General features: G+C 45.4%; 1 pseudogene; it reads left to right on the top strand.

Moving 5' to 3' along the window:
* Positions 1–19,528: 19,528 nt before the first annotated feature.
* LOC119442425 (arylsulfatase B-like) lies at positions 19,529–50,216 on the top strand (annotated as a pseudogene).
* Positions 50,217–65,654: the final 15,438 nt, after the last annotated feature.

Raw genomic sequence — 65,654 nt, 5'->3', positions numbered from 1 at the left:
TTGTTTTACTTGTTGATAATATAGATGCAAAAACTCTTTTTGGATTCTTCTTTTAATTTTCACTTTTTTTCACCCTGTACCATCCGACAACAGCTCAGATGTGTTGAATTACCTTTGTTTCTTATCCTGTCTAATTATTGCTGTTGTTTTCTTTTTTTTTTTGCTGTTCTTTTTTTGTTCTTTTTCTTTCTCAAATTCTTTGTTTTGTCTGCGATCTATATTATTTTTGTTTTCGATACTGCTGTTTGCTGCTTAAAATGAATTTTGCTAGATTAACTACTGTAGGATGTCCCGATTCAGTCTCAGACTATGGGACCTCCTTCTGTATACACATTTGTAATTCATTCAATGCCCAAATAAAACCACTTCTGACTTCTGACAAAAATACCGGCCGATTCAGCGGTATGCAATACAACTCACCCCCCCCCCCCCCCCCCCCCCAGTCTGTCTACATGAGTACTTCAGTTCATAATAAAGTTTATATTTTTTCGCAATAAGGCTGTCCACTCTTCGTATTGATTTTTTTTCCTTTATTTTGGCTCTACCCTGCACCAGAACAAGTAATTTCGGCGAAAGTACCCGCCATGATTGCTTAGTGGCTATGGTGTTGGGCGGCTAAGCACGAGGCCACGGGATCGAATCCCGGCCACGGCGGCCGCATTTCGATGGGGGCGCAATGCGGAAACACCCGTGTTCTTAGATTTAGGTGAACATTAAGGAACCCCAGGTGGTCCAAATTATTCCGGAGTCCCCTACTACGGCTTGCCTCACAATCAGATCGTGGAGACAGACAGACAGATGCCAGTTATGTGAATGACAAACGATGAAGCACTATATTTAAAAAATTGCATTCCATTTTGAGCTAGCGTCAGTTTTACGAAAGCCCTATTCCCCAAATTGCGGTGTATTCTAGAACGCCGTAGTAAAATGTGTTGTAAATTTTGTCCACGTCATACGATCTAATCTGCTTTATTGTGTGTATTCTATAGATTGTTTATTTTCGGAGTTACGAAGTTGTAAACACGATGCCAAACTTTTCTTTTTTAACTGTGCGATTTCCCCTCATTCTTCAAGAAAAAGAAAAGTCACGCCAGAATTTAAACTCTACTTGAGACAGTCACTAGAATACGATTTATTTTTCAAACATAACATATTTTATTCAAATATTTGCACAGAGGTTGCCTAAAGAAATTAATTTACATTCTAAGATTTTACGTCCCAAAACCTCGATCTGATTATGAGGCACGCCTTAGCGAGGGATCTTGTATTCATTTTGGCCACCTGGATGTCGACCCCATCGAAATGCGGCCGCCGTGGCGAGTAATCAAATCCACGACTTCGTGCTTAGCAAAGCAATGCCCCTGCCGCTAAGCCACCACGGTGGGTTAGAGAGGTTGCCTAATCAGAACAGTTCCGTGTTTCACTGTAACTGAGAGTTTCTTCTAGATGACTCTCCTTCTGATTATTCATCATACGATGATTTCAAGATGAAATTGTACGAAATTTTCCGTTAACTTTATGCTTGCATACATGAGAGTGCGGTTCGCTTTCTTGCACCTAGCACAAGTTCAAATACATCATTCTATTTCTTTGCTCGATTTGTTTCTTTAGCCCTGCTCCCATCGAGGATGCGAAATACCCACCGCCACATGACGTCCACAAAAGAAAGAAAGATAACGGACTTGACGATTCAGAATGCGTCCAAGACTGTATGCAAAGTTGGATTGTCTCTATACAAAATCGCCTCTCTCATTCTTTGTGTTCTTCTGTTCCAGTTCGGTTTGGTGAAGAGATAGTGCACGACAATTACGAATGAATTAGATATATCCGGTGTCTATTTCACTGGTAGGAATGAGCACACCGAGCACATACCAGGCAACTTGGCAGAAGCGGCCTCATACGTATCCAACAGAACACTACTCGAGTGCACCCTGCAAACGATGAACAGCTGAAGGAGAGAGTCCTATGCTGCACGCTGCTCACGTGTGCCGATCTAAAATAAATTACGACAAAACATTGAATGTGATGTTCTACTGCACGTTTATAATGATTGATAACAGTAATAATTCACCAGGGCGGCGAGCAAAAGTTGGCGCCAACAAAAAAAATGTCACAGTTTCGCCTTAAGGGCGAAGCAATGAATGCGATAGCAACACAGCAATGTCATACGAAGTAAGGTGAGCGGCTTTGGTAGCAATATGAATTGTAGTAAACATGAGCTTTAAGTAAGCAGGTGTGCTGCGGCGTAAGTAGACCGACATGAAGAGAGACTGGATGACCACGAGAAGGCGCGTGTGAAACAGTGGTGTTGATGAGAAGCGCTTCCCGTGGGCAGCGCGTGCGAAGGGACACACCGGTAGCGCTGCACTGCCGATCCGGGCAGCATTGCATGTGTAGCGTGCATTGGAAAATGTGGCCCGACTATTACTAACTGAATGAACAAGCGTGGTGTGAGCGCGCACAAACAAACACGAATAGATCACACTGAATGACTGCAGACAACGACTGTCAAAACGCAGGCAGCAAGCATACGCCGCTGCGGGCGAAGGTACGTGCGTCTATCGCTTCAACGGAAACTGAGCGGCGAATGTACGGCGCATAAAGGTCAGAGCCGTGTGGAGATAAGAGACGGTGCGCGCGAGCGACGAGTGACGAGCGCGGTTGTTGGCAGAGAAGTGCGGCCCCCCCCTCCCCGCTCCCTCCGGCGCTCGCTTCCCGCTTCCTTGCTTGCGCGTGGGAGATTGAGTGCGTTCGCTCTCCGTGATAGCGCGCGTCCCCGCACGCTTCCGCTCGGGCATACGGCGCGCGGCGAAGATTTTATCTATAGGGAACCTCACGGCGACGGCGACGGCGACGCCGACGGCAGAAATCCGGTTGAAGTGTCCATATAATTGCTATCGCAATAAAAGAAAAAGAGCGGGTCCTAAGCAGCCCTCGAAGCCCATTCTAAGAAGCTCATAGGCGCGGCCGCCAAGGCTTATGCGGAGGCAGTGGATTATGTTAAATTAAATACGGATGTACAAGGAAGTCAATCATATGTCACGTATGACTGTGAAACCAGAAATAGAATCGCCTAATTAGCGCTTCGTTGTGCAAATGCAAAAAAAAAAAAGTTGGTGTGCAACGTAGGCAGCAAGGTTGGATTGTCACAGGCTATGGCGCTCAGTGGAACTAAAACGGTAAAGCCTGCATGCTGTGTGTAGGCATCTTGCCATGTGAGTCCGGATATATAGGTGTGGCTCCACGATTGTATTGTGAAACAAGTTGCAGCATGATGATTTGTATGAAGCAGGCGACGAGTGATTAGCTGAGTTTTTATTTGATGCAGCGAGTGTCAGCTTCCACTGAATTAGAGAATCAACTCCCGCCTGACGTCACTTTGGTAGCCGGCGAACGCAGTTCCCATCCCGCGGTATGCCCCAAAAGCACATCTACAGCAGCATCAACACGGCCTGCTCGTGTGACGTACCGTCACAATGAGAAATTGCCCTCTGTGACAAGAAACGTTTCTTTTAAAAGTCACTTTCGTTTAGAATAGGTAGATAATCAAGCATGCGACACGGAAAGAATCGGTAAGCGCTGTATACATACAAAGAGATGCCATACTATGACAACGTGTGCCTATCGCAAATAGAGAAACGCTGCAATTACGCTTCACTACCAATTCATTAAGTGATAGATCAAAATTCCGTTCGTGTTGCAGCATTTGGCAATTATGAAGATGTTGAAGTCGAAAGTGCAATCCACAAATTAACACCATCGTTTACTAACGAAAGCGGAGAAGTGCAACTTTTCTCCGTACAGTTATCACATCTGACCGCTCTTGTAGTCGCCTTCAATTCGTGTTCGTGAACAGGCGCGATTTACCCTAGTGGTAACATTTGCTTTGTCGCTCAAACCGTTTCTTTCTCGATGCTTTTGCGGGAGACTGCTTCAATCATGCCGCTGAGCAGACCACTAATAAAAACTGAAATATTAGCAGAGCGAGTTACCGCATCGTACATAAAGACGTCCGGGTTCTGCATACGTTTAAAAGCATTTTCGACCGTGTCACTAAAATAAACACACTTATTCTTTAATGCTGCTTCGTCTACTTAAAGTAGTGAGTGCTGTATAAATGCACAAACGAGATCGCACTGTACAAACGGGATCGAGAATACGCGAAAAGTCGCTCATTTCGATGGTAATCGGTGCCAACGCGGCTGAGGGCCCACTGAGGCCAGCTGAGGCCAGCTCAGCTCAGCTGTTTGTGTTAAGTAGTACGTTATAGAATAAAGGTTACAGTAGAAGGTACGTAAAGCCACGGAGGGAAACCAATGTTTCTCCATCCCTATTGAATTCCTGCGTGGCTCTTGAACTAATCAAGAGCGACACGGTGGAGAATGCAATTTACGCTTGGGTGCGTGCTCGGTTTACTTAAAAATCCAGGGAAATGCAAAGTGTGCACGAGAGCACATTTTTTTTCGTTTGCTCGTTCATTTTTTTTTCTTTATTAATGTGATGCAACGTTACTGCGCCGCCTCTGATTAAGGGTGGCTATTACGAAAGCCTATGCACATTCCTTATTAGAATGCCAGATGCAGCCGTCTCTGATAGTGCAACATTAAAGAGGCAGTCGAACACGCATTGTGTTTTTCCGATTGTTATACCGTCGAACAACACGTTCTTTGGAGCGCGTTAAGCCGGCTAGATCATATATACCATCTTCCGAAGCACAAATCCTTGGATCATGGTCGCACGCGTCGCAAGACCTACAAAGCGTATTGGGCGTTACTGCACTTTTGGAAATCGACTGGCCTCAGTGGGCGATTGCATATAGGCGTGATAGGCAGCCATCAGCCACACTTGTTCGTACTGCTAATGCTTTTTCTTTTTTCAAGCCAAGCTTGTATTGGCTCGCTTGTGTCGGGGTCGTTGTACGCGGAAAACTATCACCATCAATATTCGCTCGAGCGTCGTCGTCTTCTTCCGCAGCTGGCTCGCTGACAACCCTCGGGTTGCGCTAGTGCTCGTGCTCGGCACGCGCTCGCGCCACTGCTCACACGTTCGTCGTCGTCTTCTTCCACAAATGGCTGCGTTGCCGCTAATCATTCCAGCGTAGAATTTCACTTATCTTCTGTCATCGTAGTGTGGAGGCCGTAATGTGGAATAAGGGGGTATGAGCCATTCATTGTCTTACGTGACGGACAGATTTAATTTTGAAGCAGTTTAATTTCGAAGAATCGCAAGCAGCAATGGGCGGGCGAGTGCTGCTATACCCCGCCGCCGAACAAATTCGAAACATCGAACGCAAGCGACAACGGTGGACTTGGTCCACCATTGTCTACATACTCATAGACGTGCCTACCCGACCGTGAGGGCTTCCGTAGCCGAGGCTCGAAAGTTGCACGAAAGGGAAGGAAAAATAGAAGGAAAGGGAAGGACAAGTAATACGAAAGGGAAGAAAAAGTAGTAGGAAAGGGAAGAAAAAGTAGTAGGTCAGGTACACACACGACAAACTTCGCTTACCCCCATTTTCTCGACAGGGGAAGGGCTGGTGATTTTTTTTTCTTCTTGCACTTTTTTCTTTCATTCAATCCCTTGACCCCCTTCCCTCTGCGTAGGGTAGCAAACCGGACCCGCGTTTGATTGACCTCCCTACTTTATTTCCTGTCTTCTTCCTCCTCTAATTTTGTAACCAGCCTTTGTAGCCACTTTAGTTTTAAGCAGTGGAAATAGCGCTTTTCCTTACGCTACGCTTAATGACATGGGAGCGAGTTGTGCTGCACAGCCTCTATGCGGTGGACCGTGCAGTGCATATTTCCGCCGCGGTTGTCACTGCCAGCGAGCGGCACGCTTCGCCTCGCTGAATAGTAATCTTAATCTTTCACTTGCGCTGACGCTCTGTTGCCGTTTTCCACGTTTTCGAACGCGCCACGAAGTTGGTCAGCCCGATGGCCTTCAGCGAAGGACGCAATTAGGTCTCCGTTGCTTAGCAAGGTCGTTAACAGCCGGAACCGCATACTTTCTTTTTTTCTTCTTCTTCTTATTTTTCACGCAAGGCACGTTACATTTAAGACTGCTTTAATGAACTCGCTTGAGGGCTGGAGCTATCGTGAAGCTATAGCGCGAGGTCTCTTTGGACGCTGTCTATGAAGTCGTGTTCTTGGGATTACGAATGTCTATCTTTCGATGCAATGTAGATCACTCATTGACAGCGCACTCGCGTTGGCCTTTCATTATCTGTGTTGAGCTCCGACTAAAGTTTCGGTTGGTCTGTTCGACGTCAACTATCTAGGTGTAACTGCCGTAGAGGACGAAACAAATACAACGTAAGGAATACGATACGCGTTGCAGGTTAGAGCTTATTAAGTGCTTTCAAGGATTATTCACACATATAAACAAACACGCGCTGTAGTGAAGCCAGGAAGAAGGAGAAAATTTTGATTGCAGTAGATCTCACAAAGGCAGTCAGGTATCTTATCGAGGTCCGCATTAATTCTGCGGTGATTTATCGGTAAAAGCGAGACAAATGCTTTAGCATTACCTTGCACCTCTTTGAGGTCCAGGATCCATGGTTTAAGCCGCGTTCACCAGATTGCGAAATGTTGTTCATGCACTCAATCAACACATGTCCTGCCGCTTTGAAGAGCGTAGTGGAAGTGACGCTGGTCCAGAGGAGAGAGAAAGCACTTTGACGGTGGTCAGAGGAGACCACTGTCAGTTGCACGACATACAGATACACACGCAATTTTTTCCTCTTTGGCTATCATAATTGTAGCACTCGTGAAAGAGAAGGAAGAAGCGCACAGAGGAGACCAACAGAAGTGAAGAGGTAGAAGAAGCAGCGAGATTAATTATGTCTGATTAAACGGAATGTTGCGATATTGCTCATACATTAAATAATATAGTGTTTTACGTGTCATAAGCACAACATGCTTGAGGAGAGTTCCTTGTTTTACACAATGTGCTTACGAGGCAAGCCGCAGTGAGAAATTCGGGATTATTTTTGACCACCTGGTGTTCTTTAACGTGCGCCTAAATCTAATGCACGAGCCTTTTTGCATCGAAATGCCGCTGCATCAGCAGGTATTGAGCCCGCGACCTCGAGTTCAACAGTGAAATGTCATAGCCACTAAGCTACTGAAGCACGTCCATTAAGATTGCAAGAATTAATTCTCAAGAGATACGTGTTTTTTTTTCATCCTTATATTACGTCATTACTATTTGATCTTCGCCTGGGATGTAGGTGCTTGCTTGTCCTGTTCTCCCTTCATTAACAGACAGCACTTTCAACGCAATCCGCCGTGATCCTTCTGTAACCATCATTCAGGATCTGTGACAAAACCAGAGAGCGAATGAACTGGGAAGATACGAACACGGCGCCTTTTAATCATCCGAGCATGTGCGCCCCATATTTCTACTCTCGTGGTTTATGATTTGCATACAGCGATCTATGCATAATGCCGAGGTGCGCGCAGCTTTTTTTTTCGTTTTTTTTTTCAATTAAAAAAACGCGATACAAAGAAAGAATTCGATCTTTCAATGATGCATGCAGGACCCGCACTCTTTTTTTTTATTCGTCTATGTTTCAGACACTATCGCCGATTTTTTCTATTTGTCCTAATGTCTTTCGTTACACATTCTTTTCCCTTCTTTACATTCGAAGCTCGTGCGGGAACCACTAGGTCTGGCACTTCTAAACCCTTCCACCCCTTCCTGCTAAACGTTTTAACTGCTGGCGTTCCAGTCATCGCCATTATTTTTGTTTAGCGGGCGCTATTCTTCTTTCAACGTGACCTCGGAGGCAACGAGGCATCACCAACTGCAGCCTTGGAAAAACACCTGGCATATTTATACGAGTGCGTCCCGCCCAACGGCCGCTCCTTTCTTCACAAAAAGACCGTCGAGTTAAAGAAGAGAGGAGGCTGTACTAGCAAAACAAAGATTATTGTAAAAAAGCATAAACCTTAATGTGGGTGCGTGTGTTTTCTTTTGTTTTTCTTTTTTTTCTCATTTTCTTCCGCTCACGCAAACCTGGTGCATCGTACGGTTGTTTGTTGCAACTATATGCATGGCCAGATTTGCTAGCGAGTTCTTGCTTTCCCTTTTTTTTTTTTTGTTCGTAGGCTCCTCTCTGTTCTTCACTTCCACGGAAAAATTTGATAGCACGGTAGCGAGCGCAGCGTTCGCCTGTTGCGCGACAAGGTCAATCCTCTTTGCAGTATGCAATCTCACGCGATCACGCAATGCTACCACACCACGATCTTGGCTGTCACCTCTTTATTCTTGCTGTTCTGCTTTTTTTCTTTCTTTTTTCTCTTATACGGTGCCTGTTCCGTCCATGGCTTGGTGCAAAATTATTCCAAGCGAAACTGCATGTGCAATACGCCCATACACTCACTCGTCGCATGTCTGCTATTTTATTGATTCATGGTGCTTACATACAAATGTTACGCGAGAGCCAAACCCATGCCTTGTCCGTTTCTGCTCCCAGGAACAAGGAAGAAAACTTGTTTGCTGTAGAACAAAAAGAAAACACGCAAGGGAAGAATGCATAAGCAGTCTGTAGGCGGCACCCTCCTCATTAAGAGACTAAGGATGATTGGTATGGGGTCGTACATGCCGTGGTCATGGAAGTGGCAGAAATCGCAATGTGTAGCTATATGAATGGTGGCAGGCGTGAGTCGCTGATTAGGCTACATGTTTTACCCTAACATGAGTGGGAATATCTTTGGGGAAAAGGAGAACGGGCATGCTCAAAAGCAATTCTAAGTTACCCTTGAATGCATTGTCATGGATGAAAGGCAGTACGCATGAAAGTAGAACAACCAAAGAGAAGTATTTCTTTTGCTACCTTCGCTTGAAGAAGGGAGCGGAGAGACAGAGACTTGGGTTAAATACGAAATAACATGGCTTGTGCACAAGCGCCTGAAATTTAAAGTTCCGGATTGTTTTTTCCCGTATATAGCTCGATCTCAACTATTTTATTTAAAATAAGGCGTAACAGGCGTTTCTGGAAATTAGCGCACCGTTTTCAGCGTTCCCAGAAACAGAACCTATCAGCGAGTTCAACAAATGCTGCATATAGAAGCCAAGAGAGTGAGCCTGAATAATTCGTGGAAAACATAACTGGCGCTTATAAAATAAGCATACGGATTCAGGAAACGAAATGCTTATATGGAGCAAAAAAAAATTGCGCCAGAACCCATGGCACAATGACTGTCGACGGTAATGCGTTATCATTGAATCAGTATAGTGACACAACGTATTGCCCCCACCGAAACAAGTTATGTATGAGGCGTGTACTGCAGGGGACTCCTAGTATAGTGACACAACGTATTGCCACCATCGAAACGAGTTATGTGTGAGGCGTGTACTGCAGGAGACTCCTCCTTCATGTTTCCCTAAGAACACTCGGTGTCATCTACAGCTGCCACCAAGAAGCCTGCGCATGGCGTCCGAAATACACGGCGCGCCGTTGCGTGCGAACGCTGAAAAACGCGTCTCTCCCGGACTCATCTCTCCCGTATCTTCCTGGGCATGTTGCGCCAACTAGTGGCACTGACGAGAAGTCCGCGAGTGGCCTCCGAGACGAGAAGCGTGGCGCGCCAGTGCCTGCGAACGCTGTTTCCTCGTTCGGCCGCACACTCAGTGGCGCATACTCAGAGGCCCAAGTTGACAAGGGGTTCACTGAAGAGTGCCTCATACCTAGTACTCCAAGTCGGCGTCAAATAGTTTCTTCGAAGAGCAGTACTTACCCAGACCCGCGTCTACAGTGACCCATGTCGGCGTGAAAGTGGTCCGTCGAAGAGCAGCGCGTATGTTCACGTTGCCACAACACTCAGTGGTACAACAGTTGCTTTCGAACCCTTTTACGTCAGCAGCCCGATGCGTTCCCATTCGATCAGCGACTACCCAGTGACCCGGGTAGGGTACAAACATACAAAGAAACATATATAGATAGCCCTCGAAAAGTGCGTGAAGTACCCAAAGAATGCTCACGCATCAAAGAAATACAGAATCGTTGCCGTTTCTTATAAAGTACACCAACAGCCAACCCATGATTGTCTGATTTCCTTGTTTCCTATTTTAGAACAAACTAAACCCTATACCCAGCGATCTCTATTATGGCTACACTACAATGGAAGAGGGCTGAAGATTCCTTTTTATGTTCATAATTCTGACGCTGGCAAAGGGAACCAAGTTTGTCAAATGTAATCGAGGGTCGTCGACTGCATTGTTTGTCATATACTCGTAGCTTTATAACGGCGAACCTTATTAATCCAATAACATGGCAGTGCGTTCAACGGATCGAAGAACGAGCTTAAATGCTTATGAAATGTCGCTAAAAAGTCGCTAAATCTTTGGTTTAGTAGTTGAAACAGTAGCTAAAGCACCGCTTTGCATTCTTTGACGGCCATTGTGCTCCGGCACCAAGAGCGTATTTCGCGACCGGGAGCCAGGGGAACTGGCGATCGCGGCTCAATCTTGCGCGCTAAAGGAGGAAAGAGGGGAGGCAGCCCGGGAGGGAGAGAGTGCGGCTTTACTGTGCCAGCAACTGCGTAGTTTGCGCTGGCGCGCGAGGTCTATCTCGAAAGCGATCTGCAGAAGGTTCATGCCTTTTTTCGAGCTGTGTTTTCGCCGCTCAGTTTCCGTTGAAGCGATAGAAAGCCCGAAAGTCACTTCGCTCGCTGTTCGGACCGCACTTGCTCACGCCAGCGTTTTGACAGCAAGTGTCCGCGGTCATCGAGGATGATGTGTTCATGTTTGCTTGTGTGTGCTGACATCAAGCTTGCTAATTGAGTTCATAAGCCAATGTTTCCAAGTTTATATGGCCGACAAAACTACTATACATGCTTCGTATAGCTGTCTACTAATTTCCTATCGCAACCGATGCTTCGCCTTTCGGGCGAAACTGCGCAATTTTATATCAAGTCAGTACCACGAGGAGAGAAAGTGATAAAAGCAAGGGACAGACAGTTAATATCTCCAGGTATCTACTGTCGGCTACCCTTTACCGGGAAAGGGAAGAAAGGATACGAAACATGAGAGAAAAGAAAGGAAGTACAGAACGTGCGAATCAACAATGGAAGACTGTGTGGGCGCTGTCACACATGGACATAGTGACGCTCAGTCACAATTTGTTGCAGAGTCCGGTCTCCTTTAAGTAACGCCGTAGCGCCTTTTAGCCACTCGCGCTAATGTCTGAGAAAATACCGGCATTACTGTTTCTGCTCATATATACAGTTTTGGGCTTACCCCGCTGATTCACTCGCAGATCACCTTCATTTCCAGACTCAACCAACACTGTGTACAAATAGAGGGAAATGAAAACATTGGCAAGGCCGAAAAAAAAAGAAGACCAAGGAAATGCGACCAGCAATTATCGCAACCTTGCTTGTAGGCTGGCATAATGAAAGCATCGCTAATTTTGGGGTAGAAATTCTTTACCGCAATATCAACACGTTGGCAAACAACCATGCAGCTTATCAAAGTTAGCAGTTCTCCCCGAAACAGTCCAAGACATTCTTCAGCTATTTTGCCCCACTTTTTAATGAAACCAGAATGTTGTAACACAGTGTCCTCGTTTACTTTATGAGAAGATATCCAAAAGATACCAACACCTATAAGTCTAGCTCTAGGCAAGATCGCCATATGCCTGGCCTCGGAAAACGCAATCCTATCGGCGTTGCCCCTCACTCGTTAACAAGGACGCTGACTCATGCATACATACACGCCACGGGTATGGGGTGAACTTGAGGCTTGGGCAGTATGTGATGTGTGTTACTTTTGTTTGGCTTGTTTTGTTTTCTTCTTTGCCTGCCTCCTGTAGTGCGGTCCATCACATTCGTTATTTCCCGAACTTATTTCGCTGTTTTGCTTTTGACCCGCCGTGGTTGCTCAGTGGCTATGGTGTTGGGCTGCTGAGCACGAGGTCGCGGGATCGAATCCCGGCCACGGCGGCCGCATTTCGATGGGGGCGAAGTGCGAAAACACCCGTGTACTTAGATTTAGGTGCACGTTAAAGAACCCCAGGTGGTCTAAATTTCCGGAGTCCCCCACTACGGCGTGCCTCATAATCAGAACTGGTTTTGGCACGTAAAACCCCATAATTTAATTTAATTTTTTTGTTTTGCTTTTGCTTGTTTGCTTCTTGGCAAAGCAGCATACGTGTGACCGACTAAGAAGCAGTTATTCTTGTTACTGCTACCTTAAGGTAAGTCGAAAGGAAGGTAATAATTAAGATACAGCAGAGAGCCGGTATACATCGTCAACAGGATTCTAGGTCTGACCCATGGGAAGGAATATCCTCTTCGGAAAGTAGTCTTGAACAGAGTTTTACTAGTAGCAGTGCTTTGTTTGTCAGTGTACGTAGGTGTTCCTGCAGATCTTTCAACTGTAGCTCTTTCATCAGCAGCCATAAGCTTGCGTGGTCTGCTTTTTAGGTTTTCTTTTTTTTATGTAGGAGGGCATATATCGGTTGGTAAGCGACGGGCAACGAAGCGAGAATTGATAACTGGCCTACCACTTCCCTTTCCTGCTGAATTAAAGTGGCTATGCATACAGCGACAGTGTAGTATTTTATCACCATCTGCAATGCACGTCTTCTCCGTTTACCTCCTCCTCCTCTTTTTTAATTGGCATCTGATGCTTCCCGATACTCTGTAATGACAAGATCTTTTTGCAAATTTAGGAGTTATCACTTAGACATCTGAAAACTGCTTGAATATTCCCCTTTTACCGCCGGCCGCATGTTTTGCCTTGAGCATACAGAACAGGATGCAGATTGCATTTCCTTAGAGTAAATTAAACCTGTTCCAACTTTTCACGCCCTTTGCTTGATAACTGCGTAACTGCGTCGCCGAGAGACCGTGCATACATAGCTGAATGCATAGTCACGAATAACAAACGCGCAGAGACAAATTCAGTGCTGAAACGCGAAAGCAGGCTTTCAACTAGTACAGCGCTAGGAATAATGAAAAATGTTTCCACGGATATTAATCTTATATTTTGTGTGTCACTGCCGAGGCAATCGACCGTGGTGTCACTGGCCTTTATCGCGAGCCTGGTCACGAACAAGTCCTTTTTCGCGAACAGGCCACACTGACTGCGCGCACGCGCTTTTTGTCATGCGTATACTTACTTATCTTTTATGAAAAAGCGTCTAGTTATGTATCTATTGATTCAAATGTGTGTATGTATGTATAATGTAGACAATATATGCCGCACACATGCGCATATTATACAAGTGACTTGGCCCTGCATGAAATTGGCTGTTCAAAAGATTTCTACTGATGCGTAAGATGTATTGTCGCACATGCTGAACATGTAGGGCCTTACTTCGGTATTGTCGCGAATATGTCATTCGTAATAATAATGTGCAACGTTTGATTTTATGTGCTTGCTTTCATTTTGATTGTGTAGTTTTTCTTCCGTTCTTGAGTTCTGTATTGTTTCTCCTGCTTTTATTTCCGTGAGCTGTACCAGTTGTGACTGCCTCTGAAGGGAACTCCGTCAAGCTGACATATGCCCTTCGGTTCCAAGTATATCTTGCGATTTTGTAAAAATGCAAATAAGTAAACATATAAACATAAATAAAACATAAATATCCGTCTGTTCGCGCGAGTAATGGTCTATGCACGCGCATGTGCAAATAACAACTGTCGTTTCAAGAGTGAACGAAGTAGTGAGTGCCTTCCATGCAGATCAATGCACGGCGTGCAAACATTACACGCCGTATTTCTGGCTATCCATTTCATTTTCTATTGTTATCGCCCTTCGTCCTTGGCTTAGACGCCGCCACGCCAGCCCTTGCACCAGCCTCGGACACTCGACGTGACAGATGATTAAAAATAGTAATGGCAATTGAAATAGGCTACTATAAAATACGGCCCGGCCCCAGCCTAATGCATGCGTAATCACTTTAGTGGGCGCTGCCTCTGTATGCCACATTAAGCCTTCTAGTTACGTTTAAAACCGCGCTATAGCAGTTGCAATGTTGCTATCTTTGCTACGTCAAGGCAAGTGTTCTAAAATGCAAATGTCTTCAAAAATGTCTTGCAAAGTGCAGTCGGACGTATGACACTGTGTGACACGAAGGGACTTACCCTTACACACTAGCTATAGCTTCTCGCAGAGTATGATTTATTCTTTTATTCTTCATTGAGCCGCTTTGAAGGATAGCGTCAACGAACTCGAAAGTTCCACGCCCCTTTTTACGCCTTATGTAACCAACAACACCAACATGAAGAACGGAATATAACTTGATAATATTGGTTTTGAGATCACACGCGTTGGTGATGAGTCACGACCGCCACGGTAACCGATTATTCTTTGGAACTTCATGCAGAAAAGAGGGAAACGCCGCCTTCACGCTATAATCGGGCGAGTGAAATAAATTCGGATTGGGGGCAAGGCGTCCGGGCGCAGTGAAGCAGCGCGCTGCAGTTAGCTGGCAGGAGGGGCGTTATCTTTTCCCGGCAAGCCGACTGTGGGTCGGATAGGATCGCGACCTTGGCATCCAAGAAAAAAACAATTTGCACGCGCATTGAATCGTGCAATCATCGCTGCACTTTCCGCCGAGCACTGCGGGGCGCTGCTGCGATGAGAAATGGAGCGTGGTCGAAACACGCTGCGCGCTCGGCCGACACTCATGGCGTTGTACTCCGTGTTTGCAAGCTCGGACGGGTTCGTCAAGAACAGAGAAGCGTGTACTGTCGCGTTTGTCTCCGTTAGCTGGCACGCTGTCCATTGCAAGTCGTTAAAGGTAATGTCCCACTTATACGCGGTAACCCACACGCAAACGAGCGAAGGTTCGTACTAGATAAATGCAATCAGAACCACTCGCCCAAATTTCGACAGAAGTTCCACTTCCACGGGCTACATGTGTGTGTGCGTGCGCGCTTGAGTGTTCGGTTTCTTCAAGCGAATCTAGATCGATGAGTCGGTGGTGAGGTTGCGTAAGGAGCCCACTCATTCCCAGAAATATGAGGGCCTTTTCTACGTTGAGGTGCAATACGTTAGCAGTGGCTTTATCCGAGTGCCCAAGTGATACATGACATCAAGCTTTAGCCGTCTTCTACAAAGCCTAGAAAAAATCAGTGTTAAAAAGCTGGAGCTAAAATAGGGTTCGTATTTCTACTTTCTTAAGGTCCGATACTGCACAGCCAACAAGTTTCTGAAGCATTTTTTGGTAAGAAGATGACGTAAATCCTTTCGCAAAGGCAACTTCGAGCTCTTGTGTTACCGTTACATTGCTCGTCATTTTAAGTGTCTGCCCAACCTCGCCGTTCTGAGCATGCCATTCTGTCACATCCACTCGCATTCATCTCGTGGAAACGTACCAAACGCTACGTTATCTAAAGAGAAAAATGTGGAATTCAGCCTCTCTATACTGAACTGGTACGAGTTTTCGCACGAAAGAACCAATTAACAGGCCTTCGACTTTCCCGTTCACTGGCTTAGCATTGGCAGTTTCCTCGGATGCTGTTAAGCGCTCACGAAGCCTCGTTCACAATTAGTGCCCATTACGCTCCAAGCTTTTCTCTCGTTTTCTTTTGCCTGTCACAGGGAAAAGCGATTCGGGCGCACGTACACGCCAGGCTTTGATATTGAGCACGACCCCGAACTGCACGCAATTTAGTGATCACGCGGCAGGACAAGGCCGAAATGACCGCAATATGCAAGTGCGCGAACTCCATGCTGTTCTTATCCGTATAGGCACGTTAAGCTGATATACTTCGGGCCTTTTGCACGCCAACTAAAAGTACTTCCGGAGATGAATGCAGTTAGGAAGGGGAGGTGAACGAGGCGATGCTGCAACCGAACCACGTCGACACGTTTTCTGGCGGAAACTGAGACGCTTAATTCAGCGTGCTCATTGGCACCCCTAGCGCTAATGTGTTTCGTACTGAATTCTGCATGCCTTTTAAAAATGCCCTTCGTTGAGACTCACCGCGTTTTGATCTCAGACCAGTGGTGTCGCTTTTTCTCTCCCGAAGAAACATGCTTTTCGGCTGAAATTCTGCACCAAATATTAAGAAATTTAAACATGAATGCAAGAATAAAAAGACCCTACGTTCATCCCTGTACCACCGACACCAAGAGGCGCATGTCAACGTTTCATTGGAAAGCGACACGCCCTCTTTTGCCCGTGTGTATTTCCTGAGGAAGAACCAAGATGAGGCGTCGGTTTCAGGAATCCGTGCTTATCCCCTTACACACCGACGTATCACTTTTATAGGCTCAATTTGACATCTCCGAACTGTGATTCAAGCGCTGACGCAAAGCCCATGATAGCGGGGTTGCTTTCTTCTGTTTTTCTTTTCTTTTTTTTTTTTTGTGGCGCATGTTTTCAGTGGCGGGTGGTTCAAGAAACCAGTGACTCACTAATTAGTTACTATGCTAACGCATCTTTTGCTCAAGAACATTTAATTTTTCATTTTCATTTAAAGAACTTCATAGCCAGAAATAAAACTGAACAAGTTCATCTAATGAAAAGTTGTTTGAACTTTCGAGGTTATATTTACAAAACATAAAAACAATGGAGCTAGCAGTACGTAGGTATTTCATTTCCCCAAAATAAAGCTTGTAAAAGAAAAAGCGATTTCCGGAAACCACTCACGGGTAACTTCTCTTTCGTAACCTCCAAGATCAAGAGGACCTGCAGAGCGCTGCATATTTCTTTGTTAAGCTCGAAAGGTTACCGCATGACTGCTAGAAAACCACGCACTTTGCAAACTTCAACCAGACTCGTAAACTTGCCTTGGGAAAAGCGTTCTTGTATGGATGGTACCTTCAAGATTCTCACACGACTACACGTCGTCTGCAGCCACGCCCAAACACCCAACCGGTTCTAATGATAGAAACATTACTTCAGTCTTCATTTTCTTTATGCGATGGATTTACATATCCACCATGCGTTGCATGTATACTTCATTATTAACATTTTTAAATGTATGTAAAGGGAGATTAGCACTCCTTATCATCACTTCCCACTTCTCTGCTCCAACGTGTCATAAGAACAAAACACTCACGCAACAATAAAGCGAGAGCAAGTACAAAAATACGGTGGAAGAAGAGTTCACGCGACCAGTTGACGTTTACTGAACGACTCATAACGCAGCTAACACATCTGAACTAGAAGTTCACGTTGCGCAGTATGTCTATGCGTGTGGGGAGAGGGACTGGGCTGGGGGGGGAGGGGTGGGAGGGGGAGAGAAAAGAAAACGTACAAACAGACCGACCAGAAACAGCACCAAAATGCCACGCATCACGCTATCACCACATGCGCAATGAACATGCACGAGAACATCTCTGCGACGACAAGCTTGTTGCATTTTCTAAAATTGCAGCAATGATTAAATGCGCACGATTAATCAAGTTTAAAGAAATGAAAATAGAGACCGGCGTAGTCAAAATTATTCATAAATTTCTAATAATCATTCGATATTCTAGTTCCTTTCGGAAACTATATTAGTGTTCGCACTTCCTGTACTTTGACCAACGACAACGGTCTTCTGTAAGGGATCTCCAGTTCTCGTGACAATTTTTTGTCAAATGCCAGAGAGAGAGAGAGAGAATAAAGAGAAATACAGGGGGATGAAACAGATAAGAATATCTGGTTTGCTACCCTGCACTGGTGCGAAAGGCAAAATATTTATTTCAGTGTAGGAGCAGATGTCGTGTATGCACCATATTCTTCATAAGAGCAAACAGGGCTATTAAATCGGGTGTTCAAAATTAAGCTTTACTATTTTTTTAAAATCGCTGCTGGCAGCTAGCATAATTCTTATCGTTTAGCTGGGTTATTCGAAGAGGCGGACATTAGTAGCACGAGAAATCGAAACACATATTCAACTAATTAACAAAGATTGACTAATTAACTTCTTAGTTAATTACTTTACGACACATATTGCAATTTACGAATTCTATCCGGTGAGTTTGCAAGACGCATCCACTTGAAATGAATTTCCAGGATGACACCAGTTTCGAGATAGTTTCCCAAAATGTGGGATGAAATACATGGGTGTACCAGTTACTTTTGTGCTTCAATGTATAAAACAGCATTTAGGTAAAAAAGTAATTTGAACAACAGTGCCTTTTTACGGCGAGTTTGATGGTGCATATCTCCAAACTGGTGTCATTCTGGAAATTAATCCGGAGCCCTCCACTACGGCGTGCCCCATAATCAGAACTGGTTTTGGCACGTAAAACCCTAGAAAGAAGAAATTAATTCCAAGTGGATACGCCTGACAAGCTCACCCACTGCAATTCGTAAATTGCAATATGTGGCCTAATGTAATAAACTAAGAAGTTAATTAGTGAATTTTTGTTAAGTATTTGAATATGTGTTTTGATTTCTCGTGCTACTAATGTCCGCCTCATCGAATAATCCAGCTCAATGATAAGAATTATGCTACCTACCACAGGCGATTTCTAAAAATTCCATGAAACTTAAAAATGAACATCCTGTATTTTGCTAATATGTATGTAAAATGCTTCGTGTAGGCTGTGCGAAGTCGTAATCTGTATGTACGGTAAGTCTGTTTCTGCAGCGCTGATGAATTTGATCATTAATTTCAGTGAAGCTGTTTAGCATAGCCGTAGACTTAGGTCGGGCATCTTTCTTGAACGAAATGGGAACGACATCTTACGTTTCTTTTTTCTTCTTTTTTTGTGTGCCCTGCTGGCTGCGGAGTAATAATTTTTTTAGAAGTTTGCCCCAACAGCATAAATGATTATACATACAAATACAGGCTGGTTCCGGCGATATACATCATTCGGGCAATTCTAGAATGAGTTGGGACCTTCTACAGTATGTTACGATGAACCTGTCTTTTTGCTATGGCTTAGATCTTTTCTATCCCGTACATTAAGAAGGGCACCATTCGCAAGAAAAATCTGACATCTTCATAGTTTTTTTTTTTCAAGAAAGTAGATGCTTGAGAATTCTGGAGGATTACCCATTGCCGTGGAATTTCTTTGTAAGCACATAATCACTGAATGGATATATATATATATATATATATATATATATATATATATTCTTCGTGTAAACTTCTGTCATTCTTAGCAGAGTAGTGTGAAACAGTTTGAGGGCTGTTCGTTAGTGCATGCAATAATTTACAATAAATTATTAGCCGGTAAAAAGAGCACACTCGGCCGACAAGGTTAGGGAGTTCGCACCCTTTACACAACCTTTGTCAAACGAACGTTTCACTAACGACGCTGACAACGCCTAGTTACAATCGCCAACGCCAAGGTACCTGCGGAAGGCGCGAACGCGGCAGCTACGCTCGTTCTGTTTCTCAATTTACACGCTAAGTCGGGCCCACCACTTAAGGTCAGCCTCTCATCTCTTTCCTATATACAGTCTACCTGCTCATTAACGAGACAAGCGAACGAGCACGTTGCGGCGGCACTCACTCCTGTTACCGACGTAACAAAGGGCGGGGACAATCGACTGGTCGATCCCTCTCTCCCTTATTTTTTTTTTTTTTTCTGCTGTCAAGGGGGAAAGTCCTTTGGCATGGACGCACGGACGGTCGCCTCCTTAGAATAAAGACGGGAGCGCAGTGCATCGAGAGGGTGGAGCTTACGTCCGAGGTACCGCAGCCACGCGTCTCGCGTAACCGAACGTCGGAAGGGTTCAAGGTTAGCTGTGTGCCAAATTGCTCCCGGTATTGCACAAGGCTGCCGTCCGCGCTCTGCTGTTCTTTTCCCTTCGTCCGCTGTCGACCTCGAGCCTCCACCACCAGTGTGTTCGGCGACTGCGTGCGAGACGGCCAGTCGTCGCCCGCTGGAACCGACGGTTCGCCACTTTCATTTTTTCTTCTCCTTTTCTCTTCTTCACCCTCGACTGGTTTCACTGCGACGCGGCCGGCCAGCAGTCCAAAGGAGATCAACTACGGAGTGACGGCGTAAACGTGCGGGGCTCTGTCGCCGCCACTGCTCTCTCCCACGCTCCGCTTGGTGAGTCTGCGCCCGGTCCGGGCGCCGCCTTGTCTTGTCTTGGCTTGTATCTCCGAGGCATGTGTAAGCACAGCGTGCGTGATCTGCCTGCTTACAGATGCAGTTGTCGGCCGCGTCAAGACTCTTCCTGCAGCGATGCTCTCTCAAAATACGAGATACCCAGAGCTTCTGTGCGCCTCGCATTTTTGCGGTTCAGACTCATTATCTTGTAAATATGGGTTCCCCCTTAGAAAACAGTAATCTTGAAAACCGTTGGCCCACTCTCGCTATCGGTTTCACGCGATACGGTTTCCCGATAGGAGCACGTCGACTCTCGACGGAACTGGAAGAGCTGACTGGATTTGCATCGTTTTATATTAGAGCAAACTGCCGTGTTAAAGCGTCCCGCACGGAGCCAAATAACGGCATGCACAAGAACATCGGGAAGCAAAATGGAATGGCGCGTCGTTCGACAGTTCCTTCGCAGTGGCTCGGAAGATGTACCACGCGGCGATTACAAAGCCCGGCATGTGGCAGTGCTTCGCATTCCACGAAACGATGTCGGATGGAAAAACCCCACGGACACTGCACGTGCCCTGGTTGAAAGAACGACGTGGACTGTCGTCTCTTGTGACCCTCGGTGCTTATCCGGTCAGGTCAGTCTCTGGAACTAAAACCAAACTTCCTTCAGCCAAGCAAGTTTGTCACCTGAAATTGCATATTAAGCGCAGGAGCGTGCGATAACATTTCAGAGTTTTCTTTTCCCGCGTACATCTGTTTTATTAGTCTTGTTATATTGTTCTCCTCATAGGCTTGTGATGTCTGGAATAGGAACCTGCTATCTTCTCCTAAGCCTTATTTAGATTCTGTAACCGTATTCGTCGTGGCAGATGCTACCGGGTATGCATAGAAAAGTATACATGGAACTTTCTTGATTCGGCGAATGTTTCGTGACCGTAGCTGGCAGCGTGATGGCGTTTTATGAAGCGCGTAAAAATAGAAGCCTCGGAGAAAGAGACAGAGAGAAGCGAGAAAAGGCAAGGAGTTTATCCATGACGCCCGTCTGGTCTGCTACCCTGCACTGGGGGAAGGAGTAAGGTGGTGAAAAGAGAGAAGGAAGCGAAGAGAAGAGAGCACTACCCCGTGCACACTTTAAACGAGCACACAGTCTACGAACGGTCGCAGATACCTGTCGACTTCAAGTACCGTACAATGTCTTCGTTGCTTTCTACGCCAGTGACACGCACAGCCTTTGATCCAAGAACGTTGGCTTCTGAAAACGCTCTTGAATCTAGCCTTTTTAATGCTGTCCGGAGAGGGTACAAATGCACAGGACGTACTTCAGTAGTTTCTTCGATCGCGCAGGAGTCGCACTATATTTGAGTCAGACATTGCAATGCGGAACGAATATGCTCCCGTGAATGCAGCCCTGATCCAGAGGCGGCATAACAACGTTGCGCTGGAGTGGGAAACGTAAGCAACAGATCACCCTGTCGAACGGTAAAATGCGTTTGCGCATTTGTATCTGCTTGCAGGATGAACCACGTACCGCATTTTGCTGTTCATGTTGAACCTCAACGTCGTGTATCTTCACCCACGGCTTTATTGTGCAATCATCCGCATGGTCATTTTTTTTCTCTCCTATCCAATGTATTTTATAAATTTAGGGTCGCGACGTTCGGCTGCGCTACTGTGTCACGTTCAACGCATGCAACGTGTGGGCTATTTCCGAAAAGCAGAGTCACGTGTCCATTGGTAACGTTCTGTGCGGGCGTCTTCGTGCTCCATCGCAGAAAGCGCAACGATGAAATGGTCAGAATAGAGTACAGTAAACGACGAAGCGCTCACACTTGATAAAATTGATTAGAGAAGCATGACAAACATATCCATAAGCAATACTGATACCCGAATTCCTTTTCGGATACAGTAAGAACTAGAACGACTTTTGGCGCATTCGTTGCTTGACGGAGAATATTTTCCACTTCAATTACACACAGAGTGAGCCGATCATTAGGACTTCCAACAACGCCGCAGTCGTTTAACAGACAGCAGCACCCACTCGTGTTACAGCAGTTCTCCGCTATAGGGCTATTACAAAAGCCGACTGCACACCATTCAGATCATGTAAAACTATGTGCCGAAATTTCTATGTTTGTAATCTCAATAGCCGATGCCCGTGTGGTGCGCTGGCACGAGTGAGATTTATACTGCGGTTTTCGTAGCACCGTAATCTTTTCAATCTCTCAAAGTCGGTTTTGCATCGCTGTTCGGTAAGCTGTGCTTGCTAAAAATGACGATTCGTTTTATGACTACAGATTGTGAGCATTATTGCGCTGTTGAAACAATCTACACGCGGCACCACAAGCACAGAGTTCTCAAAAGTACACGTTCAATACGTTAAGAAAAAAACGCTGTTTCGGGCAAGGCCTCGCCGGTTCTGCATTTTTGTGCATAGACGCAAAAGTTTACGCATACGCGCAGAAAGCTCAGTCGCAACGCATGAGTGATGGCTATAAGTGCCTCCGCGCCCTCTTTCGGAGGACGTCCTTGCCGTTGTCGGCTCTCCTCAAGTGAACGCGTGCCTTTACAGTGTGAATGTCGTTACGCGCACACCATTCTGTGCGAAGCACGCGAATACGCTATCGATCTTGAAGTGGCTAAACTAAACTGAATTGGACTAACAATGTTGTAATAGTGCATTGTTCACTGTGGGTCATCACAAGATTGGCATGATTGAAAAGGCACAACCTATATGCTAGAAACTGGAGGATTGTTGCGTGGCAACCTGAACATTTCTTCATTGAGTAAACAGAGTATCGGTTGTTTAATCGGTTTCTTGCGACTTGCTTCTGGTAGGCTTTCATTATTTCGAAGGATGTGTTGGCGATTGGCGGTGATTGACGAAGGCGATGCAAGTTGTAATGCAAGAACGACGCTTGTTCTTGCATTGCAAATTGCTCCATTATGTATCCCATCACATTCCTAATTTCCCGTGTCACCTCACTTCTACTGATGGAACGCGCTCTATTCGACCCCTTTACAAAACGGTTAAATACATAGACCGACAGATAGACACAGGAAAGTGCGTTAAGCATCCTAAGAAGCGCTAATCGCATTAAAGCTTTCGGCCTTTAGTTCCCTCTTTTAATGCGATTAGCATTCACGAGGTACCTCATGCACATTGTGGGGGATGTCTATCTGTCGGTCAGCCTGTGCGTCTGTGTATCTAACCATTTTCCCGCCAACTTTGGTCACTGGGTTGTCCATAGTTTAAAAGTTAGAGTATCGGGCTGCTGTGATGAGGTAACGAGGCTCGAACCCAATCGTCGGGCCAACTCGGGTCACGGGCATGTGATTTTGCGTATGTGCTACTCATCAGTTAACCCGTTGCAGGTCAACTTATTTTGATGGGTATGTTCCGATGCTTATGTGCCGCTCATCAATGAACCTAGTGCAACCAAACTTGAATCACTGGGTATGTGAAACTTATGTGTTATGCGAAACTAGTTACGTGCCACTAACGTCAATTTGGGCTGCTGGGTATATGCAACTGGGTATCTGCCGTTCCTCAATGAGAAAAAAAAAAGACTTCTAATTTTATTTGGTGTTGGGTGGAATCTAACCCGTGTCATACGTAATCAGATAATCTACTCTGAATACATATTCGCACACGCCCCACACATGGTCTACGTCATGCTGCCGTGTGTGGCACAGTGTGTCCAGAGAAGAAGCGCGAGAGTTGCATGACGCGATTGGGCGGTGGTACCACGATATGTCGCTTCATTGCTTCAATGTCTATCGCATTAAGTTAGAACGCCATCGTGAGATGGGTTCTGCAGGAATTTGTTCTCTGGTCGGATTTTACGAGCGCTTGTTGAGGAGAGGTCTCATTCGTCCACAATGATGGTGGTGACAAGCCTAGCTTCGCACTCTGAGCCGATAATTTCTATATCCGAGTGCCTCTATCGATGACACAAATGTGTTTCCACTTCTAAATGCGTCACAAATGTGTTTGCCTGATTTAGTGTTTGTCCTGTGTCTGAACAAGTGCACAGCCTTTAGAACGCTAATGTGTTAGCATGTCTCTGAATTTCCAGAATCATGGATGAATGCAAACAAAACATTCTGTCTATAAAGGTGATAAAGTATAGTTATTGTTTGTAGCAAAGTGGATTAGATGCCAGTGGTTGCAAAGCTACAATGCAAAGCCACAAAGCTATGCATTTTCTCGTATCCGCTAGAGATACTCCAAGCACACACACAATCGCGTTGAAGCTGCTGCAGAGTTATTCAGAGGGCTAAGTGCTTCTTGCGACATGTAATCGACAACGCGATGCGCCGAAGGGAGGAATACGTATATCGGGAAGTTCAAGGGCATTCGCTCACTAGAAAAACATCCGCCAGCTTCTAGAAACTTCTGCAAATGGGGTCAGCTTCCAGAAAAACATCACTGATAAGAGACCTGGATAACTAGTAGCTAGCGCACACGTCGGAGGCTCCGTGCTACCATCCTCTTATGGTACCATTTTTCCTCGAAAGAACGGGTCGCAGGGGGGGTGTCCCGTCGTCTCGCCGCGATGGACTTCCTCGCGCGCTTTCGTTTACCTTGGGTCAGTATGTAAATGAGTGTCCGCCGCTTTCGCAGCAGCAGCAACAGCACCGACGCTAACATGCGAACAAAAACGTAATTGTAGGATAAACCGAAGTGCTTGTATTTACCAATGCAACTGTACATGTTTATATTGTGCGGGTTCCTGGACTTATGTGCAGAACTTTGAGTTCATGCTGACTGACTGTATTCAGTCTTTTTTGACACACTCTGTGATAGCTCATTTTTGTTTGCTCAGTGACGGGAGTAGCCAGTGCCACCTAAAGGCAGCAACCTTTTTTTTTAATTATAGGCAAACAAATGCAGAAAGCAGAGCCCCGCGAACACCAGCACGCGTAGGCAGGCAAACAGGCAAAAGCGCGTGCTGGATCGTCCGCGCGGGTCGAGCTTAAATGGGTCGACTTTTGCGAACTACCTTGGCTCAATCGGCGAGGCCCATCGCGAGCGCGTGCCGGCGCGCGCGTCACACATCTGCAACGGAGACAGGGACCGCGGGCTTCTTCTCTGTTACAGCCCGGCGCGGGCACTGCTCACTCTCGCGCTCAAGCGCCTTCTCGAACGGAAGGGTGCTCAGCGAGCGGTGGCAGGCCAGGCAGGAGCGTCTCAGAGGAGTCGCTTACGGCGCCGACGCCGGCGCTGCCCTAGGTCTCCCGCGTCTGCAGGTGCTGGTGCTGCCAGCGTCGACGTCAACAGGAAAGGGAAGAAGCCGGCCGGCCCGTCGGAGCGCTCGAACCGGTAATAGCCTGTGCACCCGGCTTCCTACTTGCGTCTTTGCGCCCTCTCACTCTCACTCTCTGCTGCACTCCTCATCTTTTACATGTCTGATCTTACACTCTTTACGGTTTCCTTTTTCCGGAGGTCTTTCGAAGTCAGCGGGTTGTGGAAATCTTTTTTCCGGCGCCGCCGCCACGTTCTTTCGTAGGTTCACCCTTTCGCGCTTCGCAGCGTTCGGCGGGTGTGCGGGGTGCAGGCCGTTTCCTTTTCAAGGCCTCGGAGTGCCGCAACCTCTCGCTACGGCCAGACGAAGGGAGAAAGCGAATCAAGCTGTCACTGATTGGAGAGCCCGCGACAGTTACTTTTCTCGTAGTCTTGTCATGAGCGCGAAATGGCAACTTATGTCGTACAGAAAGCGAAGCCGTTTCGCAGCGTACATGCAGTACAGTGGGTCAAAGTGTAAGGTGCTGTTGTGGAATCAGCTCATCGCACCCTCGACAGATGTTACGAAGATTCTCTTTGCATCACTGTTCGATCCGGTAAAGGAAAATTTTGGTATTCATATGCGCCTGTGGAGTTGAAGGTACCAGGCATTGTGGCTGACAGTTGCGACAGATCGCTTAGGCATAGTTATCATTGGCGAACCGATGAACTCAGATGCAGCAATCGCATGCACAAGTGCTAAGTACTACCGCTTACAGATGACCCTTGCCATTGCAGTAAACCCAGTGACAAGTCACTATCTTCACCATGACTGGTCAGAAGCACGACTTTACGAATATACCTGTAATCTTCGCCGGTGTTGCGGGAATGAATGCTTTCATCCTGTTCATCTGGTGCCATATTCACAAAGCTTTTCTTTCGTAAGTTCGCTTTGCCATTGGCTGGCCGCCTTCGCTAATGATATGTCTGGCTTCCGGATTGGTTAAAATTCTTTCTCACGAAAAATTGTAGCGTAAGAAGTTTTTGTGAATTTGGCCCCTAATTCGGCAGTTAACCTACCTTACTATCTTACGGAATCGACATTCAACTTCGCAACCATCGCGCGTCTCGCGACTAAATCTAGCGGGTAATCGTCTTCAACCTCGTCGATGGCGCCTTTGCCACAGCATTCGAGCAGAGATCATTGCTACCGTGTCTGTCTTGACTTTCGCACGCTTTCCTATGATGTCACTTTCATGGTTTGTCCGAACAAGAAATAGCTGCTGCCGTGTGTCCAGTCAGTTTATGTTCCACTCTTTGTGTCACTTTCCTTAAAACTGACTTGGGCATGTTTCATTACTTTTACAAATGGTACAAGCTGAATGTTTCTCGTATTAGGCGGATTTGCAAATTTCGCGATCTAAGATTCGTAGGACGTTTCGATGACTGCACTAAGCACTAAAACATTTCATACTCGATAATACTTTATTTGTCTCTCTTTCGACTTCCTTTATTGCCTGTTACTTGCAAGCTGCATTGGTATATGTTTTTTTTTTCCACAACAGCAAATGGTCTTAGCGGCACAAATTGAAAACAGCTACAACAAAAAATATATGCCCGTAGTCAATGAAACAGTAAGGTTTACTCACGTTCTAGGACCTTCATTACAGTCAACTGGAATGCTAAAAAGATGTATCCCTATGCATGGGTGTTCTCAGAGCACACGTGACATACATAATTACAATTACTTCTTTATATCAGGACTAATTCCTACAAAATGATATTGGCTTATTTGACCAGAAAACCTGAGCCTAATTGTATATTTAGCCCTGGCCCAGACATCGCAGTTACTGCCACACTTTTGAAGTCTGCGACGTCAGATGATGTCGCTTTTCACTGAAGGTGTCGCAGAACTACAGAACAAGCTGTCGCTGACAGCAGGCGTTAACTTGGGCAGATGCTCCACATTTACCATTTCTACATCGTCTGCTACCTTGGCTATAGTAACCCGTATTTAACTTTATGGAGGAAGTTGCCAGAACGCTTTGTTCGTAATGAAGTACAGCTGCTACCCCGCTTCTCAAGACATACGTGCGACATCTGTGCAGGCAATGCATCATGACGGCAGCTGTTCTGTATGCGCGGGTAGGCTGGGTTGTGTACATAGGCCTCATCACTCCGGGACATTTCTATCAGCATTCCATCTATGAGAAGTGGCTTCTATTTTACCAACGATTTAATTTGAATGAATGAATACATTTATACTTTCCACAAAGTTATCGAAAGAACCTACGACAAAAAGCTACAAGAAAATAACTTGAGGACATTTGTGGTCCAGAAATCAGTAGCAAACGGACATTATACTTCAAATACAAAGGACAACATCAGCACGCATGTGAGGAAAGCAGAGAATGATGTACAATTCTGTTAAGCACGCAACCATTACATCATGGAACAGACCTTCCACTATAGAGTCATTGCGTAATATCGTAAAAATTATGTCATTATATGAAGTGGCATCAAAAAGTTTCGAGGCTAGCTCTGTTTTTAGGAAAATAATTTATTTGTGTACATTCAACCACTAACACCTTCAAATAATTCCCTTGTGCTGCAATGCAGTGCTGCCACTGCTCCTGCCACTTTGTGAATATGTTGTGCAAGTTTTCTTCCCTGCACAAAAGCCCCTTCGATTCGCGCTTCATTTCATCCCTCGTGTCAAAGCGGCGACCTTTGAAATGAGTTTTTCATTGTAGGAATACAGCGATGTCAGCGGAAGCCAGATCTGGCCAGTAGGGTGTGTGTGAAGAGAAGATATGTTTCTGGCGAGAAACTCACTTGTGTGGCGAGATCTGCGACATGGTGCATTATGGTCATGCAGCATCCAGATTCTCATGAACCACAGATCCGGCTGTTTTCGCCAAAACGACCTAACTCAGATGCCCTAAACTTTGGCTGGTAAACTTGCTGTTGATGATTTGGCCATTCAGACTAATTCTCTGTGACCCATGCTGTGAATGTTGAAAAAGACGATGCGCATGCGCTTTGTCGAGGTGCGCACTTGCCTAACCTTTCCGGGTCGTGGAGACGTTCCAGGAAAAAGCCAACGTCGCTATGCACTGCGAAGACTGTTACTTAATCTTGGCGTCGTTCCCACACACCCAAGTTTAATCTCCAGCGATGATCGTCGACGTGAAAAACGTGTCATTCGCCAGATTTGCTTCGCGCTGGCTTCGCTCTCTTTACAAAATTAAAAACCGAGCTCAAATGTTGCCGTTTTGACACGACTGCTGAAATCAAGCTAAGTAGCAGAAGGTGCTCGACTCGTACATCAAATACTTCCAGAACATGTTCGCAATATAGCATGAACACTGTGAACGCCGCTGCATTACTGCGCATTGGGACTTTTTCAAAGGCGACAGTATTTGAATGCACATAAATAAATTAATTTCTACGATACAGAGCTAGTGTCGAAACTTTTTGATATCACGACGTATATTCATCTGTAAGAAAGTCTTAAGAAAGGTGTCCAGGCACACGGTGCCACACATCTGAGTGAATAGCGCAGGTGAATATCTGTTTGTGGCTGTTCATGAAGGGCACCACAACCGGAAGTACTCGTCGGTCGTCTCATTCGTAAAAAAAAGAAAAAAAAAGCTCTGTTTAGTTCAACCTAAAGCATTGAATAGTGGATTCACTTCTTTACCGTCTCGTTAAGTCGTCTGAGTTGCCACTTAACTTGACCCTGTGGTTTTGGATACCGCACTGTACATTCAATAAAAAAGTATTTGCTGTGCATCCTAAAGAAGGCTAAAGCTGTAAAGATGGCACTCAAACAAATGTTTTTAGGAAATTTGTACATGATGGCCAGTGGGAAAGGTTATCATTTCTGCATTCTTGTCAAATTTTGAAATCGTGCAGCATCAAACAAGTATACCGGGTATCGCAAATGTACCTCGTGGGCATCCGATACTCAGGGGCCTTCAGAAGGTTTTCATTCCTGCTTGTTTTATGTCGGTGGTGTACGGAAGTCTGCCCGTAGCTTCTGGAACTTTCGCTGGCAAGTTGGTGGCACAGCATGCAACTTGGTGGAACTGGAATTACCATATTCGACGAAGGGTTGTGTCGCTAATTGATAGTTTTGCCCACAGAAAACCTCCGGGAAGCCTATCGCTACTCCATAAGGACACTGCGACATTAGGATGCATTTTTTGCCCTATTTCTTTTACATGTGTTGTCAGAGCCGCACCGTCTACGAAAGCGTTTAAAGAGAGAAATTCCGGCAAATTAACACGCCACTGAGGGCCGTAAACGTTCCTGCGTGCTGTCCCAGTCGGAGGAGTGGCCGCAGGAGTAATCAACAGTAAAAGATAAGCAATGCGCCAAGGACCACGGGATACTAAACGAGAGCGCCATAGACACGTGCTTTCAGCGCCTTTCTTTTTTCTTTCATTTTCTTCATCTTGCTTTCTCTGAAAGAGGAATGTACACGCACAGCCTTGAACGTTTCTTGCACTGCAGGAGTAGGCCACTGCAGACAACCTGCGCGGTAACTTGCGGGCTCTTAGCGGTGCGGTCTGATTAGACGACAGTCGCGATGCAGACCTTGCTTCCAGCTAAAAAAATTCGTTCCTTCCAGCGAGCTGTAGATTGATCCAAAACCTCATAGCGATATCCGATTCCGTGTCTCTTAGCCCCTTGTCGATCGACGGAGACTTTCCTGGCGCACCTTTCATTGGCTCCGCGGTGCCAATTACATCACGGCGGCAGTGGGTGGCGGCTTCTGGCCACTGCCTGGAAACTGCACACAACTGACGTCACGCTCTTGCGACCGGTGACGACACCATAAGCACCGGGAACGGCGCGAGACAGACGACAACAGAGGAGGCACGGCCTTTACCAAGCGGCAGACCAGGCAGCTATAGGCAGGTCGCGTTGCACGCCTGTTGCCGCACTGAAGCCTAATAGTAAGTGGTGCTGTTCAGTATGTGCGAGCAGCGGCAGGAAGAATAGTTGCGCATTCCCGTCAGGAGAACGCCGGCGCATCCGCGGATGCCGGGAAGTCCGGACCTCCACCGGCGCCGATTGACTACGAGTGCGCTTGCCCTGCAGTGCCAGTGCGTCGCGGCGCGCGCTGATCTGGGTCGCTTCGTTGTGCGAGAAAGAGTTGGCCAGATCAACCTTGCCCCAGGCGTGCCTACTCACAACAAGCCCGTATAAAGGCTAGCCACCCAGCGGTGGGTGGAGTCCTGTCGCCGCGCGCCTCTCATCTCGGCTGCCGCCACAGCCGCGCGACAGCTCTCTCCGCATCTCGGGACGCAGAGGTATGTTGTTGGCTTTGCTCGTGCGTGCCTTTTGCCTTATCAGCGTAGCCGACAATGAACCAGTGGCTATTAATCACGTTTATTGTTGCTGAATCTGCGACTGTAATTGGCGGTCGTTGCACCTATAGTGGAGCCGGTCGCGCCCTCGTTGGACGGCTAAACGGTGCCCGTTGATACCCCGCGTCGGCGAAATCTGTGCGGCACTGTAGATCGCCGCCGGCACCCTTTCCTTCCTTCCGAAGGCTCCATTTTACGTGAGGCCGCAGGTCATATTTCTGTACACGTATGAAAGGGACGTTGAACTCACTGAGAAACCAACGCTTGTAATCCTTCGACGTGCCGCGGTGTCTCGTCACTTGCACTTTGTTCGTGAGATCATGATCAAGAGATCGTGACGAACTCCTGGCGTGCGGGCATTGATGATTTTATTGATCGCCCCATGGATGAGCGTGCCTCTGGTGCTTCAGTGAGTCTGCTGCCCGTCTTTTCCTGGAGATTGATGCAAAGGCCAAGGAAGCTCGTGGTTGCATTTCGCACCAGTACAAGGCGTCCTTGCCCAGCCGATGTTGCATTCCAACCATTGTGTTCAAGGCAGCAATTACTGCCACGTGAAGATATCATTACGTGTTTCGATCCTCTCTTGACAGCAAAGCACACATATAGACCAATATGAAGGCTCTGGGATCTTCATTTGTCACATCCTGTTTATTTCTTCGGCGTATACACGTGGCGTTCCCTTCTGGGGTTTTCTATGTATCATGTCTTCTATCGGAACCTAACTCAAGTCTTTTCTTTTGCTGCAATAGTTACTACCGTAATAACCGTTCTTCAATAGCGTGATCGGCAGAATACGTCATGTGGTAGCGATGACGGATTAGCAAGTTCTCAATTCACATGAGAACAGGCGATCTTTAGTGCAGTCGCAATCCTGCACTTTCGTGTGTTTGCAGAGTTCGCAATTCATGTAAACTCCTTTACTCTACCAGCAAATAAAAACATTGCAACGAATGATGTACAAGCTTTTCATTTCATGACATCCATTTCAATGATCCAAGAGCATTGAAGCGCATCTACGCTTGGGCCACGTGTGAAAAAAAAACCGCACTTTTACCTATCTAGGGACCCAGTACCATACACAAACGGTCCCGCGCAGTGAGCATGAGATCGTGTATACGACGTCGAAGCTGAAGATATACACGCTATACTCTTTGACGTATCTAACCCAACACACAAGACGTATGTTTGGTAAAATGACCTGGCTTCTTGGTTACAAGACGTAGCAGTAAAGCTGTTCGCAGGCATTAAGGAACAGTCATTAAACATTACGCAGTATTACATAAGCACCATAAAAAGTTGCGTTATTTCTACATTTCTTGATGATGTAAGAAACATAACAAACCATTTCATCTGTCCCTCAGTAACGGTCAATGTCACCGGGGTGGGGATGCTTTTCTCTCGCTTAGACGACCCGCAAGCAACAACTGCAGTAAGAATTTCTTTAAGCGTTGTATCACCGCCAGAAGCTCGACCATGGCGGCGGTGACGGTGGCGGCGGCGGCGGTGTACCATGTGGGCTGGCAAGCAATCAACATCCTCTAAGACGCTTAATGCATGCGCTATTACACGAGTCCACTTCCCCGGCACATGAAGAAAGACTTGGGAGAGGGAGTGTGAGGAGGGGGAGTGGTTTAGCTAAAATGACGCTGAGATTCGTCGACGATAGCCTCCCTCACGGTCATGGTGTACGCGCAGAGCGGGAGAACCGTTAAGGAGACGTACTAACAAAAATAGTAGCTGGCAAGGGCGTTACCTATCTGCAGCACAGCGCCGCCGGCCACACACAGGCCTGGCCTGCGGCTTGGCTCGACATTTGCTTTCTTCTTTTCCGTATAGACTCGCGCATTCCGCTCGGTGTCAACACGCAGCGAAGCAAGCGTGAGTGCGCGAAGCACTTCGTCGCTGCAGGGTACGTAGACGCTGGCTTTACTGCAATGTCTCGTAGGTTTTGTCCTTGTCACCTTTAGATATTGGCAAAGATTGGTGCGTATCTATACTAACCTGTATATTTAGGTTACGTCATACGTAACCCGAAAACTGCTCTGAAGTTCATTAACCTGCTAAACTGTCGGTTGGATATGTGGAATGTTGAGATTATTGCCTCAGGTTGTACGGACGCCGTTCTTTGAGGAATGTAGCGGTTGGCATTCAAGCCACGAAGGGCAGTAAGGCCCAGAGACGCCGACGCGTGACACGTAAAGCGTTCAATTATGTATTCTGCCTACCTGCTTCAATTTAGTGTATTGGGACGTTTTCTCAGAGCGCCACAGTTTTATTAACCGCCTATCGTACTGTGCCGCTCAGTTAATTCCAAAAGCCCATCCGCAATACCTTGCTAACTTAATTCCCCTCGTAATGTGACTTAATACACATGCCGGCTCCAGCAAGCTCACGGCGAGCATTCATGCCGGACCACATTTGCCAGCCGACAAACGGCAACGACGCCGACGACGAGAACAACATAAACAACCCGTTGCCTAACGTGCCTTGCTTGAGTTATCGCAACCTTGTATTTCTTTTCGTGCTCCGTTTCAGCACGCTTATAAGAGCAGTGAGCCTGTTCGAGCTACCCCCGAGGCATTGTAGTCGGTCGAGCAGCCTATCTGGTATGCGGTAAAAAATAAAACCTTAATGAGTTCAGACCAATTTGGCTTTCCAGAGACATACGAAAGAAAAATGAGAATATAAACTAAACGCCGATACGCGAACTCGTAGTGCATAGGGCGCTCCCATTTGGTGCGCCGTAGCTTAACACGCGTCCCGCATGCCTGATTTTCGTCGCCTTCCTTTCGTTGGTCACGACCTATGCGCTCGAGGTGGGCTGCAGGGTACGGGTCCGCGTCTTGAGAAAGAATATACCGCCGAAGATGCGGGGCGTGATTCCTGCGGCTGCAGCGGTGGTGCTGGTCTCCACTCTTTCGGCTGTGCCTGGCCCACTTCGGACAATAGCTCTCCCAGCTGGCGGCTCCGTTTCACGACTCTCTGCAACCTCCCCACCCATGCCCTTCCTTTCTCGCAGTGCTTGGGAAAGTTCGCGCAGGCGTTCAGTGCCCCGACTCTAACACACTGTCTACCCGTCCGTTTTAGGTGCGTTTGAAAACAGTTCGTCCTAGGTTACTCCAGCGGGTATATCTTGCATTCCGCATCCCTTCACTAGTTCCGCAGTTGTGGAGACATTAGTTCTGGACACATGAGTCGGCTAGCACTAAATCCGAGTACCGGTTCCCAATTGAAACTCGTTCGCGTACTAATGGTAAACGACTGCTTAGCCATTTCTTTCTTTATCAATATTTTAGCGGCCTTAGGCATGTGGAAACACTTTTTGTGCAGTGGCTCCACTCTAATGTCTACAGAACTTCGCGCGAGCGAAAGGCTTGAGTTGTAAAGGAACTTACCCGCACTGCAGCCACCCTCCTAACACAGAACAGAACAAAACTAGGTCAGCCTACACTCCTGCTTGAATAAGGATGACCGTGCTCTTTATTATCTTGCGCTGAGCACAACTATGTGGGCAATACAGAGCGCATCATCTGGTCCTGCAAGGGCTTCTCTTCTGAAAAGAGGATGCTTCTGGACTGCATGAGAAGGTTTCCTCACGGACGGATAGAACCATTAGTTTTCTGTGGAGGACTCCTAAAGTGCGCCAGAAAGTGTCACATTTTTGGGAGAGACTGGACTTATTGTCTAATGGTGCCATATTTGACGCGCTAAGAGACGCTCTGGCGGAGCAATTTCTGGCCAAGTCTGCCAAGCTAACCCCGCCCGTACACATCGTGACCATCACCAGCACCATGTGCTCGGGCGTGACGTGCTCGTGCTGGACGTGCTCGTGCTGGACGTGCTCACTTGAAACATATCCTATCGCGCTGACAGTGCGTGCTCTCGTAAAACTTGACAGGACGTCGACACTCGACGGACATCCAAAGAAAGTACTCGCAGCAGGCGATTTTAATTGGCCGGCGTCGAATTGCCCCCACGAAACGTGTTCCGAAACAAACTTAACATGAAAAAAGAGGGGCAACACGAGGTTGACCGGCTATATTGAGAGTGCAGCCGGTAATATCCGGGGGCCCGAAATCGTGAGTGAAAGTGTCATGAGGGCAATTGTTAGCACTTCTGAAAAGATCGCCATCGACCTATTAAACACCTTTTCTTGAACGTTACCGACACATAAGAAGACTCTTGCAGATCCAATGCACATGGGTTTCGCAAGTCATTTTCCTGTGAAACTCAACTTATATCGTTCACGCATGACCTAAATTCTATCCTTGACAGGGGTTCCATTGTTGACTGTATATCCTAGATTTTTCAAAAACGTTTGACAAGGTTTCTCAACTGCTTTTTTTTTTGAAACTAAGTAAACTTAACCTTGATCCTAACGTTATTCAATGGCTGCGCTCTTTCCTCACCGATCGTTCACAATTTGTCACAGCTAATAACACTTCCTCCTTGACTTCTGCAGTTGAATCGGGCGTGCCATGAGGCTCTGTGCTGGGACCATTGCTTTTTCTCATCTATATCAACGACTTACCTGATAGATTACGTTCATCAATTAACCTTTTTGCAGACGACTGCGTCATATACCGCGAAATTAACAGTGACTCTGATGTAGGTCTTCTTCAGTCCGATATCAACCACGCTCTCCACTGGGCTAACATGTGGAACATGGAACTAAACACTAAAAATGCAAGTACATGCGTGTTTCTCGCCGTAATACCACACTGCCCTCATATCTTCTCAATACTAGTAACCTAGAATCTGTGTCCTGTTACAAATATCTAGGCGTATTTATTTCTTCTAATCTTTCTTGGAAGTTGCATGTTGACCATATAACCAACAACGCTAATCGAATGCTGGGCTACATACGCCGCTATTTTTATCTTTCTTCTAGTTCTGTAAAATTACTTCTTTGCAAATCGTTAGTTTGTACTAAACTGGAATATGCTGCATATGTCTGGGACCCTAGTCAAGAGACGCTCATCTATCAACTTGAATCTGTCCAGAACCGGGCGGCTTGCTTCATTCTTTCCAGTTATCACCGTAACTCCAGCGTCACTACTATGAAAACAAGCTTATCGTTACCACTGCTATCACAACGTAGGAAAATATTCCGTCTTTGCCTATTTCATATATATATCATGACAACCCCATTCTTAAGAATAAATTGATAACCCCCTCGTGTTACGTTTCAGCCCGCATCGACCATTGTCATAAGATTGGTATTCATTCATGCCACACCAACTATTTTTTCAATTCATTCATCCCCAGTACGTCAGCAAGTTGGAATCACCTTTCCCAATCCGTCGTCAAAATATCTGATAACGCTAAGTTCAAAGCTGCGTTGACAAACCTTCTGTTGTCATAAACATAATTGTAGCATTGTCAGCTTTTTTATTTTTTTAGCAATTCTTTTCACCACACCAATCTTTTTTTAAAACGGGTGTTCTGTGTTTTGTAGGCACATATTACTTCCTCGAGCGCCATGCATTTCGTTTTATTTCTTTGTTTGTTCAGCTGGTTTTCTCTCCTTGTACTGTGTGCTATTTATTGTTAATCTCCTTTATTGTATTGATGTAACTTCATTTTTTTTCCTTTTTCCCCCGTGAACCTCAAATGTGCTAATTTTATATAAATTTACTGCTATTTCTTGTTTTCCACTTCTTCGAATGTAACCCACTCCCCTCTGTAATGCCCTCGGGGCCTGAGGGTACTGAAATAAATAAATAAATAAATAAATATATATATATATATATATATATATATATATATATAATCTATGCAAAGCGAAGTTTAACTAAAATGGTTAATTAAATGCTTTACAACTAACAGCGATGCGTATAATTTGGTGATGACAGGGCTTGTGCCATAGTGGGACGTATCCATTCTGGAGGATTGGCCAAGAACTGCCAACACCTAAAGGGACATAACGAATGACTAAATCAAAGAACTAACGCAAAGAATTCGTGTGATATAATTGTCATTCTATTAACAGATCGGATTGCTTTAGAGATATCTGCCAGCCGGCGTCATATCTTTATGTTTTATGTAGGAATAATAAATAGTGGGGAATGTCCGTTCTGGAGGATTCGCGTTCTGAAGAATCCGTTCTGGAGGATCCGCGTTGCATACTTGGCAGTGAAGCGCAAGAAAATTGCAGTAGGTCAACTACAGAGGCTGAAGCTGCATTTTTTTTTCGCGGTATAAAGCCCAGAACATTCATATTTTTCTTTGTCAATATGTGCACATGTGAATACATATATTTCAGTAATATAAATCAAGAAACTTGTAATCGCACGGAGCTGTAATGGTGCAAGTAATTTATACTTAGACTGAACTGAAAAAGGTGGAGAAAGTTTCAAAGCAATTTTGCAACAGATCAACAGGAGAGTAAGGCACTAAAAATCTGACCTGACAAGGGAATGTCAAAGTGGAGCAAATTCGCAATTGCGCTACAGTTTCAATTTTCTCAAAGCTCACGAATTGGTAACTTTTCCTTCCCTCTTGATAGGTTATCATCACAATACATGCACAGAAAGATCTGGCGATTACTCAGCAGAGAACTTGCGTGCTAATACGGTAAGGCAAATGAAGCACTGATCTCACCAGCTACGATTTTGAGAAATGAAATTTGACAGATGAGGTTTATAGATGCAGAACAAAAAGTAAGAAGGAAGCAAGGAAATACAGGGAGGTTAGCCAGACAAGCGTCCTGTTTGCTATCCTGCACAGAGGAAAGGGTTACAAGAAAGAAGAGAAAGAGTGATAAAGAGAGCACTAGATAGGTGCATACGCGTGGGTGCACATCACATCTGCCAACGGTCATTCAGCACTAAACACTGTCACAGCATACAGTGGCGCTAACATAAATACTGTGTGTCTTGCAGGTGAGCACTAAAATTATATAAAGATGCGGTCTTTGCTGGTTCTCTTCTGGGCATCCATTGTCGTCTCCAGAAAGGTTCCGCCGCATATCATCTTCGTCCTCGTTGATGATCTGGTAAGTCAGCATAAGCAAGTTTAAATAAGGTGCCTCACAATCAAGGACTCGTACACTGTGTACATGGTCACACCTGTTCATATAAGGAAATACTAAGGCAACAAGTAATTTCCAGGGGCTTACAGCAAAAAAAAATGCAATTCATATTGGGACGCAGTGATGTGATGTTATAAGTGAGCTAAACTTAAGTCTTACGGCCTATTCGCACTGAGAAACATGCTTTCCCACAGCCAGGCAACATATTTCCTAACACTGGGCCAATGTGAGTGTCAACATTGGTTTGACATTTGTGGACAAGATCTGTTGGCATATTGTCAACTTCCTGTCACACTGCACAAATCATGGAAGTCGTAATGAATTGTTTGTTAAAGACGCATGTACAATTCGTTACGTTAGACACACGGAGCGGGGATAACGGCATAAAATGAATCAAAGAAACATGGCAACACTGCAGCAGCGCATGGAAAATAGAGCAGATTGTCCGCTAGCGCCTGATGGCTCAATGCAATCACTGGAGACAGATGACTTGAGAATAGCCCATGTTGCTTTCTGAGCCTGTTAAGCGTTAATAACACTGGGAATCAATCGTTAGGAACACTGGGAGTCAAAGTCGTACAGAAGAAGTCATATTTCAGGCAAGCGCGTGCGCCTCCACTATCAGCAGCCTGAACACCTTGGCGCGCTTCCAATACTTAAAGCAATTTTCTTCTCTTATTCCACTACACTGACACGTTCCTTTTATTCAACAGGGTTGGGATGACGTCAGCTTCCACGGGTCGTCACAGATCCCCACTCCAAACATCGACACACTGGCGGCTGATGGCATCATCCTCAACAACTATTACGTGCAGCCAATGTGCACGCCGTCCAGATCAGCACTGATGACCGGCATGTACCCCATACATACCGGTGAGTTTACCAAAGTAGTTGTCACTTCAGTATGTATCGGGAGCTGCATTTACTGAACTCACGCATACAGACCTACCTTTGCGTAAAGAGAGTCAGAACTAAATCGTGAGGCCTCTAAGCCTTCAACTAGTTTTTGTTGGAAAGTGGTAATTTTCTAATTTAGTGAAGGTAGTGAAGGTTTGTAAACAAATGAACGTTTGCTCGAAAATATAAAAAAATGGTTGCTATACGTGGCTGGTAAATACATTCTGCACCTTACCCCAAACAGTGTCAACTACAGCGGTGACTGATTGACGCACGGGAAAATAAGACTGCCGTCAGATCGCTGCCTTGAGATAGCGAAGGCTCACTTGGCGTATAGAGCAGGTAACTGACCAGCTAGAATTACCCTAAGCAAAAAAGAATGAGACGCATGAAGTGTGGTGGCTTGCTATGTTCAGAGCACATGCTCTGATGAAGCAGCTGCACTCAATCCCGAACCAGTGTCGCCTCGACCAGATTGCCCAAGCGCACAGTGCTCCCACGCTCTGAACGGCCGTAAAAAGGCTCTACAGAGAGAGAGAGAGAGAGAGAGAGAGAGGAACCACAAAAGTAAATCATCTGATCGCATTTGGCATTCATGGAGCTGGAGAACTCGCTTGGGCAAACCATCACTTGTCCAACAGCTATGAGCCGTGTCCTGATCTTGTGTCAGTGGCATGCTCTTCCAGCTGCTTTCAAATTTGTAATAGGTGCGGCTAACCAGCCCATAATCAAAATTATGTCTCTGCTAAACTATGGCAGTACCATGATGTTTCACGATCATGCGTAATGACCGCGAATTTTCGATACTAAAATTAGTGCGTGTCGAAACTGGAATCATTTTAGCCTTGGCTTCACGATATAGATCGGTGCTTGAAAGAGTCGTCCTGCATTTCAACTTCGGGAGCAAAGAGAAATCGATATTAAGGGAGACAGAAACAGAAAAAAAAGGCAGTGAGGTTAACCAGCAGCTTGGGCTTCCTTAGCGTCAGATGACCGTTATTGCACTTATGAATGATACAAAGAGTTTGTAATTGTAATTGAATTTGAAACTGAAGGGAAGTGAAATGTTTCGGAGACAGGTGTTTAATCATTCGAATAATCAAATGTTTCATTTTACAAAATTATTTGATTAGGTGCAAATCTGCTTATTCATACAGTGTTCAGAAGACGACACTCTCGTTATTTTCTTTTTTTTTTCTAATGAAAACGTTTTCTCCTACCTGGCAAAGATACTTTATAAATATGTGGTTCGTATAATTTCCGTATTGGTATAGTGGTTTTATTAAAGTGATAATATAGTCTCCATCGAAAGTTCATTTCAGTAGCGAAACTCGGAGTAGCCTATAATTCGGCGGCTATATTTACTTCGACTTCACTAAACCGATAAAAAAGACATAAGCTACGCGGACAAGAGTGAATGCAAGAAGCGCCACTCACAAGTGTATTAAAACATTTGATATTAGCTCGTGCGTTTTGTTTTCCGAACTTTTTGTTTGAAGAAACAAGATTTCATTTTCGACACATATATCAAAAACGCAAACGGCGAATCTGCTGTCCACTCTGCACGCAGCTCAAATGAGCTTAAAAACACAGTGCTAGCTTTTCCCGGACAGAGGGCTTAACCGCCTAACACGTGCGCTACTGCGCCACTGAATGTAAGCAGCAGCCGGTAGCCGATAAGCCGCTGCACTTACCATAATCACCTAAAACCGTGAGCGTTAACTCATTGCTGAGAAACTCGCCATTTCGCAGGCATGCAGCACTGGGTGATCAGGAGTCCCGAACCATGGGGACTGCCTCTGGAGCTAAAGATTATGCCACAGTATCTCAAAGAGCTCGGCTACGCAACGCATCTTGTCGGAAAGGTAAAGTAGTGCCGTTTTGAAAAAAAAAAGTTACTCAAGTCCACTGAGGAGTCAAAGTGGTAAACTAAATAATCTCTGTGAAGCACGCTGTTTTTCCTGTAATTTAGCGGCGTCACAAGTTAACAACGAGGAATAGGCATCTCTGTTGGCCGTTTCCAATGCTTTAGATGCTTGAGTCACATCAGTGAAACGTTCACTGCAATATCATTGCAGTTCAAACCTTTCCGGTTAAGCTCCTACGTAGGGCGTGCGTAATGGAAGCGCCTATGCCTACATAAACATTTTAATGAATATGTAGTGTCGCCTCATTCATTGCCAACGTTTGCTCATCATAAAGTCAACAAGGCCTTTTTAACAAATCCATACGGAACACTTATTAGCTGCGCTCTTTAATGTGCCTTTGTTTGCGAGGAGTAACAGCGTTGTCGTGTTCAATGCCTTCTGCATAGTATATCAAGACGTCATTGTCTGAGGACATTGTCTATTCCAACGTTTCAAGACGTCCATAATGTACTCGCGTGCTATTAGAATGCCCACAAACCTCATTTCTTCGTCCCTGTTTTAGTTCTAACGTAACAGTGAGGCGGGCTTAAAAATATTTTATGAAATAATTTTGTCATTGCCGCACTATTCTTTTCGCTGAATTTCAAGGAGCGGTTACAGTGCCGACGTTGCGTGCAAAATGAGGCAACTCTTGGGCCGTAGTGACCCCGCCGTCAGTTATTGTTATTTTTATCAAAAAAAGTATGATACTTACAAATTTTCATGCAACAAGGCTACAAATTCAGAAAGAACGCCACACGAAGTGCCAATTGTCATCAGTTTTTTTTTTCTTCCATGATTGAGTACCAATACTACGTTTACAGCAATGCTTTGCAGCTTGACCGAGAGAAGTAGCAGTTATTCAAATCGAAAGTACTCGTCATTGAACAGTTAGACGCACTATAATGCGTGAAACTATACGACATGTCCGAACTTCAATTTTTTCAAAGCATTGCGTTATTTCTTGCTATGTAATTTGCGCCACGTTATCATGTGATATTGCCACTTCTCTGATTATATCTCTGCATTCTCTCTTACTGTTTTTCATTACAGTGGCATCTAGGGTATTTTCAGAAAGAATATACGCCAATATACCGTGGTTTCGACTCCTTTTACGGATACTACAATGGATTCATCGACTACTATCCACCATAGGAACCAATATGTAAGTGCGGCATTATAACTAAACAACTCCGCTCCAAGATCATACGAATGTCACCGCTTGGCACCGTAGTGCTTCCAAGTTACTCATCAAGAGATTAAAATATACAGACCTCTTTTTATTATGACTAAATGAGTGTAAGGTCTTCTTTTCACCGGATCGCCTGTCAAATGTCTTTTATTGCGCAGAAAGAAACGTATATGTCATTACTTTCAGTGGCGTGCTAAAGACAGCTCCCTGTAATATGCCACCGCAACCGATATTGACTAATAATTACGATGAGCTGAAGCTGCGTAGAAGGCTGACAAATGTCTCGAGAACCATTTTTCAGTTTCGTGGGAGTCAGGGAAGGTCATAAAGGCTCTTCAGTATTGTAAACTTACGGGTATCTATGCTTTGCGAGCTCTGATGAAGCCACTCGTCGTTTACGCATCTGTTTTTCTGACTGCAGAAAAGGCATGTGGGCCTGGACTTCAGGATGAACATGGCCCCGACGCAGAAGGGCTCTGGTCGGTATGCCACCGATCTCTTCGCTGACCATGCCATATCACTTATCGAAAGCCACAACAAATCCCAGGTGACTTGCTAGCACAACCATATCTTTACTTTTGCCCAAAGGTGTTCCCTAGTTTCTTGATCAACGCGAAATGTGCACCTTGCTAGTTAAAGTTTGGAAAACATGAACGGTGGAAGAAGGCAGAGGCTGTTTTCCGATTGGTGAATTTCGCTTACTATCCGAGCCGATGGCTAAATAAAACAAGTAAAAAACAGCGCGAGCCCAAACCAACTAGCCCAAAAATACGTCCTTACCAGTTATAAATAAAACAAACTTGAAAGAGGAAAAGAGAACCTTGGTATACATCTTGAAAAGTTAGAAAAGGAAAGAAATCCGACCGAGAAATACAAGGCTAGGATTAACGATTGTTTGTCTATTCAGAAGAAGCATTGCCAGCAAGTTATCATGGCCGAAGCGGCACATACCACCTTCTGTCGGTGAGTTTGATCACGTGCTAAAGCTACTATACATTGGAATATAATACTCTTAAACAAGGGATACATGAAATTAAACTACTCAAAGTGGGAGCTACCTGAAAATTGACACATTAAGCAATCTAGCGTGGCTAACCACATGAGCGCGCCTTCAATATTCATGTCCCGAAGTATGCCATTTTTAGAACAGAAGCATCGCCATGACAATAAAATTTGTCATAGCATTTCACGACAATGCCACCTGGGCTATATTGCACATGCCGGTTGATAGAACATTTACAGCTCTAGCTCACATGATCTCCGTGATTTCATTCGGCTCATGTTGGAATCAACCGTAGGGTATTAAACAAATGTCATTATACAGAGAAATAATTCGTGTTTTATCGATAATTTATAGTTGCTCTATGCGGTTACTATTTCTCGTCGTACACACGTTCATGCCGTGCCTCATCTCTGTCTACTGGCTGCGTACACTGTCCTTGTCGATGCTGGCCGGTGCAACCATGATGTGTGTCGCACATTAAGGTCAGACAGGCGGGGCGGTAAGTGGAAAGGTTGCTAAACATCACTTTAATATCAGTATCCATAAGGTTAAGGGAAGAGATGCTGATCGCCAGCTGAATGCCACCCAATCCATATTTTAGGCAGTTGGCTTATTTTATGGCATCGATGCATCGATGCACGTCAAGGGGGATGAAGTACTGCAAAGCATTGTCGACTATGCACCACTAGATTGCAATCACTAGGTTGTCGATTGCAAACCACTAGGTTTGCAATCAGCCGTGATCACTCATAACCTTAGCAAATCAATGTGTTCATAACACTCATTATATATTTAATTGGTCAAAAGGAGGTGAGTGAGTGAAATAACTTTATTGATGTCCAGAGAAGACGCAGGGCCCACAAAATTTCTTATGAGGCACAGTGCAGAAAATATGAACCTGCGGATAATCCCGTATATTTCTCAGAAAAAAAACGCACAAGTATTCATTGGCCATTTTAAATAGATCTATATAAAGCTTACTAGCTACTGCGAAAAATAAATTACAAACATATCTTTATTATTCTAAATATTGGTCGCGCAATTATGAAAACAAATCAGTGAGATGATTTGTGTTTAACCTGCATTTCCCCTGAATAACTTGTTACGTACGGCACTATACGGGCGCGAAATCGCAGTCAATGTTTCATCACACGACAGTTCAAATAACACCACCAAGTGACCCATAGAGATTACCGCACCAGCTTTTCCTTTAAAGGATGAAAAAAAGATTGTAATGGTGCTTTCTTATAAGTGCAAATTCTAAATAATTTTGCATTCTAAACGAATTTGGCTCATATTTAGGATACAGTTTGAAGTAGCATTCTGTTGTATGAATGTTGCGCTTCGAGCTATGATTAAATATCTGCATTAGTATGTTTTTTCACCTGCTGCGGCTATTGATTTCTTGCTTACCTTGCAACGCGAGCGGCGCCCTTAATTATATTTTATTCTGCAAGTAATGTCACTAGACTGCTAGGAAATTACACTTAATCCAACCTGCTCTGATTCTTTTAATTGAGAATTCCTAATACGTTGCTTCTCGGGATAGTTAAAATTTATGTTTGCCACTTAATGATTTAATAGATAAAATACCACCAGCTCATGTTGGTATTGAAATGGTGCCGCCAAGCCAGCTATGGTACTTCTCTTAGTTGAGAATTCGTAGTACGTTGATTCTTCGCGCAGTGTAAAATTTATGTTTTACCGTTAAATGCGTTCAGCCTCACGCAGAATAACACTAGCTAATGCTGGTTTTGAAGGTGTGTCGACAGGGCCGCTGGCAGTGAGCAATCAAGCGGTCATTCTGTCGCGCTCCAGGTTGACGGACGCTCGGCTCTTCTTCATTATTTTCGGTAGCCTCTGTTTTTGTACCTCAGCCACCTGGCACCTCACGCAGCCACGGAGAAAGAGCCCCTGCAGGCACCAGATGAGAACGTTCGCAAGTTCACCTATATAGGAGATGGCAACAGGACGATGTTCGCAGGTGAGCACTTAAGATGCACCGTTTCTGTAACTGTGAAAATATACCTTACCGGCAATTTATTTCCTCGGACAAAGGGGAATCATAATGAAGTGTAAGGCGGGTTACGACGAGTAGCGTCAGTCAAAAAGCGAGTATACTGTTCACATCCTACCGTACAGTCATTCCGCATTAGAAACAAGCTTTCAGAAAGCGACCGTTACTGTTGTCTTGATTGCAGCCCCTACTGTTATCGGAAGGTAAATATTTTTTTAGTATTCTTGTAATGTTGCTGGCCGGTCATTGCTCGTCTTGGCGTGAGCGCTCACGACAACCGTTTGTTTGATAAACATGTGCCACTGTTAAATGAAGCTGCTTGATTGTGAAAAATACGCGTAAATTTCTTTATTTGATGTTCTCACATTTGAATTTTAATCACTCCTTAGATACCATATGCACCGTATCATAATCCTATATGATCATATAGGCTTATATGGAAACATAGTTTTTCATACGAGATTCTGTATAATCGCATAGGATTGCGAATAGGCCTATGAGTCATAAAGTTATTTTTTAGTAAGCTCGCGAATTCCTGGTAAATGATAAACAACGCAGTGAGATAGATACCGCCCTTTTGTGTAGTGCGCCTTTATATTATTGTCGGGCAATGCTCGATACGAACAAATCAGTCATTCCCTCAAATAGTTTATGCCGAGTGAGTGATTGTATCCTTATCAAATAAATCAGTCAAGCAATTAATCGATGCGACCACACCAATTCATACTAAATCCTCACAATATTGACACATGTACTTGTTTTTCTTTCACCGGTGACCGCTTTTCTAACAAATGTTAACAAATGCAAACGCTAACAAATGTAAAACGTTATCGCTCGGCGCAGGACGCGCCTGCATGTATCGGAAGCTTCTCGAACGTTATCGATGCATCTATCCGTCGTCTGTGGTCACCGACGCTTATGTAATCTGATTGTATGAGCGACGAGAATTGTGCAGTACTTTCTGGAAGACACGCGGGCACCAGGCATTACTTTGGAACCTTCGATGACCCGTGTATAAAAGTCGACGCGTTTCGCCGCTGATCAGTTTTATCGACGACCGACGATAGTCCTGGCCGCTCTTGTAAAGTGAGTTAGTTTCTTCGCTAGGCACAGGATCGCCCAATAAAGAATCAGCTTCGCATAGAATCTCTTTCTATATATATATATATATATTGTCCGTGTTTTTTTTCTACGCATTGTATGTGCTGAAGCAATGCCACGAAGCATGCATCACTAACTATAGGCCTCAGGCGAACATTGTTGATGCACCATGGGTTCTGTGATGGTGAAAACACTCAAATTTTATGACGACATTTGATCACTTGTCCCTCGGGTGCCACTTTTGCACGATTTTCTGAGCGACACTCTTAGCTGCAGCACCGTTCCTTAAGGTGCGGGTTTGCAGCTTCTGCACTTGCTCCTCACCATGGCCGGCATTCAATTAGTGTACCTACTTTAGCAGCATTCTGTGTCTGCACATTTGTGTTTTGTCCTTTGTTTGATGATATTCAACTCTCCCACTCGCAGCCATGGTTGACAAGCTAGACGAGTCCATAGGAAGGCTCACTGAAGCTCTACAGCGCGCCGATATGCTGGAGAACGCAATAATAGTGTTCAGCAGCGACAATGGGGCGCTGCCGTACGGCACCCACTCCAACAGCGGCTTCAACTGGCCCCTCCGTGGCACCAAGATGTCGCTCTGGGAGGGAGGGGTCCGCGTGCCGGCGTTCATCTGGAGCCCCCTCCTTCAGAAGCGGCGTCGCGTTTCCCGGCAGCTCATGCACATCACCGACTGGCTGCCCACACTTTACGCAGCTGCAGGTAAGTGCACGGTCCGAAATCGCTACATCGACATTATGGCAACGTTGTCTAAGAAACGAAGTTCCCCTATGATAAGTACAAGGGCAACTTCCGCTTATACCGCTAGGTTCCACGGCGGAGAGATCCGTTACGCGCGTGGACACCCAGATACACGGAGGTTCGAGTGCGCGATCGGTTCAGTGTAACCACCTAGCTCACGCGCCTTCGAGCACAAACCGCGCATATATACACCAAGAACGTAATGAGACTTCCATTGCATTATCTTCACCCTCTAAGGTGATTCTGCGTCGGTATCGTTGAAGGTTCAAAAGCGAGACTGATGATCAAGTTACTCACGATTGTTTTTACCATAACTCAATCTTTAGACCATTAATGTACATTTAAAAGACTACATTAATATTTCATTCACATGTTTACCATTGTTATAAACATAGAATGTCACTATCATAGAGACAATATATAACTGAAACTGGGAGACAATAAGTAAACAGACAGTTTATAGTTTATACATATATAGGGTGTAGTAAATGTGTATAGGCACTCTACTATACACAGCGTCACTAATGATCCATATAGAGTGGCAAAAGCGCTTACTTGAGGAGCGCACACAACTGTTCTGCACCTTGCCCGTGATATGCTTAAGCTTGTAAATAAGGTCGTAAACCACAAGAGTTTTTTTTTTTTCTTTATTTGCAATCTATAGCCACTCTCCCAAAGCATGTGAGTTCCATGTGTGTTGCCTCTTTCTCTCAAGCTCTAGCCTAGCAGCGCTTGGCCACACTTATATTGTTGTCCCTATGCCAAGCGGAATCCCTTGCTCCTTTCGACCAGGCGGCACTCCTTCGAACTTGGGCTACGTGGACGGCTACAACATGTGGGAGGCCCTGTCCCGCGGTTGGCGGTCGCCGCGCAAGGAAGTGCTGCTCAACATCGACCCAGTGACGGGCTCGGGCGCCCTGCGCTACGGCAAGCACAAGATCGTGTACGACGTTCCCGTCAGGGGTTCGTCGGACGTGCACCTCAAGACGCCCGGCCAGCCTAGGCCAACGTCGCAGGCAGATGAAGAGCTGGACTGGCTCATGGAAAACTCGCTGGCGGCCAAAGCGCTGCGCATGTTCTACAACACCAACCGGCTGCCCCCAAGACCCAACTGGAGGAAGGACGCCACGGTTCAGTGCGGCGTGCTCGCCTACCGCAGCAACTTCGTTTCGCAGCAGCCGCCCTACCTGTTCGACCTCGAGATCGACCCGTGCGAGATGTTTAATCTCGCCGACATACGAAGAAGGGTGCGTGCCCATACTCAATTAAATTTCATTCTCATTTTGAGACGAAGTTCGCTGTACTAAATGCCGCTTTGTGCAGCTTCACGAGGACCAGAAACTTATATACATAGCAGAATGACCGTCCCAGCGAGAAACAAAGACACAGCGGTAAAATTCCATAGAAAAACAGTATAGCGATAAATTAAGCAACAGAATAAAGAAAAAAAAATCCAGCAGATCCCATGCCCTGTGGGAATCGATGTTATGCGAAGCAGTGTGTGGAGCCTGCCAAGATAGCGAAACGACCAGGGGAGCACCGAGGCGTAGGCAGATGTTTCATGACCTACATGAGATGCATGTCATGACATTCATGTCATAACATATCATTTATGTCCGAACCCATTTCAGTAGTATTTGAGTGTTAATATTTTTTCGCTGAGTCATTGTCATTTTTGCTGTATCATGCTCATGACTATGACTTCTACCATCATCCTTTAGTGCTTTCTTCCCTTAGTGCCCACGTCCGAGCCCATTCTAGTTACACACCAAGTTAACGAAACCACCAGGAGAGCACCAAGACGTAGGTGGCTGTTTCATGACCTACATGAAACACATGTCATGACATTTATGTCATGACCTATCATTTATGTGCGTCATACACTCTTGTCATACTATACCAAGTTTGGTACGTACCAAATTAACGAAATGACCATGAGAGCACAAAGACGTAGGCGGCTGGATAGATAGATAGATAGATAGATAGATAGATAGATAGATAGATAGATAGATAGATAGATAGATAGATAGATAGATAGATAGATAGATAGATAGATAGATAGATAGATAGATAGATAGATAGATAGATAGATAGATAGATAGATAGATAGATAGATAGATAGATAGATAGATAGATAGATGCTGCCAAAGTGACAAATGCTCGCCAAGAAATGCTTCGCATTTAAAATTCGAGCAGGACCTAGCTCACGACGACTGTCGATACTATTGCGATTATCATGCAAGCAATGTAGTGGCATAGAGTATTGCTAAAGACACCTTTATTTAAAATTGATAATATTTAATATATAGCATTTCACGTTGCCAGAACAAGCGAACATACCCTCTGACTCACATTCAGTTCACAAGAAGCGTCCTTCTGTTAAATTACGTACTTCCCCATTTTCACGTTTCGGTGAAAATGCTGAAAAGTACATAACTTCGTTGCAGTTTTGCTTTAGTTCTCGCGGAGTTTGTTGTTTTTCTTTATTCCCTATTTCCTCCTTCCTTACTTCGCCTGTTCTGTTTTTCTTGAAGAGTAAGCAGATGTGATGCGTTGTGAGGTGGCGGTTTCTAGCTTGCTAATTCCCTTTTTCCATTGTGTTTGGGTTGCGAAACATAATAACAAAACATCCATACTTTATTCAAAACGTTTCACCTAGAAAGGCACGAAGCGAACACTTTTGTAGCAAAACTCTTTTCTTACACGTTTCACACACGATGACGCTAGCTGCGACCAAATTTACAGAGACGTGCTCTACGCAGTCTTAGTATTTTTATTCCTTAGTGAGACAGCGATGCAGGCATGCAGCGCCACTTCGCGCAGTGCATGCTTAAATGTTGAAAATTTTTGCGTTGCATAGTACTGAAGGCGATAGGCGTTTGGTTCGCGTTAGGGTGAAGCTAAGAAAGCACTAGCCGCAACTGCTGTCCGCTTTACTGAGTGCGGTATTGCTTAAATGCTGTGGGGCTCACTTCTGCTAAAAGTTGTTCTTACAATTTTTACATTAGCTTTTGCTTCATGCATAGAGCATTATCGGCATGCTTAGAACAATATCACAGCGGTCAGACTAAATTTTATATTTTTGCATCATCCACAGAACGGTGGCCCTACAATCAGACTGATAATTAATCCGAAGTGACTTTAACCCGAACACGTCTTCAGCGCCTCTTCGCTTCTCCCGCAGAAGGTGCTGGGGATTTCTGGTTAGCATGTCTTTAATGTGCTACAAAAGTGTGTCTGCCTTCCACTGTACCCAATGTTTGCTCCTTTCGGGCCGTGTTTTTAAAAGTAGGCTACTATAGATTTATATTCAATCTCCATGTTAAGTTTACGGCTGTATATTCCAATATGCGATGGGCTGTAGACACGAACTGAAGCACAAAAGCGTCAAGGAACCTTTCTATGTTCCGAATGAATATTCCAATCGATAAAGGCAAGTTTAAGTGATCCTTAAATTCGGCTGAGTGTCTTAATTATGCGTTTGCTGCTCAATGGTTTCACCGGTCGTAGTCACGCATAACTTATTCTCCACTTATCCCTCTTTTCACGACCAGACCATGGGCACCATGGTTCGCATGCTGCAAAGCTTCGAACAAAGCATGATTCCGCACCGGAACCAACCTGAAGATCCTGGATCTTACCCGGAAAAACACGGCGGCATATGGACAACCTGGAAGAGATCACCACAGTAGCGACAGCAATGTCCAATTGTTTTTCTGACGTCATGTACAAAAATGTTGTTATTGCTTCTTATTGTTGCTTCTCTTACATTTCCATTACCTTTTTATTTTACCTTTTTTCTGTGTGTCTCACGTGGAGCAACCGGTTGTGCTTTCCGCGAAGGAATCCGAGGTGAACAGCAGGCTGATCGCCAGCGACCAATATCGCTCACTTTTTTCTTTCTTTTTTTGCTTTTTTTTGTTGCGGTTTACAGACACAGTGTGTAACAGTTTCGGAATATCGCACTCTACAGGCCAGGGTCGTCATACAAAGCTTGATCAAAAGCCGTTTAGCCGATGGAAAGAAGACTCTCACGACTGTGAATTTTCACATGATAATTTGCTCAAGACAGCGCTCCGCAATGGTTTGCAGGCGAAATTTCCTCTGTACCTGAAGGTTTTTAACATGTGGATGCGGGGTCTAGAAATTACGTTTGAAAATCTTGTAAATATTATAAAGCATAGGGGGTTATTAGCAATGGCACAAAAATACTTAAATATAGCACGTCATGTGGTGCTAATCTATTGTTTTCTTGGGAGACTGCTCTTCACTTTTGCAACGAAAGATTTGCATTAAAATGACTGCGTCCTTGCAAATGGAGAAAGCGACTCTATAAAAAACACTCGCTGTAATGAAAATACTGGGCCGGTATTTTGTAGCGATGCCTTTCCGGTAATAATGCCTTTTCGCGCTTATCGCGCTTTGTCAGTGGTCAGAGTGACGGTCTGCTCACGTTATCAACGGGATCAGCCGGCCGTGAGCGGTGGATGATAAGACTAGTATAGCATAAGTCATAAGGCATCGCTACAATATCGCGGCCCTGCAAAGCGTCGCATCTGGAAACAAAAAGGCACAAGAGACTCTATTACAATAAACCTCGACCTCCCCCCCCCCCCCCTCTTATTTGTTGGCTATTAATTTGTGAGTGTGTGTCTGTCAGAAGGAACAGGCGCAGAATCGGCAGCAGCACACTATAAGCAACTTGGGAGGGAGCAAAAAACGCCCATGACCGCTTACGTTAAGAAGCAGAGCTGGCCACAGCGAAGCAAACATTCTTCAAATTACAACAAAAAAGAATGAACGGACACTCGGCGATGTTTTTTATGTATATATGCTTCAAAATAAAAGAAAACATCGAAATTCCGTTCATATTTCGCGAGGATCACATGGATCTCATCACTTTGCTCAAACGGATACTACTATATTTTCTTGTGTAGAAATCAAATCAAATCAGAAATCAAAATAAAGGCGACGTCCCAACAACGCCAGTCAATTGTGTTTGTTTTTCTTTCACATAGAGCAGAGGTTACAGCGTGTAAAACAATGATAAAACGAGTGGGGTAAATTAGTTCAGCGTCAACCGTACGCCATCTTCATCCACTTCATCGGAGAGGTGTTGAAGTTTTAAGATGTTCGCATTTTTACAACGGCACGGCATACGAAGTCGATGAAGACTGAAGTCGAGAAAAGCTCAAACGACGAATCACCCGTCACACTCATTTGCGACAGCACGTTTACCCGATGGAAGTCCGGCCCTAACGGGCACAGACGGTATTGTACAAGCCTTGACACCAGGGAGCCTGCGACCCCAAGAAACATCCGGTTCCAACACTTGTCAGCCTTCTACGCCGAAAAAAAGACATTTCCAAGTTAGCTCAAGGTACGAGACGGCCCTTTGTAGGTACATACTGAAAGTTGAAAAAATGCGTGTCGTGCCTCCAGCACAGATATTTACAATTTTTTTTCCGTAATATAGGACAAAAATTATTTCGAAGTGATCAGATGCAGTAAAAGGACTTGAAAATATGTGGGCTTCTGCTATGCCACACTATACTGCGGTACGACATTGCCTTTCTTGCCCTCTCTTTTGTGTAAATAAAACCGAAAGCTTGCCTGGGTCTCTGTTTATAAGCAGCGAAACCGTCTTACTCTACTGAGCACGATAAGCATGTGTCACCAAAAGATTGTGTCGTGCATGCGCAATAAATCCCCTGTAGGAACCATGCAGAGGCCGCTTGGCACAGGAAGGCGTAATAAATCGGGCCACCCACTACGGGAATCTTGTTGATGGCATGTGAATCAAACGACATCGCGGAAATGCCATGTGCTCCGTGTCTTCTTGCCTTGGTTTAGACAGCTTATATATTGTAACTCCATCAGCTCTAAACGTATTAAAATGCTGCTATCTGCAAACTCATCCCATACTTACCAGATGAACGCGCCAAGAGACTCTCTGAACATTGTCTTGATGAAAAATTGAAGCAGCCATTTAGAATCGGAGCTAACCAGAATCAGGATACTCAGACTTGCAATTTGAGCTACCACGGCACCATTTTGCCATTCACATTTCGGGTTATGTATGCTTATCTGCTATAACTAACCGTGGGAGTTCACGTAAACCTGACGCCTGCGGCAGAAAGGATGTTCCGCATCTGCCGCAAAAGCCGTGAGTGGCGGCCCTGGCTGTTAAGATTGATAATGCGAAGACGCGTAATGCGAAGACGTGTGTTCGTATCCCACATGCGGCCAGTTTTTTTTTTTCTTTTTCATCCTCTTTCATTTCCATTTATTTACCATTTCTTTAATTCAATTAAGAACGACAGACTATTTCTCCTATGCAGTCCTTGTTATCATTTTTCGTTGGTTCCTTATACTATGAGTATGCACATATTATACTGAGTATACGGTAAAAGAGGAGTGTAAGGTAAGGGATACAGAACTAACGTAATGTTGTTTGCCTGTGCTTGAAGATACTCAGGTTATTTTTGCATTCTGCCTAATTAGTTAATTAGTCTCAATTAATTAATCAACTTCTCAAATATTATAGTTAGATGAAAAGTGTCAATGATAAGATTGTGGAGCGACATGAGAAACTCCCGTTACAGCTTTCTGTTGCTCAATACGTGCTGCATAAAAGTGTTTTTCCGACCGTGAAAGATGCCCCCGAATACACGCAAAGTGCCTCGAGCGGCCAGTCGTGCGGCAACTTTGCGTGTATTCGCGGGGTTCTTTCACGCTCGGAAAAACTAGCTACGTAGCATTTGTATATTTTTAAAGTTAGGCCCAAGTTAGGTGAAAGACCCTGTGTGTATATATATAAACGAGATGAAAGGAAGCCTGATTTCTTTTAGTATTCAATAACAATAAGCCAGCAAACAATAACACCATGAAATGGAATTGAAAGGGGATGATATATTATATGTATTGGCGCATTGTAGCCGGCACGGCTGCTGCGCCATTACAATCCCAAATCATTATCATAGTGTTGTATGTAATATATATATATATATATATATATATATATATATCATAAGAAGCCAACAAACATTGACACCAAGAACAACATAGGGGAAATTACTTGCACACACTAATTGAATTAAATAAATGATAAATTAATGGAAATGAAAACGGGTGAAAAAACAACTGTCCGCAGGTGGGGAACGAACCCACGTCTTCGCATTACGCGTGCGATGCTCTCACCATTGAGCTACCGCGGAACCGTTTTCCCATCCGCTTTCTGGGGTATTTATGTTTTACAACTAGAACTAACTCTGGGAGTGTTAGCCAGCGCCACCACTCACAAGCCATAACGGCGGATGTGGAACATCCTTTCTGCCGCAGGCGTAACGAGCACGTGATCTTTTTGGGTGATGGCAACTGGTCAATAAACCCACATATGCTCCCTGAAGGCATCAATGTTGCCGGATTCGAGCCCTCGTTATATAATGAACGAGAAGAAAGGGGACCGAGGAGCCCGATTTTATTAATCATATCATAAGAAGCCAACAAACATTGACACCAAGAACAACATAGGGGAAATTACTTGCACACACTAATTGAATTAAAGAAATGATAAATTAATGGAAATGAAACGGGTGAAAAACAACTGTCCGCAGGTGGGGAACGAACCCACGTCTTCGCATTACGCGTGCGATGCTCTCACCATTGAGCTACCGCGGAACCGTTTTCCCATCCGCTTTCTGGGGTATTTATGTTTTACAACTAGAACTAACTCTGGGAGTGTTAGCCAGCGCCACCACTCACAAGCCTAATGGCGGATGTGGAACATCCTTTCTGCCGCAGGCGTAATGAGCACGTGATCTTTTTTGGGTGATGGCAACTGGTCAATAAACCCACATATGCTCCCTGAAGGCATCAATGTTGCCGGATTCGAGCCCTCGTTATATAATGAACGAGAAGAAAGGGGACCGAGGAGCCCGATTTTATTAATCATATCATAAGAAGCCAACAAACATTGACACCAAGAACAACATAGGGGAAATTACTTGCACACACTAATTGAATTAAAGAAATGATAAATTAATGGAAATGAAAACGGGTGAAAAAACAACTGTCCGCAGGTGGGGAACGAACCCACGTCTTCGCATTACGCGTGCGATGCTCTCACCATTGAGCTACCGCGGAACCGTTTTCCCATCCGCTTTCTGGGGTATTTATGTTTTACAACTAGAACTAACTCTGGGAGTGTTAGCCAGCGCCACCACTCACAAGCCTAATGGCGGATGTGGAACATCCTTTCTGCCGCAGGCGTAACGAGCACGTGATCTTTTTTGGGTGATGGCAACTGGTCAATAAACCCACATATGCTCCCTGAAGGCATCAATGTTGCCGGATTCGAGCCCTCGTTATATAATGAACGAGAAGAAAGGGGACCGAGGAGCCCGATTTTATTAATCATATCATAAGAAGCCAACAAACATTGACACCAAGAACAACATAGGGGAAATTACTTGCACACACTAATTGAATTAAAGAAATGATAAATTAATGGAAATGAAAACGGGTGAAAAAACAACTGTCCGCCAACAACTGGTGTCAATGACAACTGGTGACAACTGGTGTCAATGTTTGTTGGCTTCTTATGATATGATTAATAAAATCGGGCTCCTCGGTCCCCTTTCTTCTCGTTCATTATATAACGAGGGCTCGAATCCGGCAACATTGATGCCTTCAGGGAGCATATGTGGGTTTATTGACCAGTTGCCATCACCCAAAAAAGATCACGTGCTCGTTACGCCTGCGGCAGAAAGGATGTTCCACATCCGCCATTAGGCTTGTGAGTGGTGGCGCTGGCTAACACTCCCAGAGTTAGTTCTAGTTGTAAAACATAAATACCCCAGAAAGCGGATGGGAAAACGGTTCCGCGGTAGCTCAATGGTGAGAGCATCGCACGCGTAATGCGAAGACGTGGGTTCGTTCCCCACCTGCGGACAGTTGTTTTTTCACCCGTTTTCATTTCCATTAATTTATCATTTCTTTAATTCAATTAGTGTGTGCAAGTAATTTCCCCTATGTTGTTCTTGGTGTCAATGTTTGTTGGCTTCTTATGATATGATTAATAAAATCGGGCTCCTCGGTCCCCTTTCTTCTCGTTCATTATATAACGAGGGCTCGAATCCGGCAACATTGATGCCTTCAGGGAGCATATGTGGGTTTATTGACCAGTTGCCATCACCCAAAAAAGATCACGTGCTCGTTACGCCTGCGGCAGAAAGGATGTTCCACATCCGCCATTAGAGGCTCTATTCTGGACATTCCGCCATTTTCTTCGAAGCGTGACGTACGCGCGACGCTTACACAATGGCGCCGATAGCCCCGATTTGCTTTCGTAACGTGACGCAAATTTGACGTTTCGCCTAAGAAACTGTAATGTAGGCATTGAACATAGCGTGGCTGATAAAGCAAAACAGTTTTCCTCCCCAGTAAAAATAAAACAGCTAGCTCAACGCGTACGATTATTCCATCAAAATCGTTTCTCGCTTCCGTCGTCTGCATGCGCGCAGGCTGTCGTCTGCTTCATTAGCTAGGATGCGTGTCCTCGGGAAACGGAATGAGTCATCGTATATTGGCGCCCACGCGCTTGCTTTCTAGCTTGAGACAACATACGCGACCTGCCAGTGGTGATCAGCGCACGCTCTAGGCCGCGTTATCGCTATCTCGTGATCCGCAAGTGACTCAGCCCGACTCGTCTGGCTGAGAAGCCGCCGAATATCATCGATAGCGTTGCGCGCGCCACAGGTATCCGCTTGAGCGACGCAAACGCCGGCACTGCCATCTCTTGTGCACTTCGCTGCTTACTCGCTCCGCGAGAGGAAACTTCAAGACGCCGTCTTGCGTGCATTTCTTTTTGCAAATTAAAAAGTCACCGTTGTCATAGCCTTTGATGACGCGAAAAGTCATTAATATTGATTACAATACAAACGCAATAGTGAAAAGTGCGAAATGTCGTAGAAAGTTTGCTAGTTTCAACCAATATTATTTCAAATAAACGTGTTTTTAATAAAAATTATGGTGCAAAACACAAATGCCAACACCACCCGAGAGCGATGCAAATGCTATGAACACGCGTTGTGAGCAAAAGATTTTTATGGCCCGAAATGACAGGGAAAATGCGGCGATACGCTTGCCTCTCCACTGCCATTGCATATGGCCGCTCATTACCATAATTCGCGCGGCTCGTCGCACCACAAATTATGGCGGAAAATCTGTGCAATGGCGGCCCAGTGCAACGTCACGCAACGTCAAATTGACGTTTACGAAACGGCCCTTCCTGTGACGCTCTTCACGGGATATTCTTTCAGCCAATCAACAACTGACATGCCGGTTATCTTGAAACGCCACCACATATTCGCGAAATTGCAGATGCATTCCACGGGCTTCTGCACGCTACCGTACACTTTCTTTTTAAAGCGCTAAAGTCGCAATATAGGTGCTAAGGACCACGCAAAAGTATTAGTCGATAAAATTTGCAGCTCCACGTCACGTTTCGTCATTCTGACGAAAACGCAAAATAGCATTTTGCAAAACTTCCGTTTCCCGGCACAAATTTCAAAACACGTGACCTCTGGACAGCCAATGAGACAGCCAAGATGGCGGATAATGGCGGCCGTGCAGCCGCCATGCGTGTCCAGAATAGAGCCCTAGGCTTGTGAGTGGTGGCGCTGGCTAACACTCCCAGAGTTAGTTCTAGTTGTAAAACATAAATACCCCAGAAAGCGGATGGGAAAACGGTTCCGCGGTAGCTCAATGGTGAGAGCATCGCACGCGTAATGCGAAGACGTGGGTTCGTTCCCCACCTGCGGACAGTTGTTTTTTCACCCGTTTTCATTTCCATTAATTTATCATTTCTTTAATTCAATTAGTGTGTGCAAGTAATTTCCCCTATGTTGTTCTTGGTGTCAATGTTTGTTGGCTTCTTATGATATGATTAATAAAATCGGGCTCCTCGGTCCCCTTTCTTCTCGTTCATTATATAACGAGGGCTCGAATCCGGCAACATTGATGCCTTCAGGGAGCATATGTGGGTTTATTGACCAGTTGCCATCACCCAAAAAAGATCACGTGCTCGTTACGCCTGCGGCAGAAAGGATGTTCCACATCCGCCATTAGGCTTGTGAGTGGTGGCGCTGGCTAACACTCCCAGAGTTAGTTCTAGTTGTAAAACATAAATACCCCAGAAAGCGGATGGGAAAACGGTTCCGCGGTAGCTCAATGGTGAGAGCATCGCACGCGTAATGCGAAGACGTGGGTTCGTTCCCCACCTGCGGACAGTTGTTTTTTCACCCGTTTTCATTTCCATTAATTTATCATTTCTTTAATTCAATTAGTGTGTGCAAGTAATTTCCCCTATGTTGTTCTTGGTGTCAATGTTTGTTGGCTTCTTATGATATGATTAATAAAATCGGGCTCCTCGGTCCCCTTTCTTCTCGTTCATTATATATATATATATATATATATATATATATATATTACCGCAGAAAGTCACTGCACTCTATCCGTGTTCTAGTTCTTGTGTCCTCGTGTCCATTTCTGCTCTGATAGCTGCTACGGATTCGCAATTTCAACTCGCCCAGATCAGCACTCAATAAATGTATCGATATACGTCTTAACTCTCTAGGTCTTATCCAATCAAGCGGCGAAACTGTCTATGGCAGTGTTATTTCACAAACGCCTCTATTCTCTTTCCTATTTCGTATTCTTCCTCCTTCCCCATTCCCCAGTGTCGAGTAGCAAAACAGGTGACTTGGTAAACGTTCCTGTTTTTCCTTTTGTTTCTCCGTTTGTTCTATATTCTCAAAGTCTCCGCAAACGGCAATGCAAAGTCACTAAAAACGATGTTATAGTTTCGATTTCAGCACTCGTTTTATGCAACCTACTCTGGTCTAGGCGAATAGTGATTATTTTCTAGTTCTCACCGGTAGTTCAAAGTAATTTTGTTGGATTTTTGTTCTGACTAGCCGTAGCATTCTACGAAGTCTGAACACCACTGAATATCAAGCAGTGCGAACATGATGTGCAATCAAAAACACGATTGCGCTTTCCGATTTTGTTTCCAGCCTTCCCAAAGCATATTCACAACATATATAAATATCATCAGCAACGCAGCAAAATCATCAACACAAAGGCCGAGCAAATCAACTTTCGTGAGCGCACTCTAAGGCGTAGGAGCTATGCGTTCCGCTCGTTTAACTGATGCTACTTTCAGTATCGCATTCGAGTAACTTGATATCGTAAATACGCAATCAGTTATATGGGCAGGATCCTTTTTAATGTTTGAAGTTCAAGAATTCACTTAATAACTATAAAAACTTTGACGCTGATTGCGCCATGCGCCCTGCATTTTTCCTGTCGACTGACACCTGCTCCCCAGTCCATGGATTACGCCCTCCACCACATTTGGCACTGCTCGCTAAGCAATTTGGCAGCCATGTCCGCCTGATAAAAAAAGGTTGACCTCATGACCTCATGACCAGTAACCCCCCTCTTAGCTGTATCCAGGGAGAAAAATTATGCATAAATGTCAAATGACCCATTGAGAGAAATGCAGCCCCACTAACGTGAAACCTGGGGAGGTGCGAAAAATGCAGTGATGCACCGCTACTGGGGTCATACTGCCTCAAGCAATGGCTCATAGCCCCGTAAACGCGGCCTCCCCATTACAACGACAGAATAGAAGGGAAATTCTACGCTGGAATGATGAGCGGCAACGCAACCAGCTGTGGAAGACGACGACGACGACGACGAACGCGGGAGCAGTGGCACGAGCGCGTGCCGAGCGCGAGCACGAGCCGCTTGCTTACCGTGACTACGACTACGATGATTACGACTGGAGACGCCGACAGCCCGGGCGCCATAAGGTGCTTCGCACCTAAATATAGAAAATCTCGGGGAAAAGGCTACTGAAGTCCGTCAAAGCTCACAGGTAGGCATCTCGGCAAAACAAAATACGGGCCTATTTACCTCATTATATCTAAGCTGCGTTTTTTAAAGGAAATTACGCGACGTGTGCATGCAGCAGACACGGTAGCTGAAACATTCTGACAGGTGACATTACTGATGTAAGCCGCACCTCCCCGCTCACCCTTCTTACTCAGGGTGCTTGTTTGGAATATAAGTTTAGGGTACTATATGCATGCATGTATAGTATTAAGTAGGTGGCGCGCTGAAACAGCTCGAATGGCTGCTGCCCATTTCCTCTCTTCTCCTTCCCCTCTCTCTTTCCTCCCTTCTTCACCTTTTATTGAGACAGTGAGACACGTCCCTGTACTTTCTTCAACCCCCCCCCCCCCACCTTCCCCCCCACACACACACACGCACTCACACACACAAACACGCGCGCGCGCGCGCACGCAGTAAAATTGGGATATCACGGCTATATGACTACTGGTGCCTACATTATAAAATCACTAAACACCTTCACAAACAGTTCGTTTTATTCGTCTCGTTGCCTTCTTCTCTTTTTCTATTTTTGCAGATTTTTTGGTAACCTTCTGTTTCCTAAGTGGCGAGTACAGTTCGCCTGTCTTGACAACGTTTGTTAATCCTGCCTCCCAGAATCAAATCGCATGGCTTCATTGGAAAGGAGCGCCATCTCTCGGAGAGAAAGCAAACTCCAAGAAGCAATATTGCAGCGGCGCGGAATATGAAACGTTTTTCATGGTGTGAATGCCGAGAGGGAATGTTTTTGCACCACTCTTGAAGGAGCTCTCGCGCCCACTACAACTGCGAAGAGAGAAACAAACCAACAACAAAATGGCTGCTACAGAATACAGCATTCAACATCGATCGAATGTACATACATGAAAAGAACCATATAGCTTTGTTTTTTGTTTCTATTTGGCTTGAGATGTAGTGTATCAACGCACACAATTCTCCACCGCATCCCTGTGGGTGCCTAAAACAACAAATTTCTCTGGAATGAAAAGCTGCTCACATCCCGTAAGCATCCAATGGAGTTGGGGGAGTGTGACAAGATCTCAGTGCTGCGGCGACACACAATTCGTCGCCTGGGCCTGTGGACCAATATTCGAAGAACTTGTGCCCTGTTCGGAAGGCTGTCGTACAGTACCTGCAGCGGATAATCAGCATATGTTGCAGATTTATAGAGCAAAGGCTATGTGAGTAAAGATGTTTAAAGGCTGAACAACTACAAGGCTGCCCGTGTAGGGCTCAGGGAAAGGTATATACAATTATTATTCACGTTTTTCCACGTTTCAGAGAAACGTGGATTCCAGGTGTATGCGAGTTGCCCATACTATCCGTGAGCCTACGCGCGTAGTCTTTGGCCAACCAGTTTATAGCCGTTTATAGAATTAGCATGCACTTCCAGGTGCGCGCGCAGCTAATACTGTTTTTATCCGACTCCTTCTCTTTCCGTTCCTTCATTGACTCTCCCCCAGGGCAGGATAGCAAACCGGATGTGGCCCATGTTAAGCCGCCCTGCCTGTCATCCTCTTCTCTCTGTATACATAGTGCACTACTAGCATGAAGCCAAGCTGCGGAGCTTCTTTTCTCTTTCTCTCTCTCTCTTTTAATCATTCACCCCTTCCGGACAACGGGCGAAAGCTTTCTATAGCCCTTCAGACAGCGTTACGCCGCCGAAGTCCGTGTGCAAGAACCGCTGCTGGCTATATGTACTCTCAAACTTGACGATCGCTTTAATGTTGCAAAATTTTTAAAGCGCAAACAAGAGACAAGGCACAAAAGGAAGGTCAGACACAGGACAGGCGCTAGTGTCGAAGTAGCGCCTGTCCTGTGTCTGACCTTCCTTTTGTGCCTTGTCTCTTGTTTGCGCTTTAAAAAGTTTATCAAGTATGCACCAACTATAGGCCCACAGAAAGTTGTTCCAATCATTATTCTATTTGCTTGTATGCGACATTTGTGGAGAATTTGCACACTAGTATTCGCGTCTACATATGATGAAATATGAATTTTGTAGTTAATCTGCACAAGCACAAATGATACCGCAGGCAAACCAGCGGCTCCCTCACCGCTCGCCTAACCACGAATATGCTGTTGTTAGCGTGCTCTTAATTACGCTCAGGACTGATGAAGACAGCAGAATCTTACGTTGATTGAAAAAGCTCGGCAATAAAGTTTTTCTTTTACCATTCACGGGACCTCAAATTTTATTTTATTCATTAAAGTCTCACTCTTTCTCATCGCAGACTTAGCAGGCAATATCTAGAGCTAGTCAGGATACCCCGCCATGTAAACAACGGTTTAGAAGAAGCGAGATGCTCAAACACAGAAGTTCTTATTCCTCTAAACACAGCCAAACCAAAATGAAGTTGTTACTCGTTTTTCAGCAGTAATTGCTTCATTTTGCCTTTTGAAACCAAGAAGGGGCCAAACCATCAAACTATCTCTTAACAGTGGGCAACAAGCTGGCCAACACTGTTTTGGCTATAACACGAGGAACTTGCTGCCGGCAATGCTGTCACCGGCCAGCCTGGACAATTATCAAATGTTGGAAAGCATCTGTTCAACAAGCACGGACTACTTGTCTGGCCAGCATTTGGGCAACACCCTTTCATTCCAAGAAACATGAAGGACAGCATGCTCAGGGATAGTACTGCTGTTCTCTTCCGCTAGTGTCACGTGAACACATTACAGAGAACACGTTTTTTTTTCATGGAAGGAGGAAAGGACTCACAGTTCAGTGTTCATCGACCATAATCGCAATGATGACGCAAGCAATAGACTAAAGGAAAATAAAAGAAAATATTTCATTGCGGCCGAGCGGTCCGCATCACGACGGCTCCGAACGAAGGACAAGAAATACCTGCTGATTAATCGTAGCACCTCCTGAAATGTGTGTGATCAGAAATATTTCCCAAGAACATAGTGCTTAAGGTGGGTTCTGGCACATTGTCAGGTATTTAATTGCCTTTTTGGTACCCCTTTCATACAGTCAGCAAGTATAAATTGCGTGTATGTCTGAATCACCCCTACCATCTGCACCGCCTGTGTCCTGCGCAGCACCCGTCGCCCGGCTGCCCGTGGTGTGAGCACGAACGGGCTGATATGGCCCATATGCTTTGGGAATGCCAACGCCATGAGGAAGAAGGCCCAAGAGGAAGGGGGAAGACAACAGCGGGACCCTCTGAAGCGGGGATCCTCGCTGAGAAATGGCAAGCCGTCCTACTCAGCGAGGCACCTGAGGACCAGGAGTGGGCCGTCCAGCGGGCCAGGGCCATTGCCGAGGATCTTGGAAGATTTTTCTCCGGCGATGGACCCCTGGCAGCCTGGCCCCGGGCACCAACAGCCATAACCGTTCGACAAATAAAGTTTATTCCTATCCTATCCTATGTCTGAATGTTTGAATAAACTTTCGTGATATACCGAAGTCGCTAAACGTTCGCACGAATTTGCCGAAGCTGTCACCAGTTTTGGTTACAAGTAACATTGCCGTTATTCGTAACCAATTCGTGCAGTGCGACAGGATGTTTAGCTGCTCAGACTCTGGCCGGCACATTGGCCAACCGGCGGGGAACATGTTGGGTGGTTGTTGGAAAGCGTTTTCCGCAGCGAGAATAGATTCCTTACAGAAGCCCACTTTTGTAATGGCAAAGATCCTTAAATGTTTTTGTCTGGCGGTGTCCCTGTAAGCGGCGCAACAGGAACCGATGGAGACGAGAAACGTATACGTGGCAATCTGCTACTTGCGTAGAAACTGAGTCATCGTAGCTTTTCCTTCAGTGCCACAAAAATTTGTCCAACGTCTACGGCTTGGAAAAAATGTATATTTTTTTGAAATCGAAACACGCATAACGCAAAGACCGGACTAGACGACCTTGCCAGGTCGACCTTGCATACAGTTGCGCGCCGTCGGGTGAGCCTCTTTTCTATCGGGGAGCACCATCACTATCTGGGAACAGAAAAAATAATCCGTCCTCTTGCGCTAACTCTCTTAGGCCGCCCCGCCTGACTAATTCATTTCCCAGGTGACCGGCTCATCGAAAGCTGCGGCCGCATGGGGCGAAGATTGCTAGAAAGCATCGTCAAAACTGACTTCTCCACACTACCGAATGTTATGAGGAGAAGCAGAGGGACGCGTGCGTGTGTGTGTGTGTGTGTGTGTGTGTGTGTGTGTGTGTGTGTGTGTGTGTGTGTGTGTGTGTGTGTGTGTGTGTGTGTGTGTGTGTGTGTGTGTGTGTGTGTGTGTGTGTGTGTGTGTGTGTGTGTGTGTGTGTGTGTGTGTGTGTGTGTGTGTGTGTGTGTGTGTGTGTGTGTGTGTGTGTGTGTGTGTGTGTGTGTGTGTGTGTGTGTGTGTGTGCGCGCGCGCGTGTGTGTCCTCTACCTAGTAGAATACGTGCGTTTGTGATCAGGCTACGCTATTAACTTGCCAGCACCAGCGTATGTTCGGATGATCTATACCTGCGAGAAGCGCCATTCGGGGGTGTCAGAATGTGTTATGCGTGCTGGCACGCATAACGCATGGCACGCATAACGCATTCTGACACCCCCGAATGGCGCTTCTCGTGATCACAAGAGTAAGGGAAAAGAGTCATGAGGATTACCAAATCGGGAATAAGTTATACCGCTAGACTTATGACAGACGTTACAATGGCAATAACATTGGCCCGTGTGGCGATCGGCCACAGCAATACGCGATAATAATCTAATTATCATTTCAGCCGTACACCTAACTCTGCATGCGCAATGAATTTATTATCTCGTTTTATTCTACTGAGGGCTCGAAGTGCAGAAAGATTCTTCAATATAACCGCCACTTCGTAGTTCCTTCCTACTGGCCATGTCATCATCATTCACTCTTCTCACGTAGCGGTGCGCGATCTAATAAAAGAGCAGCAGCCGGCCGGCGCCTCGCAGCGGAACAAAGTGACCTGAAAAAGAACACAAAAGGCAGGTGGCAGCGGCGCGTACACACACATCCCACCGTCGTGCACTACTGCGCTACAAAGTGCCGCGCTGCTGCCGTTCGCCGCCGCGATCATCACACCGCGCGCACTGTTGATCACGTGGTGGGCTGCTTAGTCACGCCGTCTGACGGCACAAAACAGCGACAGGTTGGGCTGAGGGCGAAACGACTCCTTTCCTCTATGCGTCGCTGATCGCGTGAGAGCGGAGGAGGGTCTCAGGTACTGCATACCTGGAGCGGCGTTACGAACATCGTAGTCAACTGCTTTCACGCCAGCCCTGCTTCTTACTGCGCTGCTTCTTACAGACCTACTTCTTAAGCCATTATGTTCTTTTTCTCTCAGATGCTTCTTATTTTATTAGATTGTAGAAACTTTTGACAAGCGCTTCTCGTCCCACTTGTCCGTCGCTGCTAGGTCAGTGTAAGGGGCATGAGCAAATGTCGTTCTGTGGATCTGGAAAGGAATACTTTGAGACTCATTAACTGCATCTTGCATAGCATATAATATGATCTTCTGCGAAGTTGCATCAATAAACACAGAATAAAAGTTTGTTCTCTTACATGCAATCGCAGGGTCTCTTCGTAACACCTGTCAAGTGACTGACTGGCGTCGTTAAGCGCCAACGTATGAGGTGAGACTAAAAAGAGGTCTATGCGGAAATATCACAAAGTCACCCTGGTGTCTCAGTTTCAGTGTGTATGCTAGCAGTCTCGAGATACGTCACGCACCATGTGTACTTCTCAATGACTCATGGCGCTAATATTGAAAACCGGTATGTTTTATTATTATTATTATTATAAGTTTAAGGCAGGACACTGGAAGTCACGTTTTTATATATATTTAGGGATCTCAAGAGCAAATAATACATCACTGTAGTCAACAAAATGAGGCTAAGCACTGCGAGCCATTTTTCAGCTGACCTTGGCAGTCCTTGTCATGGTCAAAGAGACGTTTTCACCTGCCTCGCAAACAATGACTAAAGTACGTGCTTCATCCGCTATAATGAGCTATTTCCAGCAGCCTCCAATGACGGGCGCAGAAAAGAGCCTAAACTTATTTCTGATCAGTTAGCCAAGAACCAGTACCACCAGCCCCACTGGCCAAATGCAGTCCGATAAGCCTGTGTGCATGCTTATCGTAAACTGACTGAGTGCAGTTGGACTGATGGAGCATACTTTTCTGTCATTTGTCCCATAATACATTCTTTCATATTACCTCCACTGCGGAATCTTATCCAAGCAAGCTCACCTAAAGCAGATCTCTCCTCTAATGAAAGGCAAA

This window comes from Dermacentor silvarum, chromosome 2 (assembly GCF_013339745.2).
Source record: "Dermacentor silvarum isolate Dsil-2018 chromosome 2, BIME_Dsil_1.4, whole genome shotgun sequence".
In the NCBI taxonomy this organism is placed as follows: domain Eukaryota; kingdom Metazoa; phylum Arthropoda; class Arachnida; order Ixodida; family Ixodidae; genus Dermacentor; species Dermacentor silvarum.
This window is presented reverse-complemented; position numbering and strand designations above follow the sequence as displayed.